Source organism: Natator depressus, chromosome 25 (assembly GCF_965152275.1).
Source record: "Natator depressus isolate rNatDep1 chromosome 25, rNatDep2.hap1, whole genome shotgun sequence".
NCBI lineage: Eukaryota > Metazoa > Chordata > Testudines > Cheloniidae > Natator > Natator depressus.
In genome coordinates, this window is record NC_134258.1 from 5,620,829 (window position 1) to 5,692,917 (window position 72,089).

A 72,089-nucleotide genomic window follows, 5' to 3' on the forward strand; every position below is an offset into this window, starting at 1 on the left:
TGTTAGTTAGCTCAGATAAAACAGCAGTGAAGACACTGCAATTTGGGTTGGCAGCTTGAGCAGCTAACCTGAGTTAAAGGGCAAGTTGCAGTGTTTTCACTGCTATTTTAACCTGAGTTAGCTAACCCGAATTAAGAACAAGCCTACGGCTGGCCCTGGGCAGGTGCCATTGCTGGAGAAGAAAAGGGATCTTAAGTGGCCGCTAATTGCCAGACCCTCCTTTCATGGTGCCAGAGGGGAGTTGGTGCATTGCCTACTGCTGCCAAAGGGCAGTGAGATCCGGCCAGCCCAAGCCTGTCCGTCTACCAAGGCCCAAATGTGAGACACAGCATGTGCCAGAGCCCCACAACCGAGGGTACACAGGAAACCTGAAATACTGCAAAGTTATTTCCCTCAGTGTCAACAGCTCCTTTCATAAACTCAGGGCTTGGCTACACTTACGTTTTATAGCGCTCTGACTTGTTGGCTCAGGGGTGTGGCGGCCCTGGAGTGGCAGGCTGCCAAGACCAGGTGCTCAAATACATTTGTTAGTCTCTAATGGGCCACAAGTCCTCCTTTTCTTTTTTTTTGAAGACCAGGTGGGGGTGCTAAGGGGCAGAGGCCTGTGGGGGGTGCAGACGCCAGCCCCATCAGTGACCCCAGGCAGGGCCAGTCCACAGCATTTTGGCACCTGAGACAGGGAGCTCAAGTGACGCCCCCACGCAGGGCTGCCCAGAGGATTCAGGGGGTCTGGGGTCTTCGGCGGCGGGGGTCCTTCCGCTCCGGGTCGTCGGGGCACTTGGCCGAACACAGGGAGCGGAAGGGCCCCCGCCGCCGAAGACCCGGAGCGGAGGAAGGGGCGGCGGGTCCTTCGCTCTGGGTGCGTTTGGCGGCACGGAAGGACCCGCTGCCAAAGTGCTGCCGAAAACTCCCCTGGGGGCCCGGGGCAAATTGCCCCACTTGCCCCCCCCCCGGCGGCCCCGCCCCTACGTCCCCTGGCTTGGGCCAAAACTTTTAAACTCTGGGGCCTAGTGGCGCCCCCCCCCGAGTCTGGCACTTAGGGTGACCAGATGTCCCGATTTGATAGGGACAGTCCCGATTTTGGGGTCTTTTTCTTACACAGGGTCCTATTACCCCCCGGCCTGGCTTCGCCGTTCTCACCCCCGCGCCTCCCCTTCCTTATAAAATTGTCCCCCGCCGGCCGCCGTAGCCAATATCCGCCTGCCACGCCCCCCGGCTTCAGGCCACGCCCCCCGGCTTCAGGCTGCGCCCCTTGGCCCGCTCCTTGGTCACATGACGCCGTGGGCGCCGAGGGGCATGTTGGGAGAGGTAGTCATCCTCGCGGCCGGCGGGGGCGGCCATAAGCCGTCCTGGAACTGCAACTCCCGGCGTGCCCCGCGGCTGCTGCTAAGGCCGGGAGGGAGCGGAGGGCTTCGGCGGCTGGTGCGGAGGTGAGGGCGATAAACAGCCGAGCGGGTGGCTACCCCCTGCGGGGAATGGCTTGGCGGCCCGGGAGCGGCCCCTCACCCCGGTTAGGAACCGGGACCCCCCCCCAGCCCAGGCGAGCAATTAATGGGGGAGGGGGGTGCAGCCAGGCCAGCCCAGGTGAGCAATTAATGGGGGAGGGGGGTGCAGCCAGGCCAGCCCCCCCCCCAGCCCAGGTGAGCAATTAATGGGGGAGGGGGGTGCAGCCAGGCCAGCCCCCCCCCAGCCCAGGTGAGCAATTAATGGGGGAGGGGGGTGCAGCCAGGCCAGCCCCCCCCCCAGCCCAGGCGAGCAATTAGTGGGGGAGAGGGGTACAGCCGGGCCACACACCCCCCCGCCAGCCCAGGTGAGCAATTAATGGAGGAGGGGGGTGCAGCCAGGCCAGCCCAGGCGAGCAATTAGTGGGGGAGGGGGGTGCAGCCGGGCCAGCCCCCCCCCCAGCCCAGGCGAGCAATTAATGGGGGAGGGGCTGTAGCCAGGCCAGTCCCCCTCTCAGCTCAGGTGAGCAATTAATGGGGGTGTAACCAGGCAGACATCTTCTCCCCCTCTCGGCACTGGGGACTGATTGGATTGGAAACACTTCTGCACCCCCCCCCCCCATGATCTGTCCCCCAAGTCTGACTATTCAGCAACCAGCTGTCAGTGGCACGTTCCCACCCATATTTTCTCTGCCAAGTTTTGCACCTTGTTGCATTGTGACTTGTGGTGAGTTGGGTGTGTAACTTCCTGGTTTGTGGATGAGAATGAGCAGTTTGCATGTGTGGCAATTGAGGTAATGCTGTATTATGAATGTACAGCAAGTAAGAAGGGTGGGAGTGCTGTCTTGTATGTGGTGCAGGTGCAAGGAGAGGCTGGTTGTACAGTGAATGTAAGGGAAAGTCACATCTGTAATGCCTGGGGGTTTTGCACATGTGGTGATTGCAAGAAGGGTGGAAGTTTTTTCAAAGCATATCCTTGGGCACTAGTAGTTCTAAGAGGAATGGTTTTCCTTCCCACCCCCCTTTTTGTTCTTGACTGCGAAACACTTTCAGAATATATTTAGCAAAAAGTATTTCTCTCATGCTGTAGTGATGAGACCTTTGTGGTATTTATCTGTGCTGTAGACATTTGACATCTAAATAATTGATAATTTTTGTGTGTGTTTTTAATTTTACTTTGGGTGTTAGTGTTGTCTGCTGCAGAGGTCCCATTTGTAGCTAGGCCAATCTGAGTAGTTTACTCTTGGGGGAATTCTGCATCACTGCGTGTGCACAGAATTCATGTTCCCGCCCCCTGCAGATTTCTTTTCTTTCCTGCAGAAAAATGACTTCTGATGGGGGAGCAAAGGGAAGCCACAAGAGCAGCCACGCACACCTCCCTGGCAGCACAAGCAGGTCGGTTCAGCGCCTAGAGCAGCCAATAGAGACGTAAATCACCACCGGGTGCATGTGAAGGGGTGGGAAGTTGTGAGAGAGACTGTCCTTCTCACTCCCTATTGCGGCACTCTTGGCATGGAGGGGCAAGGCTTCAGGGTGTGTCTGAGGCGGCAGGCATGGTGCAGACTGTCCCCTCAGAAAGAGCAGAACGTAGCAGCCTGCCCGCTTAGTGAATTGTTCCCGTTGTCTTTGTAAATTCCCCCAGGAGTATAAAACAGGTGTAAAAGCTTTAAGGCTTCTTTATGTGGTCAGAGTGGTGTAAAGGACAGTATGGCCTTATAAGTGCGTATGGTGCTTTACTGATTACAACTGGTTTAAATTATTGGACTGAAAAGAATTCTTATCAAAATGTGCTCTATGAACTGTTTGCTACTGACTTCTCTGGAGATGGTCAGTAGCCAGTACAAATTGTGAGTTTGATTCTCCAGCCCTCACTTGCTCTTCAGTTGCCTATGATGTAACACTGAGCATATGGCTGCATATATTTGTTGACTAATAACTAGAAATAAAGGGTCAAACCTAGCTACATTACTGTTAGGCAAGGAGGTTTGGGGGTTTCCTCCCATGCTCCATCCACTGTATTGTACTTTAAATAAATTACCTAAATAATTGAAACCAACATGATTATATTGCGTTGTTTTGACAAATAAAATATGCAGAATTTTAAAATATTGTGCATAGAATTTTTAATTTTTTAGCACAGAGTTCCCCCGGGAGTAGTAGTTATAATGCAGTGTGATGGCACAGAAACACACAAGTTGGAAAAGCAAGTCTTTCTCACCTCTGGGGACCTCTGCTGCAATCTCTTACTCCTGTGAGTAAGGCTTATTCACAGGAGTAATCCCATTGAAGCCAGTGTCCGTCTATCATGTTTTTGTAGTGTGGGATCTTACTCGATCTACTGCGGTAGCTCAATCTACTGCGGTAGGATATGGGGCTGCAAATTCCTCCAGAACAGGTGTTGTGTTGGGCTTCCATAAACTGCCTTCTGCAAGCGCCAGATAGGCGCTGAGAGGGAGCACAGCAGTAGCATATGTTGTAAGTAGGCTTGGCAAAACTTGGTTTTTATTTTTTTTATAATTTTGACAGATAATATTAATGTCTATTTTAAGCATTTTAAATCTTTGTATCAATTTAAATTTTTACAGTTGCAGGAAATTATGGGGGGCAGGCAATAATTAATGACAGTAAACATCAAGATTCAAAAAGTTGAAGTTTTATAACTGTTAAAACACAAATTGTCAGCATCACATATCAAAATAAATATCCTTCAATCAAATTCTAATAAGTTCTCAAGCACCATTTTTCTCTCTTTGCTGATCTGTAAATTTTGCTTATTCTTGATGGAAATATTTTTTTTGTCAGTTTGGCTGTGTGTGGTAAAATTGACACTTATCAGTAAAAACCACATCCTTCCGAGCCTGATTGTAAGCTATAGACATCCTTGGAAATCTAATTAACATAGAGCAGTCTCTAGGCTGTCTAATTGACAGAAGAGGGAGGGTGTTTTTGTCCCATATTTCCAGCAACTCAGGATTAGGAGGGTGCAAAGGTGAAAGCCTGTCAGTTAAGACTATGCTCCCTCTCTAGCCTGACAGTGAAACTGGCTATAAACAAAAGTGAAATTGAATTCATTTATTTTGATTGTCCATCTTTCTGTTTCTCTTCTAGGTACTCATATGGCCCCCATTATCTGAGTGCCTCACAATCTTTAATGTATTTATCCACACAACAGCCCTGTGAAGTAGGGCTGTGCTTTTATCCCCATTGTACAGATGGAAAGCTGAGGCATAGAGAGACTAAGGGGCAGATATTTAGAAGTAGTTAGGTGCCTAACTCCCATTGACTTCAGTGTGATTTAGGTGGTGCCTAGATACTTTTTTAAAAATCTGGTCTTAAGTGGCTTGCTGAAGGTCTCACAGGCAGTTTCTGACAGAGCAGGGAATTGAACCTGGCTCTCCCAAGTAACTCTCTAATCTAGGAACAAAGCGCGTAGGCCATACTTGCAGGTTGTCAGGGGAGTCTTATCTTGGGGCAGGCAATAGCTACACGGGGAACAAAATATTGATAACGGGTTCTTCAATCTAGCAGACCTAGTTAGAACAAGAACCAATGGCTAGAAGTTGAAGCTAGAAAAATTCAGACTGGAAATAAGGCGCAAGTTTTTAATAGTGAGAGTAATTAGCCATGAAACAATTTACCCAGGATTGTGGTAGATTCTACATCACAGACCATTTTTAAAGCAAGATTAACTATTTTTCTAAAAGATCTGCTCTAGTTCAAACAGGAATTAATGGATGGAAGTGCTATGACGTGTTATCCAGGAGGTAAGACTAGATGATCACAGTGGTCCCTTCTGGCCTTATTGTCTATGATTATGAATCTAAAAGTCTCAGGTTAGCATCCTAACAGCCGGACTGTCTTTCTCCAAGCTGAGAGAAATTCAAAAAATCAATGAAAGGCACAAACAGCGAAAAATAAATCCAATTTAAAACTTTCCCTTCTGACAACCTAAGATATTACAACATAGGTAAAGAAATACATGTATTTATGACATATGACTTTAAACATGATGTATCCCTTTAATGTAGTTTGTTGCCTGCTTCCTGTGCAGACAACAGTGTCCTGTTTCTTGCATTTTTAAAACAGAAAATGTTACCCTCAACAGGATACAAAGGCATTTTGTATTTTTGAAATGGAGACAGTAGCAGCTTTCATTGAACCCCATCTTGGTTTTGTGAGTCGTGTGAATTGGACTGTAAACTATGAGTTATTCATGTTTGCTTAGGAGCATAGTGGAAAAGGGAAGAGCATTTTACATCCAGGTTTCCTTTAGTTTCCCCCCAGCAAGATGGATTTTAATTGAAAAGTCTTGGCTGCAGAGAGTGGTGGGGTGATGCATTTTTAATCTGTTCTTTTCAGTTGACTTAAAGTTTCTATATGCATGTACAATAGAACTTATGTTTCTGTTAGTATCTTTCGTACAGCTGTATCACAAGACATAAGTCAGTTACGGTATCTATGTGCAGATGTAACTGCTCATCCATATCTCTTCTTGCTTAACTGCTTATCAATATTTGCAGTGCAGCTGTTTCACTACACTTGTATCTTGCAGCTGGAGTTCACTGATGGCTAAGACTTCTTCAAATAGAAATATAGCATTGTATGGGCTATATATGCTCAAGTCAATGAGAACTGAGTAACGTTGTCACCTTGCAGGAGCAGGATCTTTCTTCTGTTTTATCATAAATCTAAGGTGTCTTCTCCTCGAACGTGCAGTCATGTATTTGCAGGAGTCCCTGGCAAAATAAATGACAAGTTGGGACTGTGTAATAATGACTCAATTACCAAGCCATTTCAGAGCACTAAAGAAAAGTGCTTCAAGGTCCAAGCCAACAACGTAAGTGCATGTCCTCATACAAAGAGTTTGAGCTTGCTTCTACTGAAGTCCATGGCAAAGCAAACAAATGAGAGGAATCTAAATAAATTGTGGAACCTGATCCTGCAACACTTAACTTGCTCATTGGCTTTGTCTTCCTTGCAAAAAGGTGGTGGTTTTTTGGTTTTGTTTTGTTTTTTTTTATATTGAAATTGCTATTTCAAAAAAACACCTTTTTTGGAGTGAAAACGCTGACTTCAGTGAGATTACTCAAGTAAGTAAGGGTTGCAGAACAGGGCAGGCTGCTGTATTCATTCATGTACAGTGGTATAAACTCATATGTGAGATTTAGTAAGAGTTTGAGCCTGGTCTACACTTAAAATTTAGATTGACATAGCTACCTCAATCAGGGGTATGAAAAATTCCCACCCCTTGAGCGTCATAGCTATGCCGATCTAATACCCACTGTAGATGCTGCTGTGTTGACATAAGACTGCTTCTGTTGACCTTGCTCAGGGAGGTGGTGGTCTACTCTATACAAATGGTAAAATCCCATCCATCAGTGTACAGTGTGTACACTAGGGGGTTATGCTGGCATAGCTATAATGACATAGCTATGCTGGTATAGTCCCCATAGTGCAGATATACCTTAGGAAGGTTAATGAGGATGAAGAGTTATCTTCTCTAAGATGGGTTTCAGAGTAACAGCCGTGTTAGTCTGTATTCGCAAAAAGCTTATGCTCAAATAAATTGGTTAGTCTCTAAGGTGCCACAAGTACTCCTTTTCTTTTTGCTTCTCTAAGATGCTTTTAATTAATTATAACACTTTTTAGTGAAAACAATATATGGGAAAACTGAAACTCTGGGATGTTGTGACATGGCTCTCTGCAATGCCAAGGATATAATCCAGGAATTCTCCTCGGTTGCATGCTCTAAGCACTATACTGTTCCCCCTCCCGTTAGGACTTTAAGGACTGATTAGCGTGGTAGCACACTATCTGCATCCCTCCAGCCTGAAAAAATGACCCCATTTGTTTACTGATCTTTCTTTCGGTAATAGATTTTTCTTTCTATTGACATTTTAATGTAATTGGTTGAATTATGTGACTTGTTCTTTCCAAAAAATGTTATGTTTTTGTCAAAAGCAGCTGTGTGTGGTAGGGCCAAATTTAATTTGAACTTCTGTCTTCATGCTTTTATTTCCTGTTTACACAATACAAAAGGAACAAGGCAAAGCAAAAAAAATAAGCCTCAATTTATGAATCATGTTTTAAGTTTAAAATGCCTGTCAGAGCGTGAAGAGGTGGTGGTGGCTGGTTGTTTGTATTCTGATAGTCCTTAGGGCCCCAACTGAGATTGGGGTCCCATTGTGCCGGGCACTATGCAAACACATAGTAAGGGACAGGTCAGGCCTCGAAAGACTTACAATTTACATAGGTCTCGTCTACGCTAAATTTAACCAGTATAGTTAGTGATGCAACCTCCCTAGTGAGGATGCAGTTACACCAGTATAAAGATGCCTTGTACCCCATATCTCTCTTCCTGGATGGGAAGAGGAATAAGCTATACCAGTATGAGTCATCTTTGTACCAGTATAACTGTCCACATTAAAGCTATGTCAGCACTAGCTTTAACTTTCGCCGTTAAAACTTATGTCGCTCGGGTGTGACCCCAACCAACATAAATTACACCGACAGAAGCGCTGGTGTGGACAGCGCTCTGTTGGCAGGAGATGGGGGTTGGAATGGTTTAATGTCAAAGGGAGAGCTCTCTCCCGCCAGCACAGAGTGGCTACATGGGAGATCTTACTGCAGTGCAGCTGCATCGTTACTGTAAGGTATCTACTGTAGACATAGCCTAAGGATTTTACCAGTATAACTAGATCAGTGTTCCCCCCCAAAAAAATCATATCACTAAGCAAAATAGATATACTGGTGCAAAATGACAGGTTTCAGAGTGGTAGCCATGATAGCCTGTATCAGCAAAAACAACGAGGAGTCCTTGTGGCACCTTAATATAGGGAAATTACGTTTTGTAATGACCAGGACATTACAAAACTGAATTTCCCCCTACTATTACTCACACCTCCTTGTCAATTGTTTGAAATGGGCCACCCTCATTACCACTACAAAAGTGATTTTTTCCTCCCTTGGTAGTCTACTGTTAATTGAATTGTCTCGTTAGACTGACACCCTTTCCCCCCCCCCCCCCACCGCCCTGCCACTTCGTAAGGTACCTCCCATCTTTTCATGTACTATGTATATATACTTGCTATTGTATTTTCCACTCCATGTATCTGATGAAGTGGGTTTTAGCCCACTAAAGCTTATGCTCAAATAAACTTCTTAGTCTCTAAGGTGTCACAAGGATTCCCCGTTGTTTTTGGTGCAAAATGTGTGCAGACCAAGTGATAGACAAGACAAAGGGTGAGAGAAGAAACAGAGGGTCAGAGATGTAAAGTGAATTGCCTCAAGTCACAACAATTTAGTGGCGGTTCTTCTTACTCGCAAGTTCAGTTTCCTGGTCTCAAGATCACACTGCGGTGTGAGGTGGAACTTTGTATGTGTCTGTTGTTTGTCATATTAAAGTAAGGGCTGACTTTTTTCTTTCATTTTACTAGTTATTTTTGTTGGTACTTAAAATTCTGGTTTAGAACTGTGGCCAAAACAAAGGGGTTTTTTTTGTTTTTGTTTTTTAAAGGATTCTTTGTTTTCAGTTGGGATTTACTGAAAGCATTGGCACACATTTTCTGTCTTTAAATATCAAGTAGATAGAATCAGCTATCTGTGGTTCAGGATCCAAACCTGCAGCTTTTACTCTCACGGTTAATTCCACTGAAGTCAGTGGAATTGCTGAGCAGAATAAGGATTGCATGATTGAGTCCTCCAAGAATTGAAATAATAAGAGTGGTTCTCCACCCTCTCCCCATTAAATAATCTTTATTTGTAAAGTCTCTGAATATTTTTGCATGATTTTTTTTTAAAAAAAATTAATGATGGAATGTGTGACTTCTCTGGGAGTTCTGTACTGCAGTCTGGTTCCTTGCCAAACAGTTATGTAAAAGAATTCTCTGTGAAGATAAACTATGTTGTCAGTTTCTGTGTTGCATCTGTGATTTTTTTTGCGGGAGGGGAGGGAGGGATGTTTTTCTTAGCAAACAATGGGTTAATAATTAAGGCCTGGTCTACAGTGGGAAATTCTATCAGTATAAATACTGTCTCTCTCCGTGTAATTTTCACGCCTCCAAGAGAGGTAGGTATACCGACCTAACCCCCCGGTGTAGACATTGCTAGATCAACGGAAGAATTCTTCCATCAACCTAGCTACCGCTTCTTGGGGAGGTGGACTACCTATTCCAATGGGAGAACCTCTCCCATAGGCGTAGGTGGTGTCTACATCAAAGCACTGTGGCGGCGAAGCCGCTGCTGTAGCGTTTTAAGCGTACTCATACTCTAACAGTTATGAAAGTGCCATGGTGAGCTGGGGAACAGGCAAATCATTATGTCTGCTGGTCTGGCACCAGTTTCTTCCCCTCTGAGTTTTTGTTTGCTTGGACCTGAGTCCAAACCGGGCTCGTTTGTTTCAACTTGTCTGCCTTCAGCTGGAATGTGCATGTGTTCTGGCAGCAGTTTCCTGTGCAACCTCTGACTGTGCCAGGTACATTTAGCAATAAAGCTGCTAAAGTTGTTGACCGTGAGGTTGTAATTAATTAAGCCTTCAAATGTAGCATCCCATTAATACAAATGGGGTAGTTTATATTTCTCTTAGTGATACTGTTTGAGCCTGCCTACTCTGTACAGTTAGAAACAAACAGTGTGCACTGGAAAGGCTACGCTGGCAGTCAAGAGCTAGAATAATGAATTTTTGAAAAAATGTGGACTTCGTTGAAAATTTTAAAATGCCTTTAAAATTGGGGTTTCTGTGAATGTGGGTTACAATTATATGCTATTGATCTGATTTCTTTCTTTCTTTAATAGATTCATTGCTGTCTGATTTCAAAATTTCTCCAAGGAACATTTCTAGCGGATATGGCAGGTAAAGAGCAGTACTAAATACGGAGAAATAAAAACGATGGCAGATAATGTTTCAGCAGTGTACAGTGATCAGCACAGTGGATTAGGCATGACAAGCTTTTCTTCTTCTCTCCATAGGCCCTTCGCATCCCTTTTAGAGCCTTCTGGCTGCTCCCCTTTTCCTCCCTTCCGCATACTCCTATTTTACACTGTTTGTCCTCAAGGTCATTAACTGAGGTCCCCATCCTGGCCATAGAAGGCTGGATGTGACTTAGATGCTTGTGTGGAGGAAATTGGTCACTGCAGTCCCTTCCTACAGAAATTAAACGTCTGCTTCCACAGCACTCCTAGCTGCATTATGAACTTTAACCAAGGGCTTAATTCTGCTCCCACTGAAAACAATAGCAAAACTCCCATTGACTTCACTGCGAGCTGGAACGAGTCCTGAGTTTATACGTCCTCTAAAATTGACAGTGTTTTTTTAGCAAACATTGTGCTTGCTGTAGTCTAACAGTCTTGTCCTAGAGCAAAAGCGAGTATTGTAGAAATCTCTGGGGCACGTGATCAGATCTGAGAGAGAATATTTTCTTACATTTCTATTGTTCCGCTGAAGAAACCACAAACAGTTTAAAATTGTATATGCACAGCAGCCCTAAAATGCAGCCAACTCTGGGGTGGGCGGTTAGCAGCCAACTGGCACACAGCGTGGTACACAACAATAGAGAATAATAGAGGAAAAGTTTGGCCACTGACAAATGCTTTTAGCCAGTTACCATGGGATCATTAATTTCCAGGCAGTGCAAAATACATTTAGTACCATAATGTTTACTTTGCATCTACCTTAGAGAGCTGGAGGGCTTATCTGAATGTGCCAGGGTTTGAACCTGTGCTTCAAGGAAATCTATGGGCCAGATGCACTGGTGGCTTGCCGTCACGGAAATGCTGGTGAATGAGACCCCCTTGTGGGGAGGGAAGGAGAGAGGGATCTGCAGTAACCTAAAGTGGCTGCAAGTACATTTTGGGAGGGGGGACAAAGAAGGGGCTAGCAGCACCCTGATAAAGAGGCTGTGGGCAGACTGTTCCTTTAGCATCACAGTGAGGCTACTCTTATTGCTGGTGTTTCTATAGAGAGCAGTTCGTTTTGCCAGAGCAGCTTTTTATCTTCTCACACAGAGATGATGGTGGGGGGGGGGGGGGAGCTCTCTGGGCCTGAAAGGTCATGTTAAGACACTTGTCTTGTCTTCTGTGCCATTTGGAAGTTTTCCCAGGACATTTTTCTTCTCTTCCTCTGATTGTTTTTAATTCTGTTTTACTGAAGCTGAGGACTTGAAACAATTAGTCACAGTGCCCTGGAATCAAACTTTTAATCAGCACTCAAAGGCAAGAACAAATATTCCCAAATATGTAGAAATGCACACATGGTTATATTAGATATTCACACGTGCGTATCTTCCCAGCAGCTAACAGCAGTTTGGATTATACAATTTAAGGAGTCCTATTACTTATTTAAAAATTTTTAAAAATCAGAGGTTTAAAAAATAAAATGCGTATAAGAAGGTAGATATCTCTCTGCTCCTTGTGTGGCTGTCCCTACTGTCTGTATAATGGTGTCTGAATTTATGGCTTGGTTTGCTAGGGGCAGGGCTGAATGAGAATAGAAATGTTGGATTTGGAAGGCAAGAAGGCCATGACTTATGAAATTCGTAACAGTAAAAACATCCCTGATATCTGCAGGGCAGATAGTCCATGAAGAGTTAGTGTGACTCATTTTCCCCTTTGACTGGATGGCATCCTTTTAGTATAACCTATTTCTAGAGGACTGTTCTCCTAAAGTCACCCCTTTCATTGTCATGAAACTGTATCAGCTGCAGGCCACAAGGCCTGATCGCTGTAGCCAGAAAGAACTCCACTGGGAATGTAGGCTCTTCTGCAAGCAAACCTCCATCTGTCTCTGCCTGTGGGAGGGGAGAATCCCTGCTTTTCATCTGATTTGTTTGGTCTGGGAAACCAATATCCACCACTGCTTTTGTGCCCTAATGGATTAGATAAAACCCTCCTGCAAGGGCTGCCACCGCTAGATGCAGCTAGTGACCTGCTTAGCTGGCCTCTCTCATCCTATCTAAGCTACTGTGCTCGTGAGCTGAGTCTGGAGTCTGTTTCACTGCACCTTTTGTGGTCATTTATGCCAGTGAAACACAACTGAATCAGAATGGTGGTGCTTTTCCCCTGGTTTGCACTGGGGTAAATGACTACACAGGCTACAAAACAACAGAGAATGAGCCCTAAATATCTAGGGTGAAGATAAGTGCTGATATTGGCCCATTTGAGTAAATAAACTGGATACCATGAACTAGGCATCCTCTTCTTTCCTAATGGTGGGCATGTTTTTCAGGATAGTTCCAAGCTTCCACACTCTTTTCTGTGCTTCCTCTGAGTATTTCCATGCTGGGAAAGTGCGGGTGAGGGGGCCTGTCATTATGATGATTCATTAATTTAAGAGAATATGTCTGAGTTAGCTAAACTGTGTATGTTTTTGTTTTTGTAGAGAAAGTGAATAACTTCCCTCCGCTCCCCAAGTTTATTCCTCTGAAACCGTGCTTCTACCAGAACTTTGCCGATGAAATTCCCATAGACTATCAGAGTTTGGTGAAGAGAATTTACCATTTATGGATCTGTAAGTGGAATTATGAAATTTTTTGAGAAATTGTACATTATTGGGCTCAACAGCTATAAAGAGGTAGATCCCCATGTATTACACATTTTAGAGTTTCACTTCTGTTCACTTATCAAGAACAAAATCTTCCTTCTAGGATGCTGTGGTGTAGTTTGTGCCTGAATTTTAACCTGTTGTCCCATGAAGCTTACTTCAAAAGTAACTAGGGCAGTCAAGCGATTAATCGCACTGTTAATAATAGAATACCATTTATTTAAATATTTTTGGATGTTTTCTACATTTTCAAATGTATTGATTTCAGGTACAACACAGAATACAAAGTGTACAGTGCTCACTTTATATTTATTTTTGATTACAAGTATTTGCACTGTAAAAAAACAAGAAATAGTATTTTTCAATTCCCCTATTACAAGTACTGCAGTGCAATCTCTTTATCATGAAAGCTTAACTCACAAGTGTAGAATTATGTTAAAAATAAAACTGCATTCAAAAATAAAACAATGTAAAAGTTTAGAGCCTACAAATCCACTCAGTCCTATTTCTTGTTCAGCCAATCGCTCAGACAAACTAGTTTGTTTACATTTGCGGGACATAATGCTGCCTACTACTTGTTTACAATGTCACCTGAATGTGAAAACAGGCTTTCTCATGGCAATGTTGTAGCCTGCATGGCAAGATATTTACGTACCAGATGCGCTAAAGATTCATATGTCCCTTCATGCTTCAACCACCATTCCAGGGGACATGCGTCCATGCTGATGACGGGTTCTGCTCGATAACCATCCAAAGCAGTGTGGACCGATGCATGTTCATGTTCATTTTCATTGTCTGAGTCGGATGCCACCAGCAGAAGGTTGACTTTCTTTTTTGGTGGCTCGGGTTCTGTAGATTCCCCATCGGAGTGTTGCTCTTTTAAGACATCTGAAATCATGCTCCACACCCCGTCCCTCTCAGATTTTGGACAGCACTTCAGATTCTTAAACCTTGGGTCCAGTGCTGTAGCTATCTTTAGAAATCTCACATTGGTACCTTCTTTGTGTCTTTGCGTTTTGTGAAATCTGTAGTGAAAGTGTTCTTAAAATGAACAACATGTGCTGGGTCATCATCTGAGACTGCTATAACGTGGAATATAAGGCAGAATGTGGGTAAAACCAACCAGGGGACAAAAAATTCTCCCCCCCCAAGGAGTTCAGTCACAAATTTAATGAACGCATTATTTTTTTTAACGAGCATCATCAGCATGGAAGCATGTCCTCTGGAATGGTGGCCGAAGCATGAAGGGGCATACGAATGTTTAGCGTATCTGGCACGTCAAAACCTTGCAATGCCAGCTACAAAAGTGCCATGCGAATACCTGTTCTCACTTTCTGATGACATTGTAAATAAGAAGCAGGCAGCAGTATCTCCTGTAAATGTAAACAAACTTGTTTGTCTGAGCGATTGGCTGAACAAGTATTAGGACTGAGTGGACTTGTAGGCTCTGAAGTGTCACATTGTTTTGTTTTTGAGTGCAGTTATGTAACAAAAAAAAAATCTACATTTGTAAGTTGCAATTTCATGACAAAGAGATTTAGTGTGCCACAGATGGTTCGAAACTCAAATTGGCCTGATCAGCCACTCAGGTGTTCACAGAAAACAAACCAATCGGTGATATCATAGTGATCTTCGAACTTGAAGGACGCACAACAACATTGGTCACTTTAGCAGTGGAGATATGTCTGCAAGTTTTGCATCTGTTATGGTTGGGTTGGTGCTGCTTTGCATTGGTGTGTCCTGGTTTGTGGGGAGCTTGCTTGTAATGATGAGCTTGGTGAGGTTGGGGGTGGTTTGAAGGCCAGAAGAGGGGGTTCAGGAAAGATTTCTTTCAGGATGTGGTCCCCATCAAGTATGGGTTGTAATTGTTTGATACCCTGTATGGGTTGGTAGGTGACGACAAGTGATGGGGAATCCTATTTTGAACAGCAAGTACTGTTGGATCTCGCTGTCCAGTGAGCTTGTACTCTCTAGCTGAACAGTTCTGAAACCAGGAGTGGAAACTAAGCTTTCCTCTCTGTGGAATGAAATTAGATTCTACTTCAATGGGTAGACCTGTAGAAAGGGAAGGCTGGGCCAGGGATATGCTCTTGAACAGGGGTTCTCAAACTTTTTTTTTGCTGGGACCCCCTTTGAAAATATTTCAGGCTGTGATGACACCCCCCCCCCCAAAAGTGACAACCCCCCACCATGCCATCCTTACTTCTGTGCTGATGCTGGTGGCCTCGCTGCCTTCAGAGCTGGGTGTCCGGTCAGCAGCTGCCACTTTCACAACCGCTTACAGTAGCCTTGCAACACCCCCCCACCCCCGTTTTGGGTCAGGACCCCCAGTTTGAGAAACCCTGCTCCTGAAGATGAAAAAAATCCTTTTGCCCTGCCAACCCTTTCCTCCCAAAATACCTGTCATCCCAGCTTCCCTTCTGGTTACAGAAATAACTTTCTCACTGAGGGACACAATACATACTTGATGCTGTGGGTTTTATTCCAAAGGTTGTGTGAGAGAGGTGTGTGTGTGTGTGTGTGTGTGTGTGTATATATAAACAATAGGATGATCTGTCACTTCATTGTTCTTTTGTTATTCAGAGATGCTGAAAAAAGCTCTAATTTTCTTGCCTGAAGAAACTGCTTGTCTCCTCCAGACTGACTAGTTAAATGTTGCATGCAGTAAAGCTGCCTTTGTGTGTGGATGGGTTGGTTTTTTTTTTTTTTTTTTTTTTTTAAACAAAGCATCCCTCATTCAATTTAGTGGAAAAATGGAAAGGTGCCAGCCATTTAGGCAACTGGGCCACATGTATGTCTGAGCAGACCTGGGCTTTCCTCTGTGCATTTTAGATTTCCATCTGCTGCACGTTTTCTGTTTGGGTCATTCTGGGTTTCTGGGGTGGGTGGGGCATAAAGGTGAGAGAAACAGATCCAAAGAGAAGACAAAAACATTTTAAAGTAAATACATACTAGAAAGCTGAGGGGTCATTATTTTAATTGGATTTGAACATTTAATAACAAAAGGTGTAGTGAGATTTGGGGAATCTTGTACCAGAGCTCCTACTACTGGAGAACAAATGCCTGTGTAAATCACATTTTGCATTACAGCTTTTTAGGCACCATTGATTTAAAGGGTTTTTATTATTGCTTGTTTTTATAGCCCATGAGTTATCAAACTAAAAATTCTAGACTCTTCAGTTATTCACTTTAAATAGGATTTAACTTAAAAGTGAGTTTTCCCTTTGCTAAATCTTAAGGCATCTGCAAACCAGGGCATTTAAAGCAAGTCTTTTGTTAACCTTTTACAGTTAACTTATACCACGGAAGTGAAACCCGCATAACTGAGCGAAGGATTTTTTTAATTAAAACTGTTTTTTGATGTTGTTAACTCCCATTTAACTTAAATGCCTGAATAATCAGTTAGAAACTTCTCGTATTAAAGATTCAGCTGTGTATCTTCCCAGTATGATGTGTTGGTACACAATCATTTATTAATTACTCAGTGTCCCCAAAGTCGGTTAGGAGGGGACGTATAATTGGCTGAGCTTGCGAGACACTCAACTTGATGGTATAAGGCATCTCTGTTTGGATGGTTAAGCATTGGAATGAATTGCCCAGGGAGGTCTAGATAATACTTAGTCCTGCCATGAGTGCAGGGGACTGGACTAGATGACCTCTCTAGGTCCCTTCCAGTCCTATGATTCTATATAACTTTTTAATGCTCCATCCTATCTGTTCTAAAATTTCTGGGAATTTTCCAGGTATCAATGGGCAGAACTCAATTGATATTGTGGGGGGGAATCAGAAAGCGGGAAGGTGGAAAATGGCATCACACTGAGCTCCTGGCATCAGTTTAGCATAGCCACAGCTTCAAGCCCTCTGTAATTGTCTTTAGATTGAAGAGCCACTTGATGGAAGCTATTAAAACTTTCCAGCATAACACCCTATCTCATCTCTGCTCATCCTCCCAATAGAGTTAAACATGTTGAAACCTTGACTGATGCATCTCCCAGGCAGGAAGAAGTAAAATAATGTTTGAGGCGGGGGGAGAGGACCTGTGCAGACCCTGGCATTGAGGGATGTGGAATCCTGTTACGGGAGTTGGGGGAAATAGGGACACAGAGTCCCTTCCATGGAGGGCAATTGGGAGATTCTGGTATAGGAGAGTAGGGTGCCCAGAGCCCCTGGCAGGATGGGGGACAGTGGTGTGGGGGAAACCCACCACAGAGCCCTTACTTGGACTCCATGTGCTAGCCAGGGAAGCTACTTGTGCAGGGGGTGTTTTTTCAATGGGATGATTCCACTCCTTTAAAGACCCTTCTGTACCATTCTTGGGGCATAAAGGGACCTTGATGTAACTAAAAATCTGGCAACTCAATTTTACTTTGTAACAATAGAGGTCCAAATCCTGATCTTCCACTGATCCCTTCACTTGCAGAATTATCCACCCAGTTTTCCTTCCACTAACATATGCTCACAAATGAGTCCCTTGATTCCTCTACTGGTATCTGCCCCATTCCAAAACTGACCATCCCTAGCAGCAGTTCTTCCAAGTTACAGCAGAAGCCATGCCTTGTGGTCAGCATGTTGATAACGTCCACCCCAATCACTTCATTGTGCTAACAGTTCCTCCCATAACAAGGTCTCCTTGTATTATAATACAAACCATTTGCTTCCTCTTTTTCTGAAGGCAGCAAACAGCACTACTTATGCCCTCTCCTGTTCTCTCTTTATAGTTTACTGCATCACACTAGTGGTGAATCTAATTGGCTGCCTGGCCTGGTGGATTGGTGGTGGTTATGGCGTTAATTTTGGCTTGGCCATCCTTTGGCTTTTTCTCTTCAGCCCCTGCAGTTACATATGCTGGTTCCGGCCTGCATACAAAGGTTTTCGGTAAGTAGACACTCATCTTCTTCTTTTGATCAAAGGGTTTCCTCTGAGAGGTTTGTTCAGTAAATGTTGATCAAGAAGACAATGCCCGCAAGCTGTTATCTGTCAGGGCAAAGATTAAGGAGAAAGTAAATGGAATATTCAGTTACAACAATATTTGGTTAAGAAAGTTTGGCCAGCTCAGGAGCTTATAGATGAAGCTATAGGGCTTCCCATCTCTGGGTGGCTGGTTTGAATCCAGCCCAGGTAGAGAGTGACTCAAAGTTGCTGCTGTCTGGTGGTGGTTTGGTGGCTGCTTGTTGTTTGTATTATGATAGTGGTTAAAGGGATCCAATTGTCCATAGTGCTATACAGATATGGACTAAGAGCTAGTCTCTGCCCCAGAGAGCTTACAGTTGAAATAGACAAGATGGACAAAGGATGGAGGTAGTGGGGAAGGATACAGTCTACGAGCTACGTATGAGCTCAGTGAAGAATACGATGATTAGTGAGAAGTATCCATGCCCACAAAACACCACCCTTGACACAGACTGGCCCCTTGTTGGCAGAGAGGTCCAGGCCTTAAAAGGCCACAGAAACTTAGCTTCTCTCTTGTCCCCATGAAGGGTTCCTTCAGAACCGGGCTGATTCACATTGGTGAAGGGGAGCTCGCAACAAGATCTTGCATTGCTGATGACCATGCAGTTTGATCTGTTCTGTGGTCATTGCAGCACTGTTTGGTTTGGCACTTTCACAAGCATGAAATCCATATTTTAAAAATTTAAAATTGTTAATGTATTGTGATTATTAAATATCCCTGGGGTTACCTAAGCATTCACATCACTAATGGTATGAGAGACATTCTTCAAAAAGCTTGTTTGAGATTTTTGGTTTCTCAGTTCTTTATGGGAAAACTGTACAGAAGCAGCTTGCTAAGAACTGTTCTGTTTTTTGTCTCTAGGCACAGCATCTAGTTACGCATATTGGGAGGGTGTATTTAAATAAAAGCAGCACACAAAGACCAGGTCTCTTCTTAAACTGCACAAATCTATTTAAAATCCTACCTTTTTTTTAAATTAATAATCATTTGCATGTCTCTAGTGCCTGCTGGGAATTGCAAAGCACTTTGCAAACATTAGTGCATTGAGACTCACATCTCTTTGAGGGACTTGTGTTTAATCTCCATTTTGCATAGGGAAACTGAGGCGTGGAGAGGGGAAGTTATTTTCCCAAGGTCATGCAGCAAGCCACTAGCAGAGCTGACAGGAGTCTGTCATTCCAGTTTCCTAGAAACCCTCTCTCCCTTCCTTCACGACCAGTGGGTTTTTTTTATTGGTTAATCATCAAATTCTATGGTAAGAAGTTAATTTAGAAAAAAGCAGAAGCAGCTGACAGGAATAGAAGCAGACAGACTAAGGCCCTGATTCTAGAAAGCACTCAAGTATATGCTAAATTTTAAGCATGTGCCAGTGGGACTTACGCAAGTGCTTAACTCTAAGCATGTGCTCAAGTGCTTTCCTGAATCTGCATCTAAATGCTCACCTCAAATACTAACAAAATGTGTGCTAATGTACTGGAGATGATTAAAACCATAGCAACTAAATTAATTACGTTGTAGAATTCAAAGGAGATAACTTCTAAAAGGATATGAAAAGCAAAGCAATTGAATCATCTGAAATTCTTAAAGGAAGTGAAAAATGAAATCTGAGAAGTGTTACTCTATTGGGCTGTGTTTTTTTTGTTTTTTTTTCCTTCCCCTTTCCTAATTCAGAAGTCCCTGGGGTTTCCAAGTCTAGCAGAACTCTGTTCAAAGAGCACTTTCTATTCCAAAGTCTGGGAAAATTACTCCTCCGCAATGCTTTCCTCTGGGCTTTGTGGACTAAGATTCTAATTATTTCTTTAATGCTGTTTGTATGTGTTTGTGCAACTGAATGCTGAAAGGCCCTTGCGACTACCCTGTGTAAATACTTCTCTATAAATCAATACCCAAGGGACAGGCCAGCAAGCCACAGAGCAGTTAGTTTGGAGGAGACTTTAAAGAAAAGAGCGGTGTAATCGGGGAAATCTTTTTATGAGAAAGGAATACTGTAGCCAGATTCATTACAGCCAGTCTGACTTCTAGAGAGTCAGGTTAGACCCACTTGCTAGGCTTATTCCCAGATGTTACAGCCATGGTAGATATTGGGATAGCATACTCCATGGATGTTTTTGTGAAACATTCATCGTATGTCCACATCCAAAGTTAAATTAGGTGCAGAGCCTTGGCATGAGAGCAGAGATGTGGCAAATTTCCAGCGGAAAGGTGGATCAGAATTCACCTTTTCCACATGTTCTAGCTCAGTGGTATTCAACCTTTTTTCATTTGCGGATCCCTAAACCAATTTCAAATGGAGGTGTGGACCCCTTTGGAAATCATATAGTCTGCAGATCCCCAGGGGTCCTCAGACCACAGGCTGAAAACCACTGCTCTAGCTGATTCCCATACACCCCTTCAAATTGAGATTTCTTCACTATTGCCAGGTCGTTGTCATGAGAGTCCATTTAAAGGTCCTGCCTGGAAAGTTGTTCTTTCACTGATTCGGTTTCAGTACTGAGACAAATAGTCCATGGTTAAGGTAATTCTATCACCGTAAATGTGCTATACTGAGATCCAGTATTCAAAAGGAGAATGCCATGATGGTAGCATTTTGCTATTCGGTAGCACTGTCCAACCCAGGATGTCCAGTCTCTTTCACAACACCCCTGTGAGGTAACAATACTATTGGAGACAGAGGCCACATCTTCTATTGACCTGCCCTTTGTGGAGGTATTCATGCAACTTTACACCCACTTTGCATTGGTGTAAATGACTGCATAAGGTGTAGGGCAAGAGAGAATCAAGTCCTGAGGGTTTCCAACTTGCCCAAGGTCAGTCCCGTTCATTTGCTCTCGTCATTAGGTACCAGATTTACAACAGTATTTAGGTGCTTAAATGTGCAGATAGGCACCTAAGAGGAATTACATACTCAAGGGGAGTTAAGAACCTAACTCATTTAGTTAACTTTCAATGCAAGTTAGGTACCTATCCAGCTTAGGCACCTAGGGGATTTTAAAAAGCTCCTCTGTGCATCTTTAGGTGCCTAAATACCTTTGTACATCTGGCCTAGAACATACCACCTCCCTGTTTCTGTGATTCAATGGATTTGATGTCAATAATTTGCACTATTAAATGTCATCAGGTATGAGTGGGTCCAGAGCTAAACTTCCGTTTAAACTACCAGTATTCCTTGCCAAAGAACAGCTGACTAATATGGGGGGTGGTAGATGAAGACACTGCATCTGATAGTACCATCTGTGCTACTATTGCTGGATGGCACGGCTAGAGCTATGCCAACCCCGGTACATCTTGTGATGGAGAGGCCATTGAGCACACCTAGTTTTGGTAGCCACCATGTATACCTGGACCACGAACATAAACTCTGCTGACCTCGTTCAGTAGTTTGGCACCTGCCTGACCTATCCAGCCAAAAGGCAGAGGTGCTGTGGAGTTACAAAAAGCAGCGTTGCCTCTGAACACAACTGCTTTCCCCAGGCAGCATTCCACCCAGCTCATGAGGCTCAAATGCACTCTGTACATGGCTGTCAGAGCTGTTTTTCTTCCTAATCCATCCCAGAGCTGGGTTATCAGTGGCCCACTTCCTTAACCACAGGTGTGTAAACTGATGACAAACAGCCACTGGGATATTCCCAGCTAGGATTCTTGTTCTCAATAATTGCATGTAATGCACATACAGGATCTGTCTGGCTGCCAGCACTCGTACCCATGTGTTCCCATGGCCTTGTGCCTGCTCACAAATGGATGGGTTGCATTATGAAAAGCACAGGTGTCAAACTGCATTGAGTTTAGACATGCAGTCAGGATAACAGAGCAGGTGCTCTCTCTTCTGCAAGAGGCTGCTGAGATATTGGTGGAAAACATGCCTCTCTAAAGGTGGTCATATGTCTAATTAGTTTTAGATCGATTTCAGGATCTAGGTTTATTGAGGGAGATTAAGTCCTGATGATGCAGAGACCTGTGTGTTTCCAGCACTCGAGAAAGGGGGGCGGGGAATATTCGTCTTCAAGGTACAAAACTGAGTGGGGATCCATTGCTTCATGATAAGTGTGTATGGAGGGAATGGGGACACAGTAACATGGTACAGTACAAGGTGATAAACCCCATGCATTCTCCCTAATATCCTCTCTCATTTCACAGGTCTGACAGCTCTTTTAATTTCATGGCTTTTTTCTTCATCTTTGGTGCCCAGTTTATTCTGACTGTCATACAAGCAATCGGTTTCTCCGGCTGGGGTGCATGGTAAGCAGGATGCTCCCATTGTCTTTGAATGGAGCACTCAGTCCATGTCTTCTCTCCATCTAGCTGCAGAGATTTTTGTCCCATAGGCTGAATCTGTGTTCCACATTTCCACTCATTAAATGCTGATGTTTGGGGGTGGGGAAGAGTTGGGGGAGATGATAGGGGAAGGGGTTTGACGAAGAAAGGGTCCTGGTTGGAGTGAGGGCATGGTCTCAGCTCCTCTCACCTCGCTAAGGACTGAATATGTTACATGATTTGAACCAGCATAGGATTTTCATCCGGTCTGTTCTTTCAGGGCTACGTGTTATCCCCCACCCTAATAAATAGGGCCCTACCAGATTCACGACCATGGACTGTGAAATCTGGTCTTTTGTGTGCTTTTTTACCCTACAGTATACAGATTTCATGGGGGAGATGAGCATTTCTCAAATTGGGGGTCCTGACCCAAAAGGGAGTTGCATGGGAGTCGCAAGGTTATTTGGGTGGGGGGGGAGGGGTCACAATATTGACATCCTTACTTCTGCACTGCCTTCAGAGCTGGGTGGCTGCAGGACGGCAGCTGTTGGCTGGGCACCCAGGTCTCAAGGCAGCACCCTGCCAGCAGCAGCACAGAAGTCAGGGTGGCAAGACCATACCAGGCCACCCTTACTTCTAAGCTGCTGCTGGCAGCAAATTGCCTTCAGAGCTGGGCTCCCAACCAGCAGCTGCTGCTCTCCAGCCGCCCAGCTCTGAAGGAAGTGCCACCGCTGGCAGCAGCACAGAAGTAAGGGTAGCAGCACCACAGCCCCCCCTACAATAACTTTGTGACCCCCACAACTCCTTTTTGGGTCAGGACCCCAACAATTACACTACCGTGAAATTTCAGATTTAAATAGCTGACATTGTTAAATTTATTATTTTTTAAATCCTATGACCGTGAAATTTGACCAAAATGGACCGTGAATTTGGTAGGGCCCTACCAATAAATAACCATTTCTCCCTCCATATGACCATACCATTGCCGCGGAGAAGCCACCCGTGAGTTTGCAGCGAGGTTCCAACCCAGCTTCTTGGGGGTGAGAGCGAGGAGATCAAGACATCTTATCCTTTCTTCCCATCTTCCCCGTGCACATAAATTTCACTTCATCTCCAGTCTACAAAGCTAGAGTCCCAACGTTCATCCTTAAATAATAATTGGAGGGTATGTTCTTGACCTTCCCTGTTTAGGTCACAGAAGGTTGATAATTTAACCTGCCATCTTTAGAGCCCTGGATGCAAATCTAGCTGAAGCTAGAATAACAGGGGGAAAAAGTGCTACGCAGAGTGCTGTTTAAACGCTGCTCCTCAGGGTACCCATGAGGCACAGTGTGAAGACCTGTGGGAAATGGAGACTCAGAGCTAGGTCAAGGACTCTCAGGTTCCTGGTTTTTTAACCCCAGCTTTATTCCACTAGCCCCCATACTACCTCTGCACAAGTGAAAATAAATTTGGTTCCCTGATGGACGTTTGTTTACCTCCTAAAACCTCACCATTCAACTGGCTTCCAGGCCCCTAGAGAAATTCACCTAGCAGGGGATGTTGCAGGTCAGGACTTGAGGTGCCTTGACAGAGATGTGCAGGGGGAAGTGCCTACCTGTACTGCAGCTGGTTCTTGCCCTAATTCGTTCGTTTTTTCCATGCATATCCTGGAACTTTACAACTCCCTTGCAAATATTTTCAGGTTGGCGGTCACAACAAACGACTGTCTCTGTATTTCGCTTTCTTCCAGCGGATGGTTGGCAGCCACTACTTTTTTCAGTACCAGTGTTGCCGCGGCTGTGTTCATGCTGTTCCCAGCCATACTGTTTACGGTGTCGGCAGTTGCGATGTCCTTCTATCTCCTAAGGGTAAGTGCCTCAGTTGCCTTTCTGACATGGAGTATCTGTCAGTTCTGTGCATCAAAGCAAAGCGAATCATCAGCTCGGTGGTCGCTGTAACCACTCGCATCCGATAAAGTTGAGAGTATAAACCGTGAGGGGGTTGTCCCCCTGCCAAGCCTGATCCCCTCCAAGGCACATCTAGCTGAAAGGTTGAGTGCGCAATTGAGGGTTCTCTCCATGCAATGCAACCATGTCCCTCCCAGCATGAATCCATGGACAACCATTGATTCAGAGAATTAAACCTGTTGAGACCCACACAATGACAGATGGGGGTGGTGCGAGGGAGATTCATGGGAGGATCTTTCTCCTTAAAGTGGTCTGCAAAAAGAAAAAGCTGGAGAGCCACTGTCCTAGGGAATACAACAGGAGACACTTCGCCACAGTATTTCTGTTGCACTTCATCTGTCACACAAGATGATGCCAAAGCTGACCAGTCCAGCAAAGTGTTCTCTACCCCAAAGCAGCTGCCATCAGGACAGTTTACCTCTGGAATGTGGGACCATACTGCCTTCTTTGAGATCACACGTTGGCTGGCATCTGTGTGGTAGGGTGGCTGAAGAAAGTCACTCCTCCTCCTGCACCTCTATACACCCAGCTATATAGTTCTCCTATCGTGTACCCAAACTTTGCCAGTCTGGGATGCACCAATTTCAATAATAGTGAATTATAGGTAAACTGACCTAGTTTGGATGAATTGCTTCTAACATCGTTACTATGCAATTCCCCAACCTGAGTTAGTCATAATGCTGCAGTGGGTTAAAAGACTCTATGTAGATCTTATCTAGCTGCTTCTCTGTTGCCGTCTGCTGCACTGTTCTGTTTATAGCGCCCTTATTCCTTTGGAATGTGGACACTTGAACAGAGATGTTACCAGATACATGGGACAGCACTAGGAAGTGTATAGTATATTAGGCATTAACAGAGTGACCATAGCTCTTGTTGGAAAGGGAACTAGATACTTGCTGCTGATTCTTCCCTTGCTCTCTTGATTACCTATTAGGTACATAAAATTTACCGAGGGGCTGGCGGAAGCTTTCAGAAAGCCCAGGATGAATGGAACAGCGGCTCATGGAGGGACCCCCCGAGCAGGGAAGCTCAGTACAATAACTTTTCTGGAAACAGTCTGCCACAGTATCCCACGGTGCCCAACTATCCCACGGGAAATCAATGGCCTTAAGCAGCAACAGCTGTCAAACTGCCTGGATTATCTTTTTTTGGTCTCATCATTATTATTTTTATTATTTGAAAATATCACTAGTTTTTTTTCCCGTCATCTTTGGGGTTTTTTAATTCCCTCCTCCCCATGACTGCAGAAAATCTGTGCACTCAGCGTGTACTGCCTCCAGGGATTTGCCCATCTCTGTTGGAATGTTTTATTTTGTGCACAGATGCCAGTGTTTGCCTTGCTGCAGACCGAGGAACTATTTGCTGCCCTTGCTTGGGGGAATCCTCCAATGATCAGTACATGGAAAAGGCTGATTTTCCCTCTGCAAAGAACACTTTAAGATGCTCTTTCCCCTTCCCTCTTCATTCATATCAGATGCACAGTACACCACAGCCATCTTCCTGTTACTGAGCAGGGGACGCAATTGGAAATGAGCATCCACCGGTATCTCCTGATGAGTTTTCTGGAATTTCTGTTTCTCGAAGGGAAATGTCTCATCTATTTTATTTTGTGCCTCGTAAGATTGAAATTGGCGGCCAGGGCTCCCTTTTTGTTCATAAAGCCCTTGAAGGTCTAAACCTTCTCTTGAGTTCTCTGTAGTGAGAAAATGCTTTAGATAACTCTGCTCACAGTGAGTGATTGCTGGACATTGCATCTGATTAGCAGAACCTCCACTCAGCTGGTGAGGTATTATACTGTTACAATTCGTCGTGTCCCTCTCCACCCCCCAAAAAAGGTTTTTCTTACGATAGGATCTACATGCTTTGAAAGTACCACTTCATCTCACTTGTCTATAACCCTTGTTTGCTAATGGCCTGATTGAAAGCCCAGTGGAATCACTGACTTCAGTGGGCTTTGGCCCCGACTGCATCAGTTATATTCACTCTTATGCAAACAGCCAACACAGGACCTAGGCATCACTTAAGTCCCGCTTACGCAGTGTCTAGATTTTATGCTGGCCCCACGTATCATCTCCCTCCTGATTGAATCTCACCCCATTGACAAACCCTAAAAATGTAAATAATCTTCCGGCTACAGTTCTGTAGCCAGGTGGTAGATAACTGTAAATCTGAATACCAAGAATGACTTGTACATGAATGAATACTAAGAATGATTTGTGAGTAACTCTGTTAAAATGGATAGATTAATCCCTGATTTATTCTGACATAGGTTAGATCCGAATCTGATCAAGTTTCTTATGCTTGTGAATTGTTCTACTCCAATATGTCACCTGTTATACTACAAAATGCTTAATAGTCTTGTGAACGATCCTTTATTTAGTCATGCAGGACCACTCCCCTGATATACAGCCAGCCGTACAGCTCTTCTCTCTACTTCAGCATGCAGGCAGAGAGAGGTGGGATTGTCTTTTCCTAAGAAGTTGGTTGAGGGGAAGAGAGAGGTTCTGTTGAGAGGGTCTTTTCTTGCTGAGAACTAGGCTTTGTCTACACTACAAATGCTTTCTGGTATAGCTGTAACAACCAGAGCACCCAAGTATAAACATAGCATATGATGACAGAAGTTTTGTTGTTGGCCAGTAACACCATCTCACTGAATGACATTAGCTATATCGACAGAAGCACTGTTATGCCTGCTGAGCTGCGTCTGTACTGGGGGGGGGTTTGCTGACATAGCTATGTTGGCTACAGGGGATGTTGATTTGTTTTTTGTTTCACACCTCCATCAGCTTAGCTATGCTGGCAAAACTTTGTAGTGTAGACCTGGCCATAGTATGTGTCAGTGCTGACTTCACATCCTTTTATCGATTTCTCATGTCACAAGTACTGGAATCTGTAGGCAGAGCAGTCTAATTCCTTTCCATTTTGTACTATGTCAGCCCACGCAGTACAAGCTACAGTTTCTCATTTCTCCTTAAAAAATCTGCTACTCAATGTTGAGATTTTTCCAATCAGCCTGTGAGATTTGGATGCCCGATTTCCGTTAATTTTTATGAGAGCTGAGCCTTCAAAACCCTTCAGCAGCTTTGAAAGTCTCTGCTAAAGATCCTGTGAGGTGCTAAAGCCTTCAACTTCAGAAAGACATGAAGGAGGTTTGGTATTTGTTCAGATCTGCACACTAGTGCTGGATTCTGCGCTGTCGTGTTGATGTGAATCCAGAGTAATTCCATAGCTAACAGTGGAGTTATGCCAAATTTACACTGAGTAACTGGAAACAGAATCTGCTCCTGAAAGGCTTAGAAAAGGTCTCCAAGCTGGATGGAATCCATTTGCAAATGATCTTTTGAAAATGGTCTCAATATACAAGTGCCTTATTCAATAATATATTAGCTCCTAGGGGAGAGTTCTCCTTCCCCCAGTGCCCCATTCCGTTTAGTCTTCATTTTTTCCCTATATTGTATATATTGTAAATATTAAGTAAGTGAAATGCATTACCATGGGATTTGTGTGACATCTTTATCAGATGGACCAAAGCAACTAATTAACACTGGAGGCCAAAGCCTCCTTGAACTTCAGTTTAAAAGCAACATTTCCCATTGCTGCAAAGCCAGCCCTTTGCTGGGCCTCTCAAATATCTTTCTAACACATTCCTAACACAGTGGTGTGTGTGTGTGTGTGTGTGAGATTTGCTCCTAAACATAAGGACAGATGCTTGGAGCTTTGCTAACAGAATACGGTCCAATCATGTTACCGAACTTTTAGTTGCCTTCATCTTGCGTAATGTGTTGTGTGGATTTTCTTTGCATGCTTGCCATCGAAAGGGTGGTGAAAGAGAACTGCCTGTCATTTAACTCCCTGGAAATACGAACATGCTGCCCAGGGGATGGGTCAAAAGTCCCAGTGCTTGGATCCTGTTAACGAAAACTGGAGTCCTGCCTGTAATTTGCCACATTGGGAAGCCTAAACATAGCCTAAACAAACCTCATCCTTGGAGGTGTGGAATATCTTCCGCTCCTCTTGGCCATTCTTTTCAATATGGGGTGCCTGCAGGTGAGTCGTAATTCCAGAAAGTTGACTCAGTCAATGTGCTGCCAGAACTGTTGTGGCTTATTTTTGGAATCATAGCTATATTTTTATAAATGTAATGTTTACATTAGATTTCTAAGGAACTACCAATGTTTTGGAGAATTGTTAACCTGGACTTAGCCAACTTTTAATTTTGTTCTGCATCATGTTATGTGGGATGCTTTGTGTCGTCTGTGAGGTTCTTTGTTGTTTTCCTTGCAGGGGTCAAATAAATCCTCATTCTATGCTCAATGAGAAGAGCCTGGCTACCTTGGAGGGGTGTGTATGTAGTCATGAGGGTTGGAAGAAAATAGCAAGATCTAGTTATCCCCGTTAAGTATTTTCCTCTCTTAGAAAACTCCAAAGCTTCTGGGAAATGGGGGTTTTGGACAAGTAAAGGAACAGTGCATTGTGGGTCAAATTCACCCCTTTGCTGGGAACTAGTGCAAGGCATATTCACTATTTAATTTATCCTCTTTTAGCGCTTTTCAACTCTAGATCTTTGCAAAGTCCATTACAAAGGAGGTATTGTTATCCCCATTGTGCAGATGGGGAAACTGGGCAAGCCACTTCTCTCTGTGCCTGGATCACCCAGAAGGCCAGTGGCATGCCTGGGAATAGAACAAAGATCTCCTGAGTCCCAGTCCAGTGCTCTATCCACTGGATAGCACTGCCTTTCCTATGTAGCACCTAGGATTCAAGTTGGTCCTCTGCACGTAGATGAATTCCACCTGGTATGAGTTACGGTTTCGGGGGGGGGGGTGTATCGATAAGCCTTGGGTTAAACAGGCTCATGCTGTATGCTGAATTCATTCAAGTTTCCCTACACACACCTCTTAATGTTATCCTGAAATGAATGGCGCCTCCTCAAGATTGCTTAACTTTTAGCCATTTCACTCAGTGCCAGAAAAGCACTTAGCAGAGCAGATGAAAGTGGATGTCTTCTGTCAACGGTGCAGACCCATTTGGTGTGTTCACCTAGGCCTACATTCTGGCCTCAGGAGGTCAGTGACAGCTTTGCAATTCCAGTTGACTTAGTGGAAGCAGGATTTGGCCCCAGGGTGAAACTCACTGTAGTCTGGGGGACTCGCACAAGGCCCTAGGCACCATTTAAGCAGGGTGTAAATAGCATGTGGGGCCTTGTGCTGACTGCCTGCATGGGGGTGTCGGGGATATCGCTCCTAGGGCTCTTCTCTGCACTGTTAGTATTTGTTAATGGTAGTAAATGGCAGCTGCTTCCTATGGTGGCTTGCTGCTGTGAGGTGGACGTTCATCCCCAGGTCTCGGTTCAGTGCACAGGGATAAACTCTCCTCTCAGGCATCGATCTCGCAAGTCCTTGCGTGGAACACAAGTGTCACAAGGGTGCCGCTCCCCAAGCCAAGCGTAGATCGTCATAGTCCCTTGCAATGAGTGGTGTTGCGGCAGGCACCTCTGTGCACTCACTCCCTAGTACACAAGAGCAGAGGGTTGCGTGTGGGCAGAAGATGGCAGTGTCTTGAGATGCAGGCATGACCATGGCCTTCATGGTGCTACTGAGGAACTCAGATGCTCCCCCTTCAGGTCTCCTTCCAGCTGGGGCAGGTGTGACTTGGTACCCACCCAGTCATGCTCCTGTTATTTGTGTTGCAGTTATGCCTAGGAGCTCTAGGCATGGGCCAGGACTCTATTGTGCTAGGCAGTGTACAAATGGAGAACTAAAAGTCCCTGCCCCAAGGAGCTTGCCTGTGGGATCAGGATTCCCAACTAACTCTCCCTCTCAGTGGTTACATTACACTCATGCCCCTACAGCTGGGGAAGATCAAGCCCTCTCTGCGTGTGCCTGCTTGTTTGCCTCGCTGCTGCCACATTCCCAATGCCTGTGTGCATCTTCCTTGAGCCCAGAACGTGAATGCTTTGTAACAGAAAGATTAAACTTGGCTGAGCAGTTTGCTTTTCCCTCTGCTTTTAAATTGGTGGATTTTGTATTCTCTGCAAATGAACTAGCCCTACTTAGTTCTCCCCACCCCGGGGTGAGTGGAGGGTTAGCAGATGTATGTTTTCCAACAGTAGCTTTTATAACTAGCTTACTAATGCTACGCTGGATGTAGAGCATGAATTGTATTGATCTCTACACTACGTGTCTGTGTGCTGCCCTTTCACGCCACTGTATTTGATGCTGAATTACAGCATGCTGGAGCATTCTAGTGAAATAAAAGTCAAACTGTGTTGCTTTTCCTGTCTTCAGCTCCAATGAACGGTCTAGGCTCTCGAGCCAAGTGTCTGAACGTGGTGGGTGTTTTGTGGTATCGGCTCAGAGCACTGGCCCATCTCCTCCAGGGCCCTGGGCGGGGGCTGGATCTGCACAGGAGGAGCCTGCAGGAACTCCTGCTGAAGACAGTGGACATTGTGGCGGGGATGGGAGGTGCTTGCAGTAGTATTCTGGGGTGTCATGATACTCAAAGGAACTGAGAGCGGGGAGAGGGCTGGTTGTGCAGTACTGTACAGGGACAGAGGGACATCCTTTCCACCCCCTGCAGCAATCTGCTTATGCCCTGTGGGATGAGATCTGATTACTCAGCATGCATATCTATAATAATAAATTAAACAGGGACTGGGCTTGCTTGGCTACAGAAATGGCTGCAGAAACTATCTCCTGGGGCAGAATGAACAAAGCCTCATGGAAAACAGGAGTCCCCTATTCAAGCAGGCCAGGCTGAGACATCAGAGTGCAGTCTCCCCTGCAGACCTAACTCGCTGGCTTCTGCTTAGACACCCCCGGCCCCAGTCACATGTTGCATTTGCTTCCAAGAACTGGGGAGGAGAACAGCAGGAGCAGCGTCTGTCCCACTTTGGAGAGATGCTGTTGAAGAGCAGAGGAGATTTGGTATGAGAATAAACCTATCACCCTCCTCCCAAGACCCTGGAGCCAGGGAAGGGAAACTCTGCCCTGGATATGTGCTCTGCACCCTAGGCTACCCGAACAACTGGGACTGGCCACCCTTGTATCACGTGTGGTGGAGTGGGTCAGGCTACCACTCACACTCAAGAGAGTCCACAGCATGAGAGAGTGGTGGCCTTATCTGGCAGGTGCTCTGGTGGAAGCAGGGGGAGGAATCCATCAGCTGAAGGCCCAGGGGTGGGCACCTGCTAAAAGTGGGGAAGGCTGGCTTGGTGGAGGCCTGAGCCGGGGAATTAGGTCCCGCAGTCAGCTCCAAACTGCTGTCCGGGTTCAGCTAAAAATTGGGTAGATGCTCCCACCCACCAGGCAACCCCAATGGGCCTCCCCCAGTCTGCGGGTGAGAGAGGAGTTCACACAGTGTCTCAGGCTGGCCTTTCCCCTGTTGATCTCTGGAGCAGGTGATGATTAGGGGTGTGTCCACATGGCAGTTAAAACCCCACAGCTGGGCTGTATCAGCTGACAAGCTCAGGGGCTGTTTAACTGAGGTGTAGACCATTCAGGCTCAGGCTGGAACCCATTCTATGGGTCTTTGCTGCAGTTAAACAGCCCTGTAGCCCAAGCCCCCAGTCAGCTGACACAGGCCAGGGGCAGGTGTTTAACTGCAGTGTAGACATACCCTACACGTCTGCTCCTGCAGCCCTTATGCAGGCAAGACTCATGTCAGTGGGAGTGTTGGCTGTCTGAGGACTGCAGGCTTGCAGTGTCAAGAAACACAGGAATGAGTTTGGCCTCTCAGCCCGGTCGCTGCTAGACAATTGACCCCAGCTGGAAACCATAACCAGGTCTGAGGTGATTTAAGGCTTGTGGCAAATTCTGCTCAAGACAAGTCCAGGGAGCAGAGAAACAGACACTATTGCAAGTGGCGAGGGAAGTGCCATGGCAGAGCTGTTGGCCAGTTCCATCAGTTTAAGACGGTCTATATACTTGTAACTGTCATTTGGAGCCTTAAAGCGCCATTTTGAGACTACGTATTTGGGCAAATTTGTAGTAAAGGGGGCATGACCCAGCAGGCATATCACTGGGCTGGGGCACAGGACCTCTGGGTTCTATTTCTGGCCCTGCTACAGATCTGCTGAGGGCCCCCGTGCAAGTCCCTTCCCCTCTCTAGACCTCAGTTCCGCCAACTGGACAATGCAGATATTTACCGCCCTTTGTAAAATGGTTTGAGATCATTGGATAAAAGACCCTTTATGTGAGCTGATTATTGTTCTTACAAAAAGAATCTCTGGAAAAGTAAGTACTTAATATGTGTGCTAGACCCCATAAAAAATTGCAACTTTCTGGCAAAAAAAAAAACAAACCCAAAGTATTTCTATTTGAGAATGTGGCTATGGTGCCTCATGTGAGCCTGATTACATCTGACTAGTCAGACTACACCATCCATGATGCACCACTATCTGCCCTCATGGGGAGGCACACCATTGCATCCTGGGAGTTCCTGGCCATGGTGTCTCATGAGGGAGAGAGTATGACTGGGGATCCGGAACCATAGAGGAGAATGGGAACATGAGGTGGCCGAACTACAGATCCCATGAGGCACTGTAGCAGAATAGCCAAACCTGAATATTTTGAGTTTTTCAACAAAAAATGGAAATTTTCTTTCAAAAGCAGACACTTTTCATGAAAAGACTCAGTTAACGGAAAACCCAATTTTCCTTTGAAGAATTAATTTATTAAAATTAATCAACAATGAGTAGAGTGACCTTTGGAAAGATCAGTTTTGGGGGAGAAGCTGATTCTGTTTTTTAAATCAAAGCAAGTGAATCTGGTGGTTATGTATTAAATGTGGGACTGACTGAAAATTTTCCTTGATGATTCTGTCCTTGATCAGACTAGATGATCATAATGGTCCCTTCTAGCCTTGGAAATCTGTTAATGTACAAAATACAGCTTTAAAATGACAGGCCTGCAGTGATTCTTGCATCATTTGATAAACAGGAAACATTCCTCTAGTCTGTGACCTCATTTACGAAGTTAGCATAAGGAGGGAGTTTTTATGTCTGAACTATTTATTTGTGTGTTGTCATTTCCATAGTGTTCATCTCTAGCAGACCTGAGTTAAGCCTCAGAAGTTCCCAGTGATGAGTGCTGCCAGGCCCGTTGTGCAGATGGGAAAACAGGGGAGAGCTGGTTGAAAGGCTTCATTTGGAACTTTGTTACAAAAAATAAAGTCTTTTGTGGCCAAATGGAAATACCGGATTTCAGCATCTTTATTCCAGTTGCTGAAAGTGAAATTTCCATTGTCAGGTTTTAGGTTTTTCAGTGAACATTTCTGATTAAATTAAAAACTTAAGAGAACTTTTTCAGTTTCTTTCTTGGGAACAAAAATAATTTCCTGACCTGCTGTGAATGTGAGAGTCAGTGAGGTGAAAAGACTCGCCAAGTCACGCAGCCAGTTTGCGGGAGCATCAGGGATAGACTCCTCATCTAACTGCCTGTCCTGGGCATTATCCACAAGCCTCTCCTTCCTTCCTGTTATAATCCCCTTGCAAAGCCGAGGAAATAATGGAAATATCCCGTGCATGCCTTATTGCAGTGCAAGCGGGTTTTGCTGTAACGGTGGGCACACATGGAATTATTTATAGAGACAAAGGATATGAAAACATCTCATCCTTCTGAGCAAGCACTTTCAAACAGGAAAATGCCATCCTGCCCAATCTGGGCATCTCTCACCACTGCAGCACCCTTGTGGGGCTGTGTACAAAATGTACCTCTTATCCAGGACACAACCTCATTAACAGTGGGTATTTCAGGGTGGGACTTTCAAAAGCACCTAAACAATTTAGGAACATACATCCCATTGAAAGTAATCCAGGATGCTGAGGTATGTGGAAATTCCACCTTTAATATATAGCACCACAGGGGCTGAACTAGCTCTCCCTGAAGTGAGTGGAAAGACTCCTGTTTTCTGTGTTAGTACAGCCCCTGGCACAGTAAGGTCCAAGTCCATGGCTGGGTTCCTAGGTTCTACAGTAACACAATAACTGATAATTAGACTTCAGCAGGAGTTGGATTAACCCCATAGTTCCTTCCAGTGGGGCCTTACAGACTGTATGCACAAAGAGATCACTTTGCATCTACTCCTCCAAACAACCAGCATGAGTGGGAGGGGTGAATTTAGCTAAGGCTTGTGGGGCAAAAGGTGCCATGGGATCTTTAAACTGCCTGGAACTCAGCTAATTTCCCTGAGACGGATGACGTTCCAAGTCAGTCCCACCAGCATTCAGAGTATTCTGAACCTGCTGCTTAGAGCTCTCATCCGCTCCAGGTCTCTGTTCCAAATCCATTTGCTGGGCGGCCGCAGCAAGGTGCAGGGACTGAAAAGGCCAAAACAGGAGACAAGATACCCAGCAGGGAAGGGCAGGGGGAGAACTGACGTTAGTCTGGGGCTTCTGGTCTTCCAAGTGAACCAAAGGCAATTCCAAGTGATTCATCATTTTGTATTCCGGACCCTCCTTTAATGAATCAGTGTTATTTGTTCCAGAACCTAATTTTGAACAATTTGTTGTTGTTTTTGTTCTGGAGTCTCCATTGGAATGGATCAGCTGTTTATACCCTCGCTCTCGTGAATCAGCTCTTTGCATTCTGGAGCCTCATTTTCAGGAACTGGCATCTTTTAATTGTTGTTTTTGATCCTCGCTCTCATGAATCAGCATTTTTTTAAATCAGTGTTCAGGGGGACAGCACTATGACTGTATGGCCTGGAAGCTGTATCTGGCTTTTCAGTGATATATGGACCAGATCCTTTTGTCTTCTTTCCTCTGCCTACTGCCCCAGTCCTTCACACCTACCTTCATCAGAGTTCCCTACAGACTTTTATTCACTGAGCATAGTATCTGCATCAAATGGAAAATAACAATAAAAATGCCTTTCAACCCAACTCTGCTGTCTGTTCCCTGGCTCTAAAGTGTCTATAAACTTCCTAGCCAGGGAATGGATTTTCTTCCTCCTCCTCCTCTTCTCTATTTTTCCATTTGCATTATGATCATTCGCTAAATATATTACACGATTGACCTCAGTCCTCTGTGTGGCTTCCACCACCTGTAGGAATTTCACAAATAGATTACTGATCCCACGTACAACATGTTAACAGTTAATGAACTACAGAAGCACCCAGAACTTTCAGAATTCTCTAACAGCTTGGCATGGCCTCAGATGAGTCTTCAGTAGGATATTTCTTAGTAGCCATGTTTATGTCCCTAAAGTATTCCTTCCATAAACTGGATATTTTGCATAATAGTTGATGACCTCCATCAAGAGTAAACTCTGAAACTGATTTATGCGTGTATAAGAGAGAGTCAGAGTGTGTGAGTTACATAATAAAACAGGCACAGATGTCTTGATTACACAATAAAACAGGAGTATTTGTGATCAACTGGACTATACACAAGACTGGAGTCATGAGTTCTGCCTTCTGTTTCCCGGCTCTGCCACTGACACAGTGTATGAGCCCGAGGTAGGGCAGCCTAGTGGATAGAGCAGTGGCCTGGGATTTAGGAGACTTGGGTTCTGTTTCTGTCTGTTCATTTTAGGGTTTTCTACTGTCACCCATCCCCGTAGTGGCTGAGCACCTTCCATGTAAAATCAATAGCAACAGAGAAGTCTCTAGCAGACTTCATGGAGCCGTAGGCTCTGGCAACTTTTCAAGATCAAAACTCTGCTTGGGATAGGGTGTTTTTCCCCCAGGGAAAAGTCGGGAGGGTTTTAGGAATAAAAGGGGTGTCCAAATTGTGAGCGTCACTGATGGTGGAAAGACTCTCTCAGAGGATACCCTTGGTTCCTAAAGCTAATCAGACTCTGGAGTCCAGGTCCCCAACTCTCACATGCGTCCTCTGGGCTTTGAGATCCGCATTGTCCCAGAAGAGCGCAGCTGTCACAGTGGTTAATAGAACTAAATTCTGTCTCTGAGGTGGCTGGGGCTTGATCCATTAATCGCTTTGAAGATTAGGACCAAGGCCTTAAACTGGCATCAGAAACTGACTGAGAGCCAATGGAGGGACCAGAGCAGAGTCCTGATGTGCTCGTGGCAGCCGGAGTCATGGAGAAGGCAGGCAGCCACATTCTGTACCTGCTGGAGCCTGGAGGTAACGAATGCATGGATCAGTGTGGGCAGGCCCTCAGCTGGGAGAAAGGGATGAGGTTTCCTAACATGCTGGACTTGAAAGAAGGTATTTGATGCTGCCTGGTCATCCAACCTTAGCAATGAGACCTACAGGACCCTGAGACTTCACCCCACTTTGACAAATGGGGGCTGTGCCCCTTCAGTGGAAGGTGGAGACAATGTTGTCACCAGTTCATTGAAGTGTTCCCCCTTTCTAACCAGCATTGCTTTGGTTTTGCCTGGGTTCAGCTTGAGCTAGCTGCTCTTCATCCAAGACCTGATCTCCTCTGGTCTTTCCAACATTTTACCAGTGGCGGTGGTTGCATCAGGTAAGAATGAGACAGTGGAGTGTCATCAGAAACCTGTTGTCAGCTTGGCCCATGTCTCACTGTTTCTCCCAGTGATCTCATGCAGATATCAAAGAGAAGTGGGGATAGTTTGGATCCCTGCAGGATCCCTTTGGAGAGGAGGAGCGGTCACCCGTCACCCCATCAGTTATGCTGGAGAGGGACGAATGGAGTCTGCAGTGCTGGGCTGTCTGCTCCTGCTACGTCATGTTTAGCAGTACCTTCGGTGCACTGTCAAAGGCTGCAGAGAGCTCCAACTGTGTGAGCATGGAGGTCTTAACGGTGTCCACGGCCATGAGGACGTCGTGTTTACTGGCACTAGAGCTGGCTCTTGTCTGAAACCTGATCATGAGGTGTCCAGGATGTTGGCTGATGTCAAGTTGCTGGAGCTTGGTGCTGACTATTTTCTCAGTTATTTCACTCGGGAGCAGGAAGTTGGAAACGGGACAGTAATTGGAGAGATCCTCTGGGTGGAGTGTTGGCTTCTTGAGGGCTGGGCAAACTATCACCTTATCCAAGGAGTTTGGTAGGTGAGTTTCTCTGAAGGGGGCACTGACCATATCAGTGGTAAGGGCAGACTGTTCTTCACTGGCTTTTACTGCCAGCAGGTGCCTGCATCTGCTTAACAGGTTTTGGCTCTAATATTTTTCAGGCCTTCCTGACCTTCAGCACGTGTGATGGGGCCAAATACAGTCAGGGTGGTGGAGTGTATAATAATCTAGTTGGGGCGACATTTTCTTTCCCACGACTCCATCATTGACCGTCTGTTTGACCTTGAGCAAGTCCCTTCCTGCCTGTTTCCCCTCTAACCTTTGCATGCTTTGCCGATTTATATTGTTCGTTCTTTGGGGTAGGGACTGTCTCATACTACACCTCTATCCCGATATAACGCGGTCCTCGGGAGCCAAAAAATCTTACCGCGTTATAGGTGAAACCGCGTTATATCAAACTTGCCGGGTAAGGAAGGCTGTACCTCCCCATACAGCCTGGCCCTGTCCCCTATCTGACCCCCACCTACTTCCCGCCCACTGACTGACCCCTCAGAACTCCCGACCCATCCAACCCCCCCCATTCCTTGTCCCCTGACTACCCCCTCCAGAGACCCCCCGCCCCTAACCACCCCTCCGAAGACCCCATCCCCTATCTAAGCCCCCCTGCTCCTTGTCCCCTGACCGCCCCTTCCAGAGACCCTCCCCATCCCTAATCACCCCCAGGACCCCACCCCCTGTCCCCTGACTGACCTGACCCCATCCACACCCCTGCCCCCTGACAGGCCCCCTTGGACTCCCACGCCCTATCCAACGCCCCTGTTCCCCGTCCTCTGACCACCCCGCCCCCAGAACCTCTGAACCATCCAACCCCTCCTGCTCCCTGTCCCCTGACCGCCCCCCGAGACCCTCTGCCCCTTATCAAACCCCTCAGCCCTGGCCCGGCACCCCCGAGGCAGTGCCCTTAGCTTCCATTGAAGCAGACACCGTGGCAGATGCGCTCCTGACCATTTTCAGCCGAGTGGGGTTCCCCAGGGAAGTCTTGACAGACCAAGGCTCCAACTTCATGTCGGCCCTGCTCCGGTGCTTGTGGGAGAAATGTGGGGTCCGGCATGACTGGGCCTCAGCGTATCACCCCCAGTCCAATGGGCTGGTGGAGAGGTTTAACGGGACGCTAAAGATGATGCTGAAAACCTTTATGAACCAGCACCCGCAGGATTGGGACAAGTACTTACCTCACCTGCTGTTCGCGTACAGGGAGGTGCCCCAGGAGTCTACCGGATTTTCGCCTTTCGAACTGTTATATGGAAGGAGGGTGAGGGGCCCCCTGGACCTGATGAGAGACGAGTGGGAGGGGAAGGCCACTCCCGATGGAGAGTCAGTGGTGGAGTATGTCCTGACCTTCCGAGAGAGACTGGCTGAACTCATGGGCCTGGCCAGGGAGAATCTGGCCAGAGCCCAGAGGAAGCAGAAGGTCTGGTATGACCGCACGGCGCGGGCCCGTGCCTACGCCACCGGGGATCAGGTGATGGTTCTCATCCCCGTGAGAAAGAACAAACTACAGGCCGCCTAAAGCCGGAACCGGCCAAGGTGGAGGTGATCAGAGACTGGCCCGCTCCCCACACCAAAAAGCAGGTCCAAGCCTTTATTGGGATGGCAGGATACTACCGAAGATTTGTGCCCCACTTTAGCGCCATAGCCACCCCCATCACTGAGCTATGCAAGAAGGGGAAGCCAGACAAGGTGGTCTGGACCGAGCAGTGCCAGGAGGCTTTCCGGGCGCTGAAGGAGGCTCTGGTCAGTGGCCCAGTTCTAGCAAACCCAGACTTTGACAAGCCCTTTGTGGTGTTCACCGACGCCTCCGACACGGGACTGGGGGCGGTGTTAATGCAGGAGGATGAAAAGGGGGAGAGACACCCCATCGTGTACCTGAGCAAGAAATTGCTACCCCGGGAGCAACACTACGCGGCCATCGAGAAGGAGTGCCTGGCCATGGTGTGGGCCTCAAGAAACTAGAGCCCTATCTCTTCGGGCGACACTTCACCGTGTACACCGACCACTCTCCCCTGACCTGGCTGCACCAGATGAAAGGAGCCAACGCCAAGCTCCTGAGGTGGAGCCTGCTCCTGCAGGATTACGACATGGACGTGGTCCATGTGAAGGGAAGTGCCAACCTGATAGCGGATGCGCTGTCCCGGAGAGGGGGCCCCGAACTTCCCCAGGTCACTGGTCACAGTGACCCCGCTCAGTTCAGTCTCGAAGGGGGGAGAGATGTGACGATGTGACGCAGCAGGGAGGGGGGAGTGTTGACCTGGGAATGTGCCCTGGGGACGGGAGACCTGAGAGCCTGTCACCTGAGCCAGGAGGGGGAGGGGGAGGTGACACCTCTGCCCAGGAATGTGGATGGAGGCTGCAGCAGGGAACCTGCTCGGTGGGTTTAGTTTCAGTTTGGGGCTGGGTGGAGGAACACAGGGAACCCCAGGGCTGGGGTCTAAGCTCCCTGCTCCCCCAGAAGGACTTCACTGAGGGGTCCTGGGTGTACCCACAAGCTCTGTTTTGGACTGTGTTCCTGTTGTCCAATAAACCTTCTGTTTTACTGGCTGGCTGAGAGTCTCAGTGAATCCCAGGAAGAGGGGTGCAGGGCCTGGACTCCCCCACACTCCGTGACACCCTCCCCATCCCTAATCACCCCCAGGACCCCACCCCCTGTCCCCTGACTGACCTGACCCCATCCACACCCCCGCCCCCTGACAGGCCCCCTTGGACTCCCACGCCCTATCCAACGCCCCTGTTCCCCGTCCTCTGACCACCCCGCCCCCAGAACCTCTGAACCATCCAACCCCTCCTGCTCCCTGTCCCCTGACCGCCCCCCGAGACCCTCTGCCCCTTATCAAACCCCTCAGCCCTGGCCCGGCACCCTTAACACACCGCTCAGGACAGTGTGTCTGAGCCAGACACATGTCGCGCTGATGCTGATCCGCCAGAGTGGGCCGCCCTGCCCCCCAGAGCGCTGCTTTACCACGTTATATCTGAATTCGTGTTATATCGGGTTGCGTTGTATCGGGGTAGAGGTGTATGTGTCTGTACACCACCTAGCAGAGTGGGGATCTGATCTTGGCTGAGGCTTCTAGATGCAACTGTAACACGAATAATATATAATAACGAGCAGGTCATTTAAGCTCTCGGTACCTTTGTTTTTCCCATCTATACAACAGAGGTAATAGTGCTGACCCACCTGGGGAAGCTGCCTTGAAATCTACACGTGCAAAGTAGCAGTAGTTTAAATATTCAAGCTTGCAGGGACAATGTCAAGTGGCTTAGGTCATAAAATTAGATTTTGAAAAGCCAAATGTTTTGCTGACCCAAATATGAACAGAAATCTTCTCTACTAAATGTAAAATAGACAGTGACAGCAGTGTTGTGGGAGGTTAAATGATGCCTGCAGGGTTGAAAACCCAGATAAGAGTGGGTTTGTGCATGAGAAACAGTTCTTGAAACTGACTAGAAACAAACTACAAAATTGACCAGCAGTGAATTGCCATGAGGATGTCTAAAAAGTTTCTGCTGGATCTTAGTACACCCAGCTATTCGTGCTGTGTTCTGGAAGCTCTTTGGGGCTGTGGCTGTCACTTACTACATGTCTGGATAGTGCCTAGCACAGTGGAGTCCTCACCATGTTGCAGGGCCGCCCAGGTGGGGCAAGTGGGGCAATTTGCCCCAGGCCCTGCAGGGGCCCCCAGGAGCATTTTCAGCGGCACTTCAGCCACGGGGGTCTTTCCACTCCATGTCTTCCTTGAAGTGCCCCGAAGACCCGGAGCGGAAGGACCCCTGCCATCGAAGACCCCAGGCCCCCTGAATCCTCTGGGTGGCCCTGCTTTGTTGGGATCTCTAGCCCCAACCACAAGACAGATAATAATTAGGGCTGTCAAGCAAGTAAAAAAATGAATTACAATTAATCGCACTGTTAATACTAGAATACCGTTTATTTAAATATTTTTGGATGTTTTCTACATTTTTAAATATATTGAATTCAATTACAACACAGCATACAAAGTGTACAGTGCTCACTTTATATTTATTTTTGATTACAAGTATTTGCACTGTAAAAAAACAAGAAATAGTATTTTTCAATTCCCCTATTACAAGTACTGTAGTGCAATCTCTTTATTATGACAGTTGAACTTACAAATGTAGAATTATGTACAAAAAAAACCGGCATAAAACATGTAAAACTTTTGAGCCTACAAGTCCACTCATTCCTACTTCACCTAATCTCTCAAACAAGTTTGGCTACAATTTGCAGGAGATAACGCTGCCTCTACTTGTTTACAGTGTCACCTAAAAGTGAGAACAGGCGTTCGTATGACACTGTTGTAACCGTCGGAAGATATTTACGTGCCAGATGCGCTAAAGATTCATATGTCCCTTCATGCTTCAACCACCATTCCAGGGGACATGCGTCCATGCTGATGACGGGTTCTGCTCGATAACCATCCAAAGCAGTGCAGATTGACACATGCTCATTTAATCATCTGAGTCAGATGCCACCAGCAGAAGGTTGATTTTCTCTTTTGGTAGTTCGGATTCTGTAGTTCTGGCATTGGAGTGTTGCTCTTTTAAGACTTCTGAAAGCATGCTCCACACCTCGTCCCTCTCAGATTTTGGACAGCACTTCAGATTCTTAAATCTTGGATTGCGTGCTGTAGCTATCTTTAGAAATCTCACATTGATACCTTCTTTGTGTTTTATCAAATCTGCTGTGAAAGTGTTCTTAAAACAAACATGTGCTGGGTCATCATCCGAGACTGCTGTAACATGAAATATATGGCAGAAATCAGGTAAAACAGAACAGAATACAATATTCTCCCCCAAGGAGTTCAGTCACAAATTAAATTAGTGCATTATTTTTTTAACGAGCATCATCAGCATGGAAGCATGTCTTCTGGAATGGTGGCCGAAGCGTGAAGGGATATACAAATGTTTAGCATATCTGGCATGTAAATACCTTGCAATGCTGACTACAAAAGTGCCATGCAAATGCCTGTTCTCACTTTCTGGTGACATTGCAAATAAGAAACAGGCAGCATTATCTCCCGTTAATTGAAACAAACTTGTTTGTCTTAGCGATTGGCTGAAGAAGAAGTAGGACTGAGTGGATTTGTAGGCTCTAAAGTTTTACATTGTTTTGGTTTTGAGTGCAGTTATGTAACAAAAAAAATCTACATTTGTAAGTTACACTTTCACGATAAAGAGATTGCACTGCAGCATTTGCATGAGGTGAATTGAAAAATACTGTTTCTTTTGTTTATAATTTTTACAGTGCAAATATTTGTAATAAAAATAATAACATAAAGTGAGCACTGTACACTTTGTATTCTGTGTTGTAATAGAAATCAATATATTTGAAAATGTAGAAAAACATCCAAAAATATTTAATAAATTTTAATTGGTATTCCATTGTTTAACAGTGCGATTAAGCACAATTAATTTTTTCAATCACAAATAATTTTTTTGAGTTAATCGCTTGAGTTAACTGCGATTAATCAACAGCCCTAATAATAATCAATGATGGTTCAAGTTGAGCAACCTGCAAAAATTAATCAAACATCAAAAAGTAAAATTAGATTTTCTTCCACGTTGATAAACTAACTTGTCACTTATGCTGTCGATCACTCTTAAAAGTGTCGAGCTGATTCAGGGTATGGCCAACCCCAAGTGTTAAAAATTCATGAGTCAGGCCTAAAAAATTACAAGATTTAAAAAAAAATAGCTTTTTTTTTAATTTGTCTTTTATAGTTTCTGGGCCTTTAGGGAGCCACATTTTCAAGCTTTTCTCTGCAGCCAAGAAGGCTAGAAAATGACTTTGCTTTCATTTAAAAAAAAACAAAAAAAAGATTTTCAATCATATGACTGTGCGGGGGGAGGGGGTGGCCTGGGATATACAGAGGGTCAGATTAGACAATCTGGTGGTGCTTTATGATCTTAAACTCTCTGACTATGCCTCCAGGTGCTGGAGCAAAACACCAACGAGCATGAGATTACTGATAAAGCAGCTCAGTGGTGGCTGTGCTGGATTTTCATCTTGACAGGGTCCGTCCGGTCAAATGAGAGGAAGCTAATGCATGTTTTAGACTGAGGGACCGTCTCTCACTGTGTCTGGAATGTAAAAGTTTTGTTGTTTGTTAATTCTTTTAAAACCCTAACCCTGCACAGCTGAGCTCCCACAAAGCTGAGGCAGGCTAACTGCAAATGGAAGCTTCTAGGGTTACAGTTCTATTGAGCATGAAGCCAGACATTAAAGCCTCCTGCTGTCCCCTGTCCTAGCTCTGCAACTGCCATTTAGTGTTTCTAGTACCCATGCTCCCTCCTCTCCCTCTCTCTGCTTTGATGCTCCAACTTGCTTTTATAACACCGGTCTTTTGGGAGGGGTGGGGGGGAATCTTCTCTGTTTACTCATCTGAGGAAGATCCGACGCAATATTTATGTTTGACTTACACGAAGTGCGTCTACGCTCTCTGCCACTCGAACACCCACACACTGTCTGTCACACTCTCTCACACACGTAAGGAACTTGTTTTCATCAAATTTGTAACAAATCCTTTTCCCTCCCAGAATATCTGAAGACAGGGTCCTCTCCCTAATGCAGATGTACATACTAGAACGGAGAGGAGAGCAGAGCGGAGACAAATGTAAACCCCAGCTGTAAGCCCACCCCTTTGACTTGCTCCTAAAGAGGTTTATGACTACAGCAGCTTCGACTGAAGGAATCCTTTAGTCTATTTAGGAACCAGCTCAGCATTTGACAGCGATAACCTACATACTCAGTGAGCTTGCGTAGCTCCCTCAGCCTGCGAAGGGTATAGACAGCTTTGCCATTAGCACCTTTCCTATGGGTGCCAGCAGCTACAGATTACATAGCTATATCTATGAATGGAGCTCACTCAGCCGCACGGACCTCTTGGCAGTATTTTGTCCCAAATGCTGGCCGGCTTCAGCTGCTCGTGTACAGTAAATTATTGGATTGTGGATTTGAAAACTGGCCAGCTGTTCTGCAGCCTCTCTTAATACCAGCTAGCAGCTCAGGACACTAAAATATATCATGCATCAGCAATTTCCCATTGGGGAGCAGGCTCTGGGGGACGGTGGGGCTATTCTGATCTGTGCTGCTGTTGGACAAGGTTTTGCCTCCCCCAGTGGCAGAGGAGTATTGGGTGCTCAACCAAGAGTGCTGGCTCGTGAAAGGATCTCCTCTCTGCTCCAGCCACAACGCCAATGTGATTGAAGCCCTTGGGTCTGGCTCCACTGTCAATCTCTGTGGTTGCTCTTGCTATTAATGGCATCACAGTAGCAGCTACAGAGCCCAGAGCCTGGTACTGTCGGTGCACACAGTAAGAGACACTCCCTGACCCCAGAGAGTTTGCAATCTAAATAAAGAAGACAGACAAAGGTTTATTGTTCCCATTTTACAGATGGGGAAACTGAGGCCCGGAGAAGGGAAGTGACTTGGTCAAGGTCACACAGGAAGCCTGTGGCAAAGCTGGCAATGGAACCCAAGCCGGCACCTTAATCACCAAACCCTCCTTCGTCTCAGGGATCTGTATCTGAAAACCAATTTCTGCCCATGGATCTGAGGGAGTCTTGTATCCATCTTCGGTGCTTATCTGGCCCCCATGATTCTATTACCTGAGCTCCGTGCCATCTTTAATGTATTTATTCTCCCAATCTCCTGTGTGGCAGGGCAGTGCTATTACCCCCACTGTACAGCTGGGGAACTGAGTCACAGAGAGACTAAGTGACTGGCCCAAGGTCACACAGGAAGGCTGTAGCAGAGCAGGAAACTGAACCAGGGTTGCCCAGGCTAGAGCCCTAACCCCCTGGACCATTTTTATTCTCCTCCTGCCCATCACTGCTGTTGCATCCTTGCTGTCAATACTCTAGTGTAGTGGCCATCAACGTGATTCCCAAAGGACTGATGACCAGGCAGGGGGTGGGACTTAGAGAGCCTCCATCCTATATGAGTGCAGAACACATATGCCAAGCAATTTTTACGGGGCAGGAAAACCACTTCTTGGCCAGCTCTAGCCAGTCGCTTCATCTACCGTGTGGGGGGAGATTCATATTACAGTAGCACATGCAGGTTCCACGCTGCTAAGCCTAGTAAGAGCCAGCCCCTGCTCCTAGGAGCTTACAGTCTAAATGGACAAGACAGACAAAAAGTGGGAATGGAAACAGCTTGTCCAAGGTCGCACAGCAGAACCAGGAATAAAACCAAGTTCTCCTGATTCCCTCTCCAATGCCTGGGCCACTAGACCATACTGCTTCTTCAGGGTAACATGGATAGCTATAGGTCTGAGTCCAAAAGGAAAGATTCCTCTGGCCACTTCAGATTTCCATGAGTGGCTATGGGTGCAAGAACATCCCAGACTGCAATCCTCTTGGACAACCCACCCCCCAATCACAGATCATGCACATGATATCCTCTCTCAGCTTTTCAGCCTGAGAATCCAGGGAACCTCTGCCCCGTGGAAACTGGGGACACAGAGACTGGCAGTCGGATGCAAGGCGGTGCATTCCTGGATGACCGCTGCATACCTTGAGGATGCACAGGGGAGCTGTGATGAGACGTGAGGCTGAAGGCTCTGTGTCGCTTCTACCACATGGGAAGTGCCCTATGTATAGAATCGTAGAAATGTACAGTTGGAAGGGACTCAAAGAGGTCATCAATCCCGCTGCATTGAGGCAGGACCAAGAAAACCTAGACCATCCCTGACACCTGTTCTTAAAAACCTCCAACCTTTATAACAGCCCTTAACATATTGGAAGACTATCAGGTGCCTCCCTCAGTCTGCTTTTCTCAAGACTAAACCGGCCCTGTTTTTTTAACCGTTCCTCAGAGATCAGCTTTTCTAAACCTTTTATTGTTTTTTCTTGGTCTCCTCTGGGCTCTCTCCAGTTTCTGCACATCTTCCCTAAAGTGCCTGGCATGTTCACGGTATGGAGTGATTTAGTGTGATTGTGAAATGGAACATATAAATAAAATAAAAAGAAGGGCTTGTGAGGGGAGGCTTGTATTTCCGCATGGAGGGGCAAACCCCAGCTCTAAGCCAGGGGCCGTCTGGATTCCTATGAGCCCTCTGCGCTGTGGACTCTCGATTATCCCCCCTGCCCCTAGCACTCCTATAAACCCTATCTCCGCAGTGCAGCTCTGAGAGCAGGGCTTACTCCTTACCCGCGCTGACCCTGGTGTGACGATCCTGGCAGCCAATCACAACGCTGGGCTTGTGTCTGGGGCTCTAACAAACTCACTTCATAATGAATAAGGCAGGGAGGCTTTTTCAGCGAGCTCGGGTCTAGGGGGATTTTCAGCTTAAAGGAGCCCAGACAAGGAAACTCCAGGGAGGCTGTGAAACCAGAGTCTGTAATGCAAAGTGACACCACTCCAGCCCATTGAACCAGGCCTAGAGCAAATGGAAAAGTAAGGGCCTAGAATAGATCCCAACTCTCTTGGGACATTTGGCTTGTTCAGGATGGACCTCAGGGTTTGGACCCTTGGGATCTAAAAGCAACTGATCCAAGAAGAGAAAAAGATGCATGAGAAGCACCTGGTTCTGAGATTATTTCTGGTTGTTTATGGATGTTGCATAAATATGCCGAGATACTACCATGAGTGGCACCGGATAGATAGATGGTGTGTATGGGGATGGGTGGATAGATGGACAGACAGATGGGTGTCTATAGGGTTAGCTAGATTGCTTTATTGGGATATTTACTGGGGACAGAAGCACAGCCTTTAATTTTCAGAAGCCTGAATTTACAGTTTCAATAAATGCCCCAGCTCACACTACATCTGGGCTGGGGCCCCTGATTCTGCCTCCAACTCACACTGGCTGCAGGGGGAATTTTAGGTGTAGAAGGCCAGCGGGATCGGGCCCTGCATGCCAGATCAGGGCAGCTGGCACCTGAGAGTTCCCCTCCCTTTGCCCTCCTCACGCAGCTCCCTATGGCATCAAGGGCACCGAGGTGGTTCTCACTGTCTGCCAGGTGGGAGCGTTCCGAGTGGGGCCCAGATGGTCGGGGCGCCTGTATCCTGGCCCTAGTTCTTGCCTCCCAGCTGCTCTGTGACCTTGGGCCAGTTGCAAAGAGTGACTCTACACTGCAGTCTCGGGGTGTGATTGCAGCTAGTGTAGACGTACCCGAGCTAGCTTTACAGAGCTCGCTGGAGTATCGGAGCAGTGAAGCCGTGGCAGCAAAGTCCAACCCTAGGAGTAATTGCTTGTTCGGGACGGCTTATCCAGCCCCCACAGCTGCTGCTTCACTGCCCCAGTACCCAAGCTAGCTAGATCAAAGCTAACTCAGGTGTGTCTACCCCCCGGGATCGCAATGGAGCCATCCCCAAAGGCAGGTGGAGTGCTGACTCTCCTCGGAGCAGGGCATCCATACACCCACTGCCTTCCCAGGTTCTTCTGCTGGCTATGCTGGATCAGAGCCCTTTATGCACGATGTGCAGGCTCAGCACATTGCCTGGGAATGAGACTTTCCTCTCACTTCTCCTTGGGATTGCTTATTAACATGGATGGTGCTTGTTGCTGACAACACCGGTCAGGACCTTGGCCATCCTCCCAGGAAACGCTCCCCAGCCTCCATCTCTTGTCGGCTGCAGCTCATCTGCCTGGTCATAAAGGCAGCTGGCTGTGCTCAGGACTGCACCATGGCATTAATCCCGCTTTCATGGGCACTCAAAAGAAGTGTTGGATGGTTCGTTTCCACCACAACGCCCTCCCCAGCCCGGATCAAAGCCCGCACCGATCTGCTCCAAAGCCCGTGGGCAGCAGGGGGCGACGGATGACAATGTTTCCAGACCTGAGTCCTACCAAGGTTGGTCAGCACCTTTGAGGCAGACTTCAGTTGAGACTCCGTGCTTCACCTCTGGGATGGTCAGCCCTGGCCCTCCCATTGGTGTTTGTAAGGGGCACTGTGCCAGGCAGCCCAGGGCAGTGCTACACCAGGCCTGCTCCAAGGGAAGTCCTTCCCTGGCAGCTAAGGGACCTTTACCACCTCTGTATGCTCTGCAGCCTGACTGGCCTGGACGCGAGGGCCAGCAAAGGGACAGTGTGGCCTAGCGATTAAAGCACAGGACAGGGACTCAAGACCTGGGTTCTGTTTCTCCCCTCTGCCGTTGTCTCACTGCGTCCCCTTGGGCAAATTGCTTTCCCTGCTCCGTGCCTCAGTTTCCCCAACTGTAAAATGAGGACAGTGATACGGTGCTTTGAACTCTACAGGTGAAAACCACTCTATACACAGGTGTTGTTCATTCCTAAAGGAGTGATGCACTGTGGGGAGGCAGGCTCCTCTGTGCCCGTAGATGCTGTCCAGACACATAGTGAGAGGCACAGAACGTACAATTGGAACAGACAAGGCCGACTGAAGGGCGGGAGAGGAAAGAGAGGCTCAGAGAGGGGAGGGGATTTGCCCGAGGTCACCTGGCGGAGCTGGGACTTAGGGCACAAGGTCTCTAGAGTTCCAGACCAGAGCTCCATCCACTAGGCCTCCCAATGCAAAGAGCTTTATTACGAAAAAACAGCAGGGAGGGGAGGAGGGAGCACTGAGCCCCTTGACCTAAGGGCAGTGACTGTGATACTTCCCTTTCCCCACCAAAAATATCCCACCACCCCATTCAAGTTATACAGTTATGACGGTGATTCCCCGACGTCCAAAGGGGGCCGGCGTACCCCCCCAGCTATTTCTGGTCCCAAAGCCGCTCTACCCCCCTGGCTTCCTGTGTGCAGCACAGATGACATTCAAGCTTTCCTGCTGCATGGAGCTGCGTTACCGCGAACGGCCGCGGTACAAACCCCCAGGCCCCGCCGCTGAAGCAAGGCGCCCGGAAGGGTCACTGAAAGCAACATTTGTCCACAGGCTGTAAATCATAGGAATAGTTTGCAAAGCGAGGGGGTGGCTCTGCTTCCGTAGGGCTAAGGTGGGGGCTGTGCCAGGGTCTGCTGCTGGGAACACAAGATGTACGTGTGTCTGTGTGTGTGTGTGAGAGAGAGAGAGAGAGAGATGGGGGTTCTGTGTGTGTGTGTGAGAGAGAGAAAGAGAGAGATGGGGGCTCTGTGTGTCTGTGTGTGTGTGTGTCTGTGTGTGTGTGTGAGAGAGAGAGAGATGGGGGCTCTGTGTGTCTGTGTGTGTGTGTCTGTGTGTGTGAGAGAGAGAGAGATGGGGGCTCTGTGTGTCTGTGTGTGTGTGTGTCTGTGTGTGTGTGAGAGAGAGAGAGAGATGGGGGCTCTGTGTGTGTGTGTGCACACACAAGCGCGACTGGGTGTTGTGTGTGTGTGTGGCTGGATGCTGTGTACGTGTGTGTGTGTGTGCAGTGGGTGTGTTTGACTGGGTGTGTGGGTATGTGAGTGTGCACGTGACTGGGTGCTGTGTATGTGTGTGTATGTGCACGAGACTGAGTGCTCTGTGTCTGTGTGTGTGTGTGTGTGCGTGGTGTGTATGTGCACGACTGGGTATTGTGTTTGCATGACTGGGTGCTGTGTGTGTATGTGCGTGACTGGGTGCTGCGTGCGTGTGATATGATGTGGGAGGGTTTCAACAGCTCCAGCTCTAATCACCACTGGCTCAATCCAGCTTCAGACTAAAGAGCAGCTGGAAATGGCTTCTCCCCCCATTCAGTGGGCTGGGGAGTTCTTAGATTAACTTGAAGGGACCATTGGCTCATCTAGTCTGACCTGTATAACACAGGCTGTTACATTTTGCCCTGTCTCCCCCTTTAAACCCAGTAACTTATGTTTGGCTAAATAATCTCTTTCCAAAAGGCAGCCCGTCTAGAGCTGAAGAGACCACAAGACAGCCAGTCCACCACTGCCCTTGGTAGCTTGCTCCAGTGGTTAATCACGGTCCCTGTCAAGCATTTGTGCCCGATTTCTCATTGGAATGTGTCTGGCGTCAGCTTCCAGCCATTGGTTCATGTTCTGCCTTTCTCTGCTAAATTACAGACCACTTTGTACCAGTATTTTCCCCCTGTGAAGAGGCTGATACCAAAAACTGGTTTTGACCAGAAATTCCTCCCTGGACCTTCCTAATGAAAGTTTTGTTGAAACTGACACAGCCCCACAAATTTGGCATTTGCTAAAAAAAAAAAAAAAAAAAAAAAAGAGTTCATCAAAGAATTCCCACCCCGCTCTACAACTGGGTGTGTATAGTGCCATGACTGAGCCTCTACCCATTGCCACAAGACAGATCCTCAGTTCAATGGCTGCTCAAAACCAAGATGGCCATCAGCACACTTATCCCCTCAGCATTGACCACCCTGTCTTAGGAGGGCTGGGTCACCTGCTTCCACAGCACCAGTCCAGACCCTGTGGAGAAACCTCCGGATTCACTGCTCCATAGCTGGGAAAGGGTCGGGCTGGGATGGAGGTGGGGATGGCTTTCGTCTCTTGTGGCTTTGGGGAATATCAGTGAGGGTTGGGGACAGAACTGTCGCCCATGCCCAAAGATGGATCCTGAAGAGGATCCTGGCATAGCATCCTTCTCACTCTGCAGGAGAGGGAGATGGTGTCCCCAGCTTGGCATCAGGACCCTGTGGGGCTGCACACCATGGATCTTTAATGACTAGAAACTTGGGGGCTTTACATCTCAGCTGCAAAGTCCATCCGGGCCAGTGTCCCTTGCGAGGCCAAAGGCTCATGCAACTCAGATTAATTCATTATTTCCAACCTCCCGTTTTGATGCTACTGATGCTGTGTAGGTTGCAGGGAGCAGCCTGATGTCTGAGGACTGTGTGATAAGATTATCGCACATACAGAAAAACCCAACACCTCCCCACCCACACACACCCGAGCAGTAAAGAATTTTGCTGCATCAGCAGAAATCCTCTCCCAGTTTAAAGCCCTGTCATTCCAGTCCATGGTAAAGAATCGTGAGAATTGATAAGTCCCAGGAGTAAGGGCTTTTGTGGGTTCCTAAATAGGATGGAAGATCCTGTTGTTCTGCAAACCCATTTTGCCTTTGACTTCACCCTCATCAAAGGGCAGGGGGAGAGACCGTGTCAACAAATGGGGTTGTTTTGGTTGGTTGGTTATTTTTGCTGAGGTGGTGAAAATGGCCCCTGCCAGAAATAAACTGCCCTTTTCCCAACCCACGGTGCTTAAAGAGTTCCCAGACTCTGCAGCAGATGTAGAACTGTTTAATCGTATAAGGTAATGCACACACACCCCAATGTTGCCAACGCCAGGTGTTCAAAAAACAGGAGGTCGCCCCCTCCAAAATCAGGAGATTGGCTTAACAAATCATGTGATTTTAACAAATCATAAATGTTTGGCTCTTTTTTTATTCGCTGTCTGGTTTCTAAGCCTTTCGGGGGTCACTTTTTCAGGCTTTGCTCCCCAACAACAAGGGACAGAAACGTTCTTATTATTTGAAATGAAAGGTAAGAGTCTGACATAATCACATGACTCCAGGAACTGGTGCTTGAATAAAAACGCCAAATATCAGGAGACTCATGAAAGTTGGAAACACTGCCCATGAAGGCTTGGCTTTTCAAAGGCGCCTAAGGCAGTTAGGTGCCAACATCCATTGGTGTTCACTGGGAGTTGGGAGTCTTGTGCCTGTAGGCTGTTATTGGAGGATCCACAGTCTAACACTGTGGTCTAGTGGTTTCAGCAAGGGAGTGTAGGCTATTGGCCACTCCTCCCAGCCCTGCTGATGTAATCCTAGTCAAATCACTTCATTTCTCTGGCCCTCAGCTTCCCCATCTGTAAAATGTGAGTGATCATGATCATGCTGCCCTTCTGGGCACTGTAATGATTGTTTATTGATAAACTACAATAGCATCAAAACTGGGGCCCCCACTATGCTAGGTGCTGTACAACAGAGTAAGTGACAGTCCCTGCCCCAAAGAGCTTGCAGCCTATATAGACAAAGGATGTGGGAAAGAAGCATCATGATTCCCATTTTACAGCTGTTGAAACTGAGGCACAGAACAAGCAAAAGGACTTGCCCAAGGTCACACACGGAGTCTGTGGCAGAGCCAGGAACTGACTGCAAATTCCTGAATCCTCAGCCAGTACCTTAATCACAAGTTCGTGCTTTCTCTCATGAGTTGGCCACTCAAGTCAACCCTTTTATGGCAAAAAGCAGCAGCGTCTTGCATGCACAAAAATCCCAGAATACAGCCACTTCTGGAGTGGAATGTAGCAGCTATTTAACAGTGCAACTCCTAACATTAAGGGAGTGATGTGTGTGGGTTAGGGGAAGAAGGGATGCCTAAAATTGCAACCCTAAGCATTCTTTAGCATTCTTAAAGGGCCGCTGGACTTTTAAACCAGCACATAGCCGCTAAGCCTGTTAGAATACTGAAAGTAATACAGCGGATGTGCCTCTAGCCTCCGGCATTTAAATTGCACTGTTGCAATCTAGACAATGCTGGACAAGGCAACGCCCACGGCATCTGCTGCTCCAGTATGTGGGACAGCTGCATATCCAGATCTAGGGCTGCGAGGGAACCCCACATCCTCATTTCATTGAACAACAGCTGCCTTAAAGCTGGGGCTGTCCCCAGAAAGGCAGTGTCCATGCGTGCCAGCTAGGGCTGCGGCGTGGTTGGGAGGGAAAGACAGATGAGCTTTAAGCACAGAATGTATCTTCTGGATTTCTCTGCTCAATAAACAGAACACAGATGGGAGTGAAACTCCCTGGCTGCTTTCTGAAGCTTCTAATCATAGCTCTGTGCAGGTGTCAACTCAAGTGATTGCAGCCCAAGCCCAAAGTGCCATTCTCAGTGCGGTGGGACAGGCTCCAGCTGATTGTGAAGATCTGCCAACTATGACCCCTTTTCCCCGTATTCTCTTGCCCCACAACATGTCAATAGTGTGCCTGCTTCGAATAGCAGGGACAGGGTGTTGAATCCACGTGACTTTCAATGTCCCTGGCATATGCCTGAATTTTGCCACAGCACATTTCATAGTGACTTCTCTCAGGGTCATAAGTAATACAATAGTCATTATAATGATGATCATTTGTTTTACGGCAGTGCCTAGACACTCCAACTGAGATCAGGGCCTCATTATCCTGGGCATTGTACATCTCCTTTAGGAAAGCCACTGCTCCAAAGAGCTTATAACCTATAGAGACAAGGAAATACTATCACCCCCATATTGCAGATGGGGAGCTGAGGGACAGGGAGGTTTTAGTGGTTTGTCCAGGCTCAGACGGGGAGTCCACAGTAGAACAGGGAACTGAGAGTGGATCTCACAAACACTAATCCAGTGTTTCAGTCACCAATCCAGCCTTTTATTCTGCCCACAAATATTCGAATGAAGGCATTCGCTCACAGAAATGGAAGTCTAAGTTTGAGCCAGTCATTACAGGAAATGAGTTTTTAACTTACAGGGTGAAAATTCACCCAGGAAACCTGAGTCTAAGAGTTTTGCTCAACCAGTCAGGTCATAGGACACGAGGCAGGTCATCCGTGTCCCAGCAAAACTAACTGACACCTCCCAAAGTCTGAATTCCAGATGTCAGACGTTTGGCACAAGCAGCTTGGCACCGATGCCCGGACCCCATATTATTCATGCAGATGACCTGGTGAGTAACTTGGACCCATGAATACATTCCAGAAAATTGGAAACTGCAAACAGGAACAACCTTCGAACAGGAAAAAATTGTCACTTCTATGATTTGTGGTGAATTATTTGCTCAGCTCTAACCCTAACATAGGCCTGGACCCTGCAGACACACAATGGCCTGGCCAGGATTAACCCCATTGAAATCAGTGGGATTCCTTGCGGGAGTCATGTGACGTATACAATCAAGTGTCTGCAGAATCGGGGCTCCAGAGCCTGATCCAGGTCCCATGGGAAGTCTCCTATTAGCTTCAATGGCCATTGTATCAAACTCTTCGGGTATGTTTATACCTGATCTGAGGTGTCAATTCCAGCTCGGGTAGACTGACATGCACCAGGTTCGATTGAGCTAGCCCACTAAAAATAGAAGTGTGGCCATGGCAGCGTGGGTGGTGGCACAGGCTACCTGCCCTGAGTACAGTCCCCTCCAAGGCCCTAGGCATGCGAGTAGCCTCTCCCACTGCTTGCACCACGGCAGCTACAGGGCCATTTTTAGCACACCAGCTCAATCAAAACTAGCGCAGGTATGTCTGCCCGAGATGGAAATTACAGCTCCAGCTCCAACGCTGACACACCCTTCAATTGTAAGCTCTTTGGGGCAGAGACTGTGTTAAATCTCCAGAAGGTGCAGTCCAGGAAGGAGGCAAAGGTGGCTCTACACCACTGTTCTTCCCTCCTGATTCTGGTCTGCTTCAGAAGCTGACATTTCTACAGTCATAGACCTGAAAGCCAGAAGAGACCATCTAGTTGGGTCTCCTGCATAGCACAGGCCTGAGGCCCTCACCCAGTGATTCCTGCCTCAAGCCCATCATTCTATCTGAGCTACCACAGATCGCTTAGAAAGACATCCAGTTGTGATGTAAAGACTGCAAGGAATGGAGAGTCCACCATGGTCTTGGGTAAGTCCTTCCGATGGTTAATTTCCCTCCGGGTTAAACATGTGCTACACCTTACTTCTAGTCAGAATCCGTCTTGCTTCAGTGTCCAGCTGCTGGATCGTGTCTTGCTTTTTTCAGCCAGATCAAAGTGCCATCTTCTACGAGAAATCTCTTCTCTATGTGGGTGCTTGTAGACGCTGATCAAGTCGTCTCTCAACCGTGTCTTGGCTAAATTAAATAGACAGCTGCTTAAGTCTCTCACTGTATGGCATGTTTCCCATAGCTCGAATCACTCCTCCTGGACGTCCCCTTTAACTTAGGCAGCCTGAGATGGGGTTGCTCTAAGTTACATCACCCTCCCGGGGGTCCTATGGCTTGTGGTGCAAGCCAGTCTGGTGGTAGCCGATGCACTATGGCCCCACTCCTCCATCCCTGGCTCCACCCAGAGCACAGCCTCTATGCAGGCCAGCTCTACACTAGAAATGTACACTGGCATATAACTACGTCGCTCGGGGGTGTGAAAAATCCACGTAGACTGACCTAAACCCCAGTGTAGTCTCCTGTCTACAGAGCTACCACCTCGCGTTAACTAAGCTCCCCTGTCAGTGTAGAAGTGCTAGAGTGGCACAGCAGCATCGGTGCAGCTGCAACATTTTAAGTGTAGACCTGCCCTGAGGCTGGCAGGTGAGGAGCAGCTTCATGGAAGACGTGTACTGAGGATAGTCTCTCCTGGCCTTCTGTGAGCTGTTTGCATCACTCCTACACAACGTCCTGGGGCCAGGGCTAGGCAGCAGCATCCTTCTCTCTGCTTCTGGTCTGTTCAGCGTGTTGCATATTCATGGGGTGATGCAAATAGCTCAAGGTCCATTTGATTTCGTTCCCTGTTTGAAGGTTCATTTGATTTCTCTGAAGCTTTTGTTGGGTTTCATCTGAGGTTTCGTTGCTACCATGTAACTGACCCACAACAAAGTCATGAACCTGCCAGCTCAAAAAACCCAGGTCTAATTCTTATTCGTATTGCTTATTTTGCTGCAACCCACTCAGGTTTTCATTGATTCAGGAGGGCTACGGTCATTGAACATAACTCGGCCTAGTTAATAGATCCAGAATGTATTTCTCAGCTGTGTCACTGGATATGTAAATAAATGTGTATGGATGCCCTCTAGTTGTTTTTTAACTCAGTTTTAAACTGTCCTTTCCAGATTAACCTCAATTGCCTATTAGATTAATTACTAAACATTTACAAGTGTCTTCCTCTGACTGCCCACTCCATCCACCGTGAAACACTCTACTTAAAACTGCCAAAAGGAAATACAAAAGCAGTTAGTCTTTGGAACTCATTGCCACAAGAGCATAACAAAATTCAAAAACAGATTAGACATTTATATAGATTGTGAGAACTTTCAAAGTGACAACTGCAAGGACTATAAAATAGGAGTCTGGCATGGAGATAAGCCCTCCAGCTTTAGGGCATAAGTTGACCTCTAACTATGGTGGTCAGGAAGGAACTTCCATGGGGAAGGTGACCCCATTGCTGTAGGCTTCTGCCTCTTTCCTCTGAGGCAGCTGGTGTGGGCCACTTTCAGTGTCTGAGATGCTGGAGTAGATGGACCACTGGTCTGATACAGGTTTCAGAGTAACAGCCGTGTTAGTCTGTATTCGCAAAAAGAAAAGGAGTACTTGTGGCACCTTAGAGACTAACCAATTTATTTGAGCATAAGCTTTCGTGAGCTACAGCTCACTTCATCGGATGCATGCATCGGATTCATTGTGACATGCTTTGCCCCACGGACTCAGATGGGAGAGCATGGAATGCAGGATCAGGCCCTAAAGGTAGGACATTTTCATTTAAGGTGGCCTTTTCAAAAGCACTCTGCAGTGGCCTAGCTCTTCTCCCTTGGAAGTCTCTGGTAAAGCGGCCACTGGCTGCAATGAGGGCAGAGTTAAGGCAACGCAGAGTTAAGCCAAGTGCTTTGGAAAAGGCCACTTTTAAGTCACTCACAGTTCACAGCACAACCATCTCGCTTCCTTTGCTACCTTCCTTGTGGGAAAATCCAACGGCGTTTCACAGGAAATTATCACTTTCCTATAGATTTTTTGGATCATCCTATAGAATATGACAGGAAATCCCATCCCTGCTATAGAATTCTATAGGGTGGTTCTGCAAAGCTAGAGCAAGGATACTGTTCTCTATTAAATTCTGTAAGGTTTTAGATTAATGTCTATAGAATCCTATCAGTGTAATCGCCATTAAATTCCATAGGACTCTTCGTGAGGGTTAAAACAGTCAGCAAATGGTTTGCTCAGAGAAGACAACAGCTTTTATTCTGCTTTTTTTATTTTTACTGAGCCCCAAACAATTTATTATGAATTGTTGTTATTAATATGGTGCCATAAACATACATACGGCACATTGTAAAACAAATAAAATATACAGAATCTGACCCCAAAAGCTTGCAGACATAAAAGATAACTCCGTGAAAACAACCAGGACAAAGTTTTTCCCCCACTGTGTTTTCTTGTTTATATTTTTTCCCACTTTGTTTGAAGTCACACTATGAAATCTGCATTTGTAGCACAGCTTGTGATCCTCTGCATGAGGACTGCTTGCCAGCTTGTTTTTTATTTGATCTAATGCTTTTAAAAAGCTCTTTATTGCAGAAGGGTCACAGGACAAAACACTACACAACAGAAATGAAACCTAGAGCATTTGAAACCATTAAGACACTCTAAAGAGTAACTGCACACTCTTCTTTCTGGAATCCATCTCCTCCCCTTATTCCATATTTTTGGTGTATTTTATTATAAATATTTGTTGCACTGATGCTTGGAGACCCTAATCAAGATTGCAGCCTTGTTGTACTTGGGGCTGTACAAACACACAGTGAGACACAATCCTTTCCCTGAAAAGTTTATAATCTCGAAAAAACTAGATTAGGGAAGGAAGGAAAACACAGGGACAGAGACCAGAAGGTGAACGAGCAATTCAGTGGCAAAACTCAGGTTTTCACTCCACTGCAGTTCCACTCCAGTACCCAGTATCCACTAGACCACACTGCCTCTCCCAAATCCATCATCCTGCAGACTGATCTGCAAGGGTGTACCCATGGAGCCCTACTGAAGTTAGGATCAGGCCTTTGATGGTAAAATTTTTAAAGATCTGCCTTCCGTGCTTCTCCTGAGAAATGCCCGGTGCATTCACAGCACTCTACAGAATCTCACAATGTCATGATCGCTGGTAGTTTTCTTAAAGCCCCGGATCCCAAAGCCACGTTATTATGTGAGCATCCCAGCTTCCATTGTTTAGATACAGTAAGCGTCTAGCCCTCATGGCTCCTGAGAAAGCTTGAAAATGTAAATCCTAAAGGCTCAAAAACCCAAAGGCCAATAAATAGAACCTGCCATTTATTGTTTGTTAATATCTCCTGATTTTTAAGCCACTTTCATAACTTTTTGGAGCCTAAATCGTGATTTTTGAATACTTGGGGTTGGCAATACTGCAATTATAAAAACGGACACCCTACCTAAACATGGCGTGACAATTTACCCTGTGGGGTTGGTTATTGTAGCAGCGGGGTAAAGGGACAGCAGGTTGGGAAACAATGATTGTTTGAGCCCAGAGGTTCTGTGGGTTCTTCTATTTCATTGCCAGCGTACACAGGAACCTAGACACTTTGGCAAGCGCTTTACAACTTCCTAAGAGAGAGAGAGAGATGGCTAGAGGCAGGGTACGTATGGTGATAGATGGCTAAAATGGTGGATGGCGGGGTGGATAGGCAGGCTGGGATTATGGGGGTGGAGGCAAACTGGTGGGGTGAGGGCTCTGGCTCAGCCTGGGCAGCCTTGCTGGGCAGCCCACAGGGACCAGCACCACTCACGCCTGGGCTATTAGGTGTTAGCCTGAGTGGGCCCTGGAGGTGATTGGGTGCTAAGGTGACAGTGGCCTGAAAGGGGACTGCGGGGTGCATGCACGGTGGGGAGGGTTCTAGGGGGAGTCCATGGGGGCAGCCATTGAGGGGGGCTGCCCTATGGATGGGTATGAAGGTGACAATGGCCTGAAAGGGGACTGCGGGGTGCGTGCATGGTGGGGAGGGTTCTAGGGGGAGTCATGGGGGCAGCCATTGAGGGGGGCTGCGCTGTGGATGGGTATGAAGGTGACAGTGGCCTGAAAGGGGACTGGGGGGTGCATGAACGGTGGGGAGGGTTCTCGGGATAGGGTTTAGGGTTAGGGGTCTGCGGGGTGCATGAACGGTGGGGAGGGTTCTAGGGGGAGTCATGGGGGCAGCCATTGAGGGGGGCTGCCCTGTGGATGGGTATGAAGGTGACAGTGGCCTGAAAGGGGTCTGCGGGGTGCGTGCATGGTGGGGAGGGTTCTCGGGGGAGTCATGGGGGCAGCCATTGAGGGGGGCTGCCCTATGGATGGGTATGAAGGTGACAATGGCCTGAAAGGGGACTGGGGGGTGCATGCACGGTGGGGAGGGTTCTCGGGGGAGTCATGGGGGCAGCCATTGAGGGGGGTTGCCCTATGGATGGGTATGAAGGTGACAATGGCCTGAAAGGGGACTGGGGGGTGCATGCACGGTGGGGAGGGTTCTCGGGGGAGTCATGGGGGCAGCCATTGAGGGGGGCTGCGCTGTGGATGGGTATGAAGGTGACAGTGGCCTGAAAGGGGACTGGGGGGTGCATGAACGGTGGGGAGGGTTCTCGGGTTAGGGTTTAGGGTTAGGGGTCTGCGGGGTGCATGAACGGTGGGGAGGGTTCTAGGGGGAGTCATGGGGGCAGCCATTGAGGGGGGCTGCCCTGTGGATGGGTATGAAGGTGACAGTGGCCTGAAAGGGGTCTGCGGGGTGCGTGCATGGTGGGGAGGGTTCTCGGGGGAGTCATGGGGGCAGCCATTGAGGGGGGCTGCCCTATGGATGGGTATGAAGGTGACAATGGCCTGAAAGGGGACTGGGGGGTACATGCACGGTGGGGAGGGTTCTCGGGGGAGTCATGGGGGCAGCCATTGAGGGGGGTTGCCCTATGGATGGGTATGAAGGTGACAATGGCCTGAAAGGGGACTGGGGGGTGCATGCACGGTGGGGAGGGTTCTCGGGGGAGTCATGGGGGCAGCCATTGAGGGGGGCTGCGCTGTGGATGGGTATGAAGGTGACAGTGGCCTGAAAGGGGACTGGGGGGTGCATGAACGGTGGGGAGGGTTCTCGGGTTAGGGTTTAGGGTTAGGGGTCTGTGGGGTGCATGCACGGTGGGGAGGGTTCTAGGGGGAGTCATGGGGGCAGCCATTGAGGGGGGCTGCGCTGTGGATGGGTATGAAGGTGACAGTGGCCTGAAAGGGGACTGGGGGGTGCATGAACGGTGGGGAGGGTTCTCGGGGGAGTCATGGGGGCAGCCATTGAGGGGGGCTGCCCTATGGATGGGTATGAAGGTGACAGTGGCCTGAAAGGGGACTGGGGGGTGCATGAACGGTGGGGAGGGTTCTCGGGGGAGTCATGGGGGCAGCCATTGAGGGGGGCTGCGCTGTGGATGGGTATGAAGGTGCCAGTGGCCTGAGAGGGGACTGGGGGGTGCGTGCACGGTGGGGAGGGTTCTCGGGGGGAGTCATGGGGGGGCTGCCCTGTAGGTGGGCGCTAGGGGGACCGTGCCCCGGAGGGGGGCGGGGGGCAGAGGAGGGGGCTGCCCCGCCGGCTGCTGACCGGACAACACTCAGCGCGCGCGGAAGAGTTAGAGAGGGGGCGGGCTTAAGGGGCGGGAACCAGGGCAAGCCGCAAAGCGCGCCGCCATTGTCGCAAAGCCCCTCCTCCCCGCCCCCTCCCGCCCTTCTCGGCAACCTCGTCTCAAGCGCGCTTTACGCCCACGGCACTCCGCCGCCACCCTCCCTTCCACCGCGCTTGCGCCGAGCCCCTGTAAACCCGAGGCTTCCTCCTATTCACGGAGGGCTTTTGCGCCGCCGGCGTGGCGCGCGCTGCAGAGGCCGCCGCGGAGCCGTACGCCGCTGGAGTAGAGGCGCCGCGCTGTGCCCGCTGCCCGCGGAGTGTGTGGTGGAGGGAGGGGGGGGCCGGGGGGGGAAAGAAGAGGCTTAAAGAGACAACAGCCGCGGGAGGAAGCCCACGATGGAGCGGCTGGCGGGGGCCCGGGGGGCTGGCCCCCGCCTCTGAGGGGCCCCGAGGAGGTAAATAGCCCGCGCACGGGGCGTCCCGGGGCGCTGGCAGCGGGGGGGGGCTGCCCCCCCCGCCCCAAACCGCCCCCCTCAGGCGGCCCTTTTCGGTGGGGGTGAAGCTCTGGGCGGGGGGGGCGGGTATTGTGGGCAGCCGGCACTTCGGAGCGGGGCTCCCGCCTGGGGCTCGTGGGCCCCTGTGACCAGGGAGGGGGGCTGGGGACGTGGGGAGGGGAGGGATGGTACCCTCGAACGGTTGAAAAAGAGCAACCCACCGACGTGGGGGGGGGGGGTGTGTGAGAGAGAGAGAGAGAGAGAAACAGATGTTGGGAGCGGTGCGGGGGGGGGGGTTGTTGCTACAATAATTATGTGCAATGGATATTTTGTAGCTTTAAAAAAAACAACAACAACAACAAAACCCACCTCCCTGGGACTGTGTTTCAGTCGCTTTATTTTTTAGGCCCAGCTGCTGCTATTTTTCTGCCTGGGCTTTGAGGCTTAGAGTGATCCTTACTAAGTTGCCTGGGTGGTTTTTGTTTGGTTTTTTCGCTTCTCTTCTCCCGCCCCGCCCCCCACCTTTCCCCCAACACGCATACACCTACTACCCCACACTGACCATATTGGCCGATGGTGTTATGAAGCAGGGCTCTGTTGGGGTGATAAGGGGTGTTTTGTGGGGTTTTTTACTCCCCCAGAGGGATCGGAAAGTGTTTAATTGAGGGAGACGGGTGGGGAAAGATCTAGCTTAAAATAAAAAGCTCGTGAATCAGAATGAATCGGTTTGAGATACAGAAAGAATAAAGGCCCCACCCAAAAGAGGATGAATTTTTAAACGTTTCCTAAGCAGCCAAGAGAGAAGACTTCAAAAAAGGAACCCCAATATCTCATCACAGTGGTTCTAAAAGTGTGGTGTTGAGCCCACCAGTGGGCTCTGACGCCTGCCTGGTGGCTTGTAGAATAGAATCTATGGAGAGTCAAGCTGTTCAGTGGGGATCGTGGACTTGGGAGAAAAGGGTCTTGCTCTTACGAAGGGTTCCACAGTCTGAACAAATTGGGGGCCTGCTATATTGTGTGTCATTTTAAAATGAAAACTAAATTGTTAAACCTTTCAGGTTGTCATGAAAGTAATAAATTATAAACAAATTGGAGGTAAATAGGATGCTGGTCAAGCTGCATGCAAACTAACTATAGAGGAGTAAATCTTTTGCACAGGCATATTTGGAAATTATTGCATTAACTAATTTATTAGCGCATAAGCTTTCTTGTGCAAGTGAGCTGTAGCTCACGAAAGCTTATGCTCTAATAAATTTGTTAGTCTCTAAGGTGCTACAAGTACTCCTTTTTACGGATACAGACTAACATGGCTGCTACTCTGAAACCTTGCATTAACTAGTCCATTTGTCTTCCCTCCATACAACAAGTGGATGGATTTCTGGATGTGAACTATAAGGAATGTATAAGTTTGCCTGGCAGCAACGTTACCCATCCACAATGCCACACACAGGCTGCTCTCTCTTCCCCCACCTCCTCCGGGCGCTGACCACCAGAACAGAGAGATTTAAAAATCAGGCCTTGTGTAACAGGTTGAAACAAGGTTTAGTGTTTGCCAATATGTCTGAAAGAGAATCACTGTAAATGAGGGCAGGAGGCCTACATTGAGATAGTGTGAGAAGGCTGCCTTTTGTGGCAGCGTAGACTTACAAGTCCATAAATAACTTGCCAAAGTTGATATTCAGCGTGTTTCAGATAGAGGCATCCCTTTAAAACGGCTTGATCCGTGCTCAGTACTTTTCAGTATCAGGCCCTGAATAGGCAGAGGTCTTGAGATGCAAGCAAGACTTGGTCCAAATTCAGATCTGATGTGTAACTGGATGCAACTTAAGTCAGTGGAGTTGTACCCACTTAGCTAGACCTGAATTCCACCCACCCCATCCCTCTGCTTTTTGTTTAAAGGGGCTATTCATCATCTTGTCTAGTTATGATCTAGTAACCGTTGCTGTATGGAGTAAAAGAGTCTTGGGATTTGATAAGCCCTGTAATTAGTTTGCAAAAGTAGCAATCTCATCTTATTCTGTGTAAAATAGATGCCTCCGCTTTATTTATCCTTGCATCAAAATGGATTAGGGAATAATAGCTAGCATTTTGCATGGCTAACTTAACAGGGGAAATTACTGTAGAGCGGTTTCTTTTGAGGTGTGACGATCGTGATGTTGCTTCCCTTATTTTGTGGCTTGCATTGGGCTTTATTCTTGCTACATTCTATTTAGGAATGAGTGGAGAGGTGGAAGCAGAGGTCACATTTTGGCAGGTTTCTGACTCCCCCCCCCAAAAAGCTGCCTGTTGTCATAGCACAGTAGGGAGGCTTTGCACTGCTTTGATCTTAGTCTGTATGCTACCTCTCCATTCCCCAGCAGCCCAAGTATCGTCAAAAGTGTCAAATATATTTGAGTGTGACTCAGCAGATCAATGAAAACAATATGAGGGGTTGCGTTTATGGACAATCAGTATCTCTTTTTCCAGCCAGGCTAACAGAGGCAATGTCGTCCTATAGCAGCTGCCAAGAAATTTGTTTACTGGACCTGGGCCTAATCACATTCTGTAGCCTTCTCTCTACCCGTGACCTGTGCTGTCCACCAACAGTGGTCTTGCTAGTTTCCATGGCTAGGATTGATCAGTGAACACAAGGTTGTGTTACAGCATCTGTCTAGCCGTTCTTAGCCTTGGTCAGTCTGTCTAGATATGTATTTGATCCTTGTAATGTCTGAGCACCATGCCATCACTAAAGGATTTATCCTTGCAAAATCCTGGGAGGTAGGAAAGCTTTACCCCATTTTATAGATGGGGGAACTGAGACACAGGATGAATTAAGTGACTTATCCAAAGTCCTTAAGAAGTCTGTGTCTGAGCTGGGAACCAAACCCAGGTCTTGTGAGTTTGTTAGCATCATATCCTTTAAGCCATATTTGCTAGTCTCCCATTTCTGCCTGCTAGGTTTACCTAAAGTAGCTGACAAACAAAACTCGTGTGTGTCTTGTGGCAGGGACAGTACATACCTCTGTCTGTATAGTGCCTGTTAAGGAAGGGTAGTCCAGTGGTTAGGGCACTAGCCTGGGACTTTGATACCTGGGTTCAATTCCCTAATCTGACACAGAATTCTTGTGTGACCTTTAGCAAGTCACATCCTCTCTCCACACCTCACTTCCAGTGGCAGGCGCTGACATTTTTAGCCAGGCATCCTCCATGCAGCCTGACCTCCACATATGGCGCATGCAAGGTCACGCTGTGCAGAGGATGCCATTTTGTTCAGGGGCCAGATGGAATCATCCCAAGGGCACAGTTGGTGCTGCATGCTACTGCTCAGTTCTTGTCTGTAAATGGGGTAATAACCCAGCCCTGCCACAGTGGGGTGTCAGAGGATAAATACATTAGAAATTGTGAGAAGCTCAGGTACTGCAGTAATGAGGGTATAATCAGTACCTAAAATAGTGTCCTGCTCAGAACCAATGGGCACTACTAAATATTATTGTATAATGAAACGCCGACTAGATAGCCTCGGGTTGGCCTTGACAAAATGGTAACCATCCACTCCTAGCACAGTGGGGCCCTTGTCCATGACTGTGGCTCCTAGGAGTTGTGGTAATACTGCTAAGAATAATCTGTCTTTCCTTCTCTGCCACAGGAGGTAGGGTTGGTTGGGCTAGCTTGGTAACATTGGGAGCTGTGGAGGAGACAAGTTCTTTGTGACTCTGGAATCCTGTCTGCAAATTGGATCTCTTGCACTCAGAGAAACTGTAAATTTATAAATAGTTTTTTTAATTAAAAGTTTTATTTCTATGCTTCCTGTTGGGAGTGAGTAACTCTCCCTGATAGAATCCATTGTCACATAGAAGAGACAGGGTTCAGTTGTGGTAAAAAGACGAAGGCGACTTTCTCTTGAGGCTGCTGGACACAGATCGCCACTGTGGTTCTTTGTCTCTAGCTCCCAGACTGACTGACGCTACCTAGCCATCCCCACTCTGTTTGGAGTGTGTAGTCATGGAATGGATTACCAGCTAAATCGCAGACCCACTCATGCAGGTTATATTCACATTTTCTTACCACTGTCTGAGAAGTGGGGGAAAAACTTTAATGCAGAGCATGTATCTAGTTAAAATATTATCCATTGTGTCTATGCTACAAAATCAGCTGTTGGGTGACACTCCAAAGGCTACCACCGCATATGGTAAAACCACATATGTTTTTCAGAGGAGGCAGGACTTTGCTGGTTTCTGAGAGGCTGAGAATCATGCAAGCTGCCTTTGGTTTGGGTAAATGGTTAGGTTCAGTATCAGGGAACAAACACATTATAAATGGAGCATGTGGCAAAAATAATGGTACTGTTGAGGAAACCCATAGGGAGATAGCTGCTCTCTGTTGTTGCTATTGAGAAGGTAATTTTACAGCAAGGTGGGTAGATGTCAAGATGAGGCTCAACTGGTAACTAGTTTGGTAAATGGCTCTTTTCATAAACCTGAAAGATGCGTGTAAAACTACTTACATGTAGCATTTTCAGAATTTCACACTGAACAAGATGGGTACAGATTTCTTTAGAGATTTGTAGCAAAGAGCGGACATTGCTGGGGCATAGCTTTGTAATTGGGGAAAACTTCACCATTGATTTCCTTCACTCTGAAGATCGTGGTAAGCAGGTTGATACATGTCTGCTACGATTCCTAAACGTCCAAAGATTTTGTAGTCTCAAATTGTGAAGGAAAGTAATAATTCCTCTTTTGCAAAGAAATCTCTGGGCATACGTATCTGCTGACACCCAGTTTCTTTGCTGCCATTGGCCTGATTACACCTAAGATCTACACCTTAGATCATCTAAGATCCAATGTCAGCACGGTCCTTTCCAGGAAATACATGTGTTTTGATGTCTTGAGGCTAGTTCACCTGGGTAGTAAAATCAAGTGATCTGAGAATCTCTTTCATTAGAAGAATTTGCCTCAGATCTGGTGACAAGATGATACCTTGTGGGGAACCTGGACTCTCATGGCAGATGGCACAAAGCAGATTAGGAAGAAATTCTCTCCAGTGTGCACCATTGGCTAATGCACGACAGAGTTTCTCTGCTTCCTCTGTAGCGTCAGATACTGGAGGCTGGGCATGGGTTGGATGATCCAGTATGGTGGTAACTATGGCTGTTAAAAGGGGAAGTAGACAGTCCCATGTTCTGCTGAATGTGGGGCAGAGAAGAAAACTGGTGGAAGTGCAATATTAGCATTAGTGACGGCTGCCAACATAACAGCACAGGTCTTTGGAATGAAGACTTTCAGAGACTTTGAGAGTAGGGATGGTAGGAAACTTTGGGGGGTTTTTTTGTTTGTTTTTTTTTTTTTTACATTCACCAATCAAACAATAAGTCTTCTGGAGCCATTCAAGTCATAAGGAAATAAAGAAGGCCCAGGGCTGAATTTCCACACTGTGGATAAAGCTGCTGGCAGATGATGCTTGGGCTTCATCAGATGGCAATACTCTGCTAACTTACTTAACATGGAGTTAATGTTCCTCTGGTGCTTGTTGATCTTATAAAACTGCCCTTTGAAAAAGCTTCACAGCCCTGCTGTGTCACAGGTGTGAGTCTTCAGATAATGACAGCATGGGAGTGAAGAGAGTCACACCCACCTGGAGTGAGAACTCTTTTCTGTTGGCAACTTGAAGGATCAGCTCCTGGATGTGACAGAGATTTCTCTGGAGCACTGGAACCATTGTCATCATCAGCTCTGGATGGACTTGTACCCATTCCTAACCTTGACCCTGGAAAATCATTAACAACCACTTGTGCCAAGACATTTTGGTTCATAAGACGCTGGAAGCTGAACATTCATTCAGGAGAAAAACAAAAGGCCAGAAGTGTGGCATTTTGACTGCCGGCTAGAACCTGTTGAGTGACAGTTAGTGGTATGAAGTGAGCTCAGTCTTCATAGAAGTCAAAACGTAAATCCTCGCAGCAGCACTTTGCTTTTTAGGTGCAAACAGCAAAACGAGAAGCCCTGCTCTTTAAGTTCATTGGAGTGGGATGTTTGTAGTGGCTCTTTCTCTGCATAACTTCTCTAGTTTAGTTTAACACAGGAGTTAGACAGAATGCTTTATAGCACCTTCCATGTCACACGGATGTGTAATATAGAATTATGCACTACATGATCATTAGGATATATGGTCTTCTCCCAACCCTTTTGAGCTCCCTTATCCTAAAGGGGACATGGGTATTCTAGTTTTTGTGCTCACTAACAGGGTGGGTGCTAATGGAAGATGATATGGTACACGTACTTAATACTCCTTTCTTTAGCTCTGTGCTTTGGAGCAGTGACTACCATTTTGTTTTGGTGCATGGAGGGGCAGCAGAGAGATGTTGATGTGGACTAACAGAATCTAGGCTAATGGATTGTCTACACTACAAAGCTACTGCACTTTGCCAGTGTAGCTATGCCAGCACAGTCTATGGACAAAGGAGGTTTTCTGTTGGCATAGTAATACCATGTCTCTGAACAACATTAGCTATGTTGACAGAAGCACTCTTATGTTGGCATAGCCATGTCTACTCTGGGGGCTTTGCTGGCAAAACTTTGTTAGCTGCGGGATGTACCACACCCTTGACTGACATAACTATGCCGACAAAACTTGTTGTGTGGACCTGGCCTAAGACTTCTCCTTCAGACCTACCAGTGAAGTAACTGCAGAGGTGTGGAATTTGTGCGTGAGCCCCATGGTTATGGAAGCAGGTCTGTTGCTTCCTAGCCCTTCTGCCAGCTGCCAAGCATATTGAGTGGCTAATGCTTTTCGGGCCCAAGAATAATGTTGTCTCCAGAGTATGTGTGCACTCTCTTGGGCCTTCCCTATTACACAACTCTCTGGAGTAGGTGCATCTGATTGGGAGGTCCCAATAAGAGATCTCTGGAGCTTTGAACAGATCACTCTACTGGGCTTCAGCACAGAGCTGGAGTGTAGTGATGGACGTCATGCTGCGGGTAGGCAAGTCGGAGAGGAGGGAATTGGAAGTGATTCTTGAGGACAATCCTTGATGATCTCTGTCACCACATGGTGGAGGAGCCAATGACATGCTGAGCCCCAGCCAAAAGCATGATTATGTAGTGTGCATGTGTGTGCTGGAGCAATGATAAGGAGCACTGAAACTGGGGAGCAGAATCTCAGTTGCTGAGGGCTTCTCATTCCTAGGCTTGGTGTATTGAGCTCTGTCCTCCACACCAACACTGGCGAGGAGAGGATACCCCCAGGACGTGAAGCACTCCAACAGCTTTCAGGCGATGAGTTCAGAAAAGTGAAAGGGAAGAGCAATTAAGGCTCATGCCAGCTAAATTTAGCCTGATGCAGAACAAAGGCTCTTAACTGGAGATGCACATTGCATTGCAGTAACCTCTCAAGCCAAAGCCTACTGGAAAATCTGTAGCAGTGTTTGCTTTTGAGACATGGTGGACAAACTTCTGTCATCTTCAGTGAGCCCTTTTTCTGGAAGTGCAGTAAAACATCAGGTTAATTCCTGTGCTTGCACCTTGTTGATTTGATTGTAGGACCTACAGGGAGTCCTGTCTTCAGCTGGAGGTGTCTGGCTGGTGTGTTGTCCTATATTTAGTTTTAGGCACTGCCACGCAGGAGATTCAGGTAGGGTAGGCCTCTGTCTCTCTGCAGAGATCCTGATGGCCACTCAGGAGCAGCTGGACAGAGTTCCAGCTGAAGCACTGCTCAGCTGTCCCATTCATAAGCTAATCACAGCATCACAAGGCCTACATGCAAGAGACATGCACGCACCTTAGTGCCATATACGTTGGGTTCTGGGGGTGTTTTTCTCCCTGTATTCTTGTGAGCTGAGCTGACCTCTCCATGTTTCTTACCTTTCTGAGAGCTTCCTTGTGGGATCCAGCATGTCTGTTTCTGCTGGCCATTCTGCCCAAATAGTATGTGCTTCCTCAGAAGGTGCACCCCAGATTATGTTCTGAATCTGGGACTTGGAACAGGGAGTTGGGTGTCTTCTAGAATGAAAGTTGTGTTATGGGTCTAACCTGCAGTGGAGGGGCCCAAAGCACATCTTGACAATTACAGGCTAGTGAAGTAGGGCTCTGAGGAGGCTTTTCTCCTGGTGCAGCCTGAATACCCACCTCCCTCATTTTGCCTTGCTATTGGGAGGGTGTTGTCCTATGTTATATTCAGTGGAAGTTGCATATTATTAGAGAGGTGCTCTGGACAAGGAGAACAGACTCCAAAAATCTTCTCTATTGTATGGAGCAGATGCAGTGAGATGCTGCAGTGTTCTTGACTTGGAGACCCCCAGCAACCTAGGTATGGTAAATAAAACACAGTAGCAAGAAACAGTTCCTGATCTTCGTTGTTACGGGCCGGGTTGGGACAGTGGAGGGTACTGAAGTTTGAGCAGTTATGTAGTACAGTACAACATAGGAACAGACTTCTAAGTCTGTCTTTATTCAATGCCAGAAATAAAAGTCCAGAGCAATGGTTCTCAGGACAGATTTCAGAGTAGCAGCCGTGTTAGTCTGTATTCGCAAAAAGAAAAGGAGTACTTGTGGCACCTTAGCTCACGAAACCCTTATGCTCAAATAAATTGGTTAGTCTCTAAGGTGCCACAAGTAATCCTTTTCTTCTCAGGACAGAGTAATTTAAAGGCATTCACTGTCACATGAGAGCCAATATTTAACATGTTCCTAAGATGATTATAAGTTGGTGGAGAATGTTTTCCAGACTCTAGCTGTTTGTTTTAAGGGGAAAGTCTGAGGGAGGAACTTCCATCGCTGAAGGAGAGTGGAGAGAGAACAAACGTGAAGCCACTGTATTTTCAGAGTCCATTAAACAACTTGGCTCTGATACAGCAGGTAACTAATGAGCTGTAAAGTGGGTGCAGCTAGGAGGAAGCCAACAAAATATGTCTATTTCAGAGGCTCTACAAGGCAGCCCAGTGCGGTGTGTATCTGCTGCCGTGTAACAGGAGTTTTCTCCTTTTCTAATCATCAAGGAGGGATTTAAAGATTCAGATTTGGGGTTTCTCTTAAATTAGGGGAGCCCATATTTTGTGATGCTAAAAGCCATGCTGCCAGTGTGCCAGGATCCAGAAGACCATCCCTGAGTTGCACATAAACTTCCCAGTAAAAGCAGCTTATTACAAAATAAATGCTCCACCATATTTGCTTGTACTCTACTCATTGATAGCTCGCTGGAGATTATTAGCAATTGAACCCTGTACATAAGGCCCTATTAGAATCACACTATGTACCGTTCCCAGCAGATATATTTGCTGTGGTATTTGCAGTATTGCCTCCTTCATCTTCCATGTAGGGAATGCTGCAAATAAAGTGGTAAAATCCCATTATACAGCAAACATCCCTGATGCACTGTCTACACTGGCACTTTACAGCGCTGAAATTTGAAGCACTCGGGGGTGTGTTTTCACACCCCAGAGTGAGAAAGTTGCAGAGCTGTAAAGTGGCAGTGTAGACAAGCCCTAAATTCATAACTCTGCTAGACAGTAAAAATCACAGGCTGAATAGAGACACTGGATTTATGGCTTATTACAACAATCTGTAACTCACTAATCCCCCCTTTATTGTCCTATATGACTGCAGAGGTGTTAATGGACCACTCCATTTTGAATGGTCTGTTAGCATATACGGTAACTACCTATGCAAAACAATCTGTTCCACCTAGCATTTAGCTGTGATGCTCGGACCTTTCCCAGACGTGAAGAAGAGCTCCGTGTAAGCTCGAAAGCGTGTCTCACCAACAGAAGTTGGTCCAATAAAAGACATTGCCTTACCCACTTCGTCGCTCTCATATCTTGGGACCGATACGGCTATAACAACACTGCATACGGGATTTACTAATGCCTCTCTGAATTGAAGATTACAGCTGTTCATGACAAATGGGGAAGGATGGTTTAGTTGATAGGGTGCTGGACTGGAAACTGGGTTCAGTTCCCAGCTGTGTCACAGAATTCTTTGTGTGACTGTGGGCAAGGTCTGTGTGTGCGTAAATAAAATAACCGTGGGTTCAATTCCTGGCTTTCTGTCTTCCTATGTGACCTTGGGCAAATCACGTAATCTCTCTATGCCTCAGTTTCCTATCTGTAAGACAGGAATAATGCAGGGATAATCTGTAAAATAGGGATAATGCAAGGATGTTTAGGTGCTTAGATGCTAATGATGAGGGCCATAGAAGAACCTGTTTAGATTCATGAGCCTTTGGGGCCTAGCTGACTCGACTTCTAATCTTTCTTTATTTGGTGATCATAGAATCCTAGAATATCAGGGTTGGAAGGGACCTCAGGAGGTCATCTAGTCCAACCCCCTGCTCAAAGCAGGACCAATCCCCAATTTTTGCCCCAGATCCCAAAATGGCCTCCTTAAGGATTGAACTCACAACCCTGGGTTTAGCAGGCCAATGCTCAAACCACTGAGTTATCTCCTCCACCCCCCAGTTTCTGCTGAGTTTTGTGCTAGGACTATATTTTGGGGGGTTCATTTAAAGCAAAATTGAGGGCATGCAAACATATGTGAACCAAACCACAGAAAAGAGGTCAGACTTCTTTGCGCTGAGCCTGCTGAGTTAAGCACATCTTTGAAACGTGTGGAACTTTTGCCAGTTTAACAAAGGGTCATAGCCGGCCCTAAATCTCTTTCTGAAATTGTGATGCAGGAAGGGAAGTATGGCAAAAGCTGCAAGTGTAACTCCTGTTTTCGTTGACTGCTCAGCATTCCCCTTGTGAATTAAAGGACTTCACTGCTGCTTGGAATTGGTAGAGGACTGAATGCAGGTACTGAAACCAGAAACAGAATGGCGATTGAGAGGGCACATGTGTAGATAAGAGAGCAAACCACAGAGAAGAAAATCAGGGTCATGCTCTACACTCGGACTCCTAAAACCAGGTGTGGTGCTCAGTACCACACATAGCATCCATTAACCAAAGGGATTTCTCATGGTACTAAGCGCTGCAGCCCAGTTTAAGTACTTCAGTCCTTGGAGGGTTCCCAGCCTGAAAGACCTTGATTTCCCAGTGGCAGGTAGCTCAGCACGTTGTTAAAAATTGGGGCCCCTTTAAGGTTTGTCTTGTTGGGCACCCAAAATCATGAGTCACTTTGTGTAATCTTGGTCTGTATCTGTAATGAGTGTTGGCGAGTTCAAGCCCTTAAATCGGATGTGTAATGAAAGAGGAAGCCAAGGGAGTTGCATCCTGTTTGCAGGGGCAGAAGATATAGACTGAACTAAAAACATGAGTAACTGAGCCAAAAAACCCATGTTTCAGATTTATTTCTGTTTACTAGTGGAAGGTTGGTATGTATTGGTTGAAGTCACTTGGATGA

At 46.9% G+C, this 72,089-nt stretch overlaps 1 protein-coding gene across 1 annotated transcript; it reads left to right on the top strand.

The window, feature by feature from the left end:
* Window positions 1-1,296: 1,296 nt before the first annotated feature.
* SCAMP4 (secretory carrier membrane protein 4) lies at window positions 1,297-33,248 on the top strand. Its single transcript, XM_074939544.1, is given in 10 exon segments — window positions 1,297-1,428; window positions 1,431-1,510; window positions 9,860-9,915; window positions 10,236-10,255; window positions 10,257-10,293; window positions 12,817-12,945; window positions 17,697-17,853; window positions 22,064-22,165; window positions 23,913-24,030; window positions 25,064-33,248. Coding segments are annotated over 10 exon segments (1,008 nt in total). The 3' UTR covers window positions 25,241-33,248.
* Window positions 33,249-72,089: the final 38,841 nt, after the last annotated feature.